Below are 72089 nucleotides of genomic sequence, written 5' to 3'. Positions count from 1 at the left end.
TCATTACTCTCTCTCTGCGATCACATTCTTAATCCATATAATAGTTTCCCACCTTATGATCAGTTTGGAGCTCTTCTCTGTTCATCGATGTTTGGATGATATTCTAGCCACTTGGTATGGTAAAGCAGTGGTTTTTGAAAGGAGTTGTGAGTTGTGAAGCGTTTTGCAGCAGCGCGGATCCTAAGAATGGTGGACTCTGACATTATGATCACATTGTTGTGTATCCACAACACAGAGAAATTTGAGGCTGTTTAATGTGTGTTGTTTTTCAGTTGTTATTGATGTACACAATGTAGACTACAGTTCCCATAACCACCTTGTGTGGTCCAGCAGGGTTCTGTAGGAGCGTTTTTAGGTAGTAAGCATTTTGCATCTGTATGGGTGCCTAGATATTGAATTATATGTCCTATAATCACTCTACTTCAAATGTAATTATTGACTCAGGGCAGCGATTCATTTCCTCATTACTCTGGGAAGAAGGTGATTCGTATGTGGCATCCATGAGGCAGACCTACGTCATAAGAAATGGCCGGACATCTTTATAGTTCCCTCTGTTTCTGCAGTTGGTTTTCGTTTAGATCGCTTCAGAAATCTGCACACGAAAGATAAAGCTCTGGAGGCCCAATGCAGCATCAACCTTCGCTTTTATATCTGGACCCCATCTTCGAGGAAATAAAGCTTTTTTTGTTTATCTGTTTCAGGATGGCCATGTTTAAGTGTTTTCTTTTTCGAGTTTGCAAGCGGAGGAAGGTTTTCCTTTTTCAGGTGCTCGAGTGAGGCTTTTGTTACATTGTATTTCTTTGTGACACATAAGCCGGTTGGGCACGTGCATTAGCTGCGTTATTTTCACTTTTTAAATGCATGTTTCTGTTCTTTGTTAATGAGTTTTTTTATTAGTCGTTGAAACACTAACATTTCATGGCTACAATATTTTCTTCCTCATTGACATGTAGCAAAGTGTCCAAATAGCGAGGTATACGCGGTTATAAGTTTAGGACCTTTTGATGCTTTAGTCGGTATTGCAATGATTTTTATGAAGTGTGGATGAGAGTCGGTGCCATCGTGTCAGCGGCTAGAGGCCGGTTTATAACCCCTTGCATGAGGCTCAATCAATCTATTAAGAGACTTAGGGCCAGATGTAGCAAGCCTTTTGCGCCTCGCAAACGGCGAAAAACGCAGTTTGCGAGGCGCAAAAGGCCTTACGCGATGCAGAGTCACATTTTGCGAGTCGGTACCGACTCGCAAAATGTGATTCCGACTCGCAAATAGGAAGGGGTGTTCCCTTCCTATTTGCGACTGCATCGCGATGTTGAGTTGCTTTGTGACCGCGAAAGCGGTCGCAAACCAACTCGCAGTTACCATCCACTTGAAGTGGATGGTAACTCATTCGCAAAAGGGAAGGGGTCCCCATGGGACCCCTTCCCCTTTGTGAATGCCACAAAAAAGTAGTGGTCCTATGGACCACTGCCTACTCTGAAAAAAACAAAACTAAATGGTTTCGGTATTTTTTCTTTTTGCAGCTGGTTTTCATTTAAGGAAAACGGGCTGCAAAAAGAAAAGAAAAAAAACTGCTTTATTTAAAAGCAGTCAGAGACATGGTGGTCTGCTGTCTCCAGCAGGCCACCATCCCTGTGAGTGCCTAGACTCACTATGGGGTCGCAAACTGCGACCTACCTCATTAATATTCATGAGGTGGGTCTTTGCGACCCCATAGCAAGTCGCAGAGAAGTCTGAGACACCTTTCTGCATCTCGTATTGCGAGTTGCAATTTCCGAGTCGCTATGACTCGCAAATTGCAAGTCGCAATTCGATACCTACCTACATCTGGCCCTTATTCCTGCAGGGATTAGGTGCACGGTTTTATGTAAGTAGACTGAGTTTCTAGTATGTTATTGCATTTGCTTTTTTAGAATTAAATGGTTTCTACTATTGTGATGGCATTCCTTACTGATCAGGTATTTACAAACGGTCTAGGGGTTTCTTGTTTTTTGGCTCTTTTTTATTGGATTGATGTTTAGTAGTTTATGTAAGTATATGCTTTTGTTTTTGTTGACAGTTCGGCTTTGTTCTGTGCCCTGAAGGGAACCCCTGAATTGGGTGGGTTCGAAACACATCGAGAGAATGTGGAGAGTGCCATTAAAGAAGATTAGGCTTTCAGAGATAACTTCAAGCATAATTCTTTGATGTATATCATATGTTAGAGCACTTGCATAATGATGATGCGATACTGTCTCCAAGCACATATTCTCTCTTAAGGAGGAACCCCCCCCCCCAAAAGATCAGAAGCTCTGGGCCTGATTACGACCTTGACGGATGGGGTACTCCGTCACAAACGTGATTAATATCCTGTCTGCGGTAGTATAAGTTCCATTGTTTCTTATTGGACTTGTAAAATGGTGGGCGGGACACTCCGGGCACTCTCTCAGATGACCCTATTAGCACAACACATCAAAGGGGTTTCTATGACTCTTGAGGCATCTTCGCGTAGGCGATGACACAAACATGTGACACCCCGGGGAATAGGGGGATGCTGCCATATTAAACATGTGAGCTGTGGCAGGCGGAGCAACTTTTCGGTGGGGGTGCAAGACCTGGAAAATCCCTAATAAGTTAAAAACACAATAAAACCCAAGCTGCGTTGTAACTTATCCTTGAACTGTGTGCCTGGATTTTACAGACACAAATCCTGCATAGGAAGCAGGAGAGGCAAGAGTGCTCTTCAACTGTGCTCAGCTGATGCAGGAGCTGCCATACTAGAAACCAGGAGGTGGCGCTGTTCTACCCCTTGTGGACTCCACTTCTAGCATCAGCAGAATTTGTACTAGATGCCTGGGCTGCCAAGGGCAAGGAAGGTCGTTGTGTGGACATTTCTCTACTGCAGACAGGGTGTAGCAGCTGTCAGCGGATGTGGGCCTCACACTGTGCTGTGGTTTTGGTCATGTTTGTGTGAGTTCTATAAATGGAAAGTTGGAGCATTGAGTGTCAAAGAATCCACAGTGCTTGCTTTTCTGCCAGGAAGACCAGCTGCAGTTAGTCATTTTATTACTATCAAAATGTACAGGCATTGTGGCTGCTTCTGTAAAGGCACATTTACTCCCTGTCCAGTGCGGAGGGGAATCTTTCTTCACTGCAGCAGGATATTAACCAAATAAAACTGTCTATTGAAAATCACACGTATAGCTGCCACCTTTCCCAGGGCCATGCACTTTGTGCTGCTCCAGCACATTTTTTAACTTCAATTCTGAGACTTGTAGTCCTGTTCTATGACTCAGTAATTAAGACTACATGCCCCAGTGTTGAAAGAGAATACCCTGACTGTAGCAAAACGTCACTGAAGGACGTGTACACTTGTCAGGCTGCAAAGGCTGTGCTAGAATATAGGTAAAACCCACAGAACTTGTACAGTCCTGTCCATGGGACCCTCGATACTTGAGGCCTCGTTTACTATGTTTTGGCACAAGGCAGCTCCGTAAGCCTTCTTGCTGTGCTGCCCTACGTCAAAACAAAAGGGCAGGAATGTGCCATATCCTTAAGGTACAGCGCATTTCTGTTCTCTCCCCCTGCGCTGGTGCACAAATTGCAGCATTGCGTCCATGCAGGCGACCCTTGCACCCTGGTGCAAGGGTGCCTGCGTTGTAGGGATGATTATGTGAAGGAAGGGACCCCTCCCTGCACATAAACAATCATTAATGGTGTTTTCCTCTTTCTATGTGTGCTGCACAATGCAACACACAGAAAGAGGAAAGAACGGGGAGAGAGAAATAATTGTATTTATCCGTGTTGCTCCACTTGAACGCCATCCCTGAGGTGGTGTAGGGATCTGACACATTCCCAGACTTGTAAATCTGGGAATTTGTCACATTCCATCAGATTACTTGGGTGTTGCTGTGGGAAAACCTACAGCAACACACATGGAACACCTGTTACCACGCAGTATGATGTGTTAAGGGGTACATATTTACAATGCCATGAAAGGCCACCAAAGGTGGCTTTGCATGGCCTTGTAAATATGGGTTAGCACACAGTGCCACCGGAGTGTAAGAAAAAATGACACTCGGTGGCGCACTGTGCCGCTAGGATCTTGTAAATTGGGCCCTTGGTATCCAGATGTGACATTGATGCTAACATCTCCTGCCATATCCAAGCTTGGCTACCTGGCAGCCAACCAGGAGTCCCTATAAGTAGGCAAAGTCTGAATACTAAACCCAAGGCTTCCCTCTCATGCCACAAAGCGCCGAAGAGAGGGCAAGATGCCTTCTAATCATCCATTAACCCAGTTTTTCACATGAACCCCAAGCAGTCATGTATAAAGGGGACACTACAAGTGCATTGGTGGCAAGAAACACAGAACAGGTGATGGGAGGAATTCTTGCAATTTGTCAAACCACTGGCAGTGGCTATTGATAGCATCCCCGCCCATCATTCTTTTGCTCACCATGTTTCAACCAAGTCATAGACAGAACAGGCTCTGCCTTAATCCTGCTCTAATCAGAACAGTCCAGCCCGAACTGCCAAGCCAGGGACCTCATGTACAAGAACTGACTCATTGGCGCCAATGTGTCAGATTTCTTGCAGCTGCTGCAAATCCACTTATAATGCCATGGATGCAGTGTATTTACAATACAGGGCTCCATGGCACAAGAATTGCATGGATGCATTTGAAATTAGGACACATCTGTTGGCGCTAAAGTGACGTATTGCTGGAGTTGGTCGCAAGACTGACACAACTCCAGCAATGCATCAAAATACAGAGGCAAATCGTATAATATAAGCCCTGTGTCAATCCTTACACCTGGTTGGAGAAAGCGTAGGGATTTTGACGCCGTCAATTCAGAGTGACAAGATGAAAAATTGTCCATTTCACTGGATCAGTTCTGAGTGGCTTTTAATGTGGGACTGCCAACCTGCATACATTATACCTGGCACAGGTATAATGTGACGCAGGCCTCTACAAACTGATGCATTGGGTCCAATGCGTCTGTTTGTAAATATGGAGCAGTATGGATCACTGATTGCGCTGCTGCTGCGCAACAACAAAGGCTGCTGTAGCACCGCAAGTTCCTTGTAAAGGAGTTCTCAAGTCCTCGCTGAACAGGAACAGAAACAACCCACGACCGGTTTCACCCTAGTTATGGCCTCATCAGCCAGGTACAACTTGGTTCCAGTGACAGAGTTAGAAAGTGGTTTATTAGAAGGGGCATGCAAGTACCTACACTTAGTAATAATGCCACAATCACAAATAAGGCCCAGTCAAGGTCTCCATAAATTAATCCTTGCTCACCCCTCGGTAGCATGGCTCATGAGAAATTAGGGTTAATTGAAGAGATAGGTGTGTAAAGTATTTAATATCAACAAAATGGCAAATAAGACATAACACACAATATAAATCCAAAAGCAATTTCGAGCAATAGGACATATTTGTACCTTTAAAAATTACACCAAAATGACAAAATTCCAATGTAGGGAACCAGAGATATGAATTTTTTAAAATTAAATTAAAAAAATGTGCTTTCTAGTGCCTAAAAGCGAAAAGCACCAATCACAGCCATCTCCGGGAACAGGAATGGATACCGGTGGAAAACATTCATCACTCCAGCTGCAAAATTAGTAAGATTTCCTATTTGTTTTTTCTCCTCTGATTCCCCCATTGGACCATGTTAAATAATGATAAAATGCTATTTTCAGCCATTACATTGGTTGCTCTGTTACTCTAATGCCACAACATAACTAAAAAAGATGGAGGCACAAACTGTGAAAATGTACTAGCTGGGAAACCATGAAGTCTCTTATCTAAGTATTCACACAGACTTAACTAACAGCGCGGCAGGGCCAAGAACTCAGAAGAATAAGCTCTTCTGTTCTAGAATTAGGCAGAGAGATCTGGAAGAAGGACCTCCTGCAATCTAAAGTGCCACCTTAACCTCCAATCTGCCAAGAATCTCCATTGTACCCAAGTCTATAATTTTATACTGTGTTGATATCCAGCATGAACCCTGTTTATTTATGTTGACTGTTTGGTCAACAAGAACCTGTACAGTGAGTGAGTACCTTACCACCAGTTCTGGCTGGACTGTACTCATGGGGATCAGGGTCAAGACTGATTTGCATATGGCTGGGTCCAAACTGGAATGGTATGGTGAGCAGAAAAACTGATGGACTAAACCCAGATCTGTGACTGGGGGTGTATGTTTGATTTGGTCTATATTCTGTCCATCAACTGTTCTTTTTGCATTTGTCGCCCCAATTGGGAAGGGTATGCCCAGATGTGGGTCCCGTGCTCACTATGCCACCAGATTCAAGCTAGCCTGGCTGAAAAGGGGTGATACCCTGAAACCGGTCCCATTAAGCTTGTTTCTGGTCCAGGGAGAACCTGACATGGTAGTTATGGCTACCCTGTTCCCATGGGGAACAGGGTCAAGACTGATTTATATATGGCTTGGTCCAAACTGGAATGGCATGGCAAGCAAAAAAGCTGATGGATTAAACCCAGATCTGTGACTGGGGGTGAATGTTTGATTTGGTCTACATTCCGTCCATCAACTGTTCTTTTTAGATTTACCTCACCACCACATCACCCACATGGATGACACTACATGAAGGCAGAAGAACTAGAGAAAGGGATTTATTTTAATGGATGTGAGGCTGTAGGTGAATGTCATGACATTCACATGATATTCAGCAGATGGAGGATTTAGTTGCATTGAGGACCTCACAACTGGGCACAAGAAGGTTTGAAAGTGTTATTTGGAGATAAATCCCACTGGAGATGCAGAATGCTAATTTTAGTCTGTAGCATATCAGATTTTCAAAAGGAAGAAAGCATAGCATAGAACAAGGGATGCCCCCAATGCTCTCGGTAAACACATACTTGAAGACATTCATATAACACACTTCACCAAGGCCTTGTTTTGCAGTGGCTGCTGTGAGATGAAGTCACTGGTAAGAATAGCTATCTGCCTCAAAGGGTACAAAATGATAGTAAAAATCTCAGCTAGGCACATATTCTGTACAAGTAGTGTAAAGAAAAGCAAAGATAGCAGAAATAAGGAAACGTCCAACCTCTCAGATCTTCTTGTCTGTCCTCTGGTTCTGTCCTCCCCTTGAACTGCAGAGCTGTGTGTTCCTCCTCGTTGTCTGGTTTCCTTCTTCCCTTGAGTTGTAGGGCTGTGTATTCTTCCTTGTCCTCTGGTTTCCTCCTCCCCTTGAACTGCAGAGCTGTGTATCCCTCCTCATCCTCCATTGTTGAACTTCTAAAACTGGACTTCTGAACAGAGGGTCTGAGTCTCGAGTGAAAGCTCTTGGTGCTTGTATGCTGCATTTCTGGCTCCTGTACTGCCTACACGCTGAGCAGGAAGCCGAAACCATCATCCCTCGGACAGAAGGCACCGGATAGTGTAATGCTGCCCACAAGCCTCTGAACAGATAGTGACAGAGATTAGGAAATGGAAGTTTCCAACCTCAAATGTTCATGTTTTATATTTTGTTGTAAAAGTGTGCCCAGGCCTTGATTCAGTCCATGTTATTATGGGGTACTGAAAGGGGGAGTCTCTTTCGTTACACAAGGCTCCCTTTTATACCACTGGGGCTCAGAGTGAGTTGAAACGATTACTACAGTGTGAGTAACGCAGAGACAGCTTTCAAGTTGGGTGGATAGAAAAAGGTCTACATGGATTGACCTGATTGAAACAAATCTGCCATTTCAAATTCAAAACCTTTTAAGGTACATAGATGTGGAGTTGAGGATAGTGACCTGTGTGCACTTACCTTCTCTATATTTTGGTCCTCGATATTCTTGCCTTAATTATTTGACCCCATGATATTTTTGTCCTCAATATTCTGTCATACAGCCAACAAACAGGTAAAGCGGTCTTTACCCAGACCTAAAGACTGAACTTCTGTCGATTACGTTGGAAGATAAGTATGGATTCCTGTAAACCAGAGTTAGGCAAGGGGACAGCACCTTGTAGGCCTCATTTATAAGGGCCTCAGAAAATGGGTGATATTTATTCCCTCTATAAATACTGACGCCCTTACTATCAAGATATAAGAGGTGCGATCAATAGTCCTTTTTTCAAGTTTTCCCCAGTTTGAAATTAAGGGTCAGATGTACGTAGGTAATCATTTGTGATTATCAAATAACAAATTTTGCATTGCAACTTGCTATTTGGTAATCGCAAACACAAAAGTACTAATCTGAATGTTACTCATTTTGTGATTCCTAGTGGACCACAAATTGACCTACCTCATGTTTATTAATGAGGTAGGTCTCTGTGTGTGACCCACTGGAATCTATAAAATCACAGGAATGGTGGCCTGCTGGGGTCTGCTTACCACCATGTCTGTGATTGCTTTTAAATAAAGCAATTTATTTTGATGCAGCCTGCTTTCCTTAAAGGTAAATGAGATGCATTAAAAAAAATAAAAAAAAAGAAGTTTTCTTTTCATTTATTTAAGAGTCCAGGAGACCACTGCCTGCTCTAAAAATCTTATACAATCATTCTGAAAGGGGAAGGAGATCTTTGTGGACCCCTTCCGATTTATGAATAGGTCACCACCTACTTGAAGTAGGCGGTAAAATGTGAATGATTTGCAACCACATTTCAGATCGTAAAACATTCCCAATACCACTGTGATTCAATATTAGGAAGGGTTGCCCTAAACACGCTCATTCCTAATACTAAATCGCTAACTCAATTTTTGATTCAGTAATAGATTACTGAATCGCAAATAGGGTTTTGTACGTTAAAAAAGCCGTTACGCATTCGTAAACGGGCTGATTCTGTGAATCGGCCCATTTGCAAACACAAAGACACTTTGTACATCCGGCCCAAAGCTTCCACACTGGCTTGCAGTGGCCTATGGGATTACATGTAAACAGTTCTGTACAATCTCCAAACCTGAGGGGGCCTGGGCATGAGCATTTTACAAAAATGAACTCCTGTTTACACACCTGGGTGCAACAACAGATCAACCAAAACAAATCTGATTGCTCACATCAAATCCACTTGAACGACACATGCGGGACATACAATTGGAATAATGTGTCAATGTCATGTGTTATACTGACCTGAAAAAATAGCCACTCCACAATATGGACTGAAGACCTTCTGTCAAGGATGGTACATGTGGAGGGAAGAATAGCAAATCTGTACTTCCCTCTGTATATTGACAATATACTTGTGCTCGATATTGTGGAGACAAAGGGACATATTTACAAACCCCTAGTGCCACTGGAGCATCACTTTTTGTTATACTCTGTTGGTGCTGTGCACTGTGCCATATTTACCTTTTGTGGCTTAACACCACCTTGTAAATATGGCCCCTTCACACACAGCACTTTGGGTGGAAGGTGCCTGCAATGGGTATTGCTGTGAGCGTTCCACAGCAACACCTATTGCATTGCATTCTGCAGCACACACAGAAATAGCAAATCAATATTGAAGATTGTGTTTGTGCAGGAAGGCGTCCCTTCCTGCACAAAAACGATCTCCCCCACAATGCAGCCATCCTTGCACCAGGACGCAAGGGTGGCTGGCTGCATTGGTGCTAGACATGTAATTTAGCGCCAGGTCTGGGGGAAACACAGGGATGCACCATATTTTTGTAAATACGGCGCATCCTTGCATTTCAGAACAGATGCAGCGCCGCGCTGCCAGTTTTGGTGCAGCGCCACACTTCAGCATTTCTTTGTAAATATGCTCCAAAGTTTAAGCTATATATATAAAAGACACCAAATTGTGACATACAACCATCAGAGTTTACAGAGTCAGGGCATTCTTGAGTTTTAATCAAGGTACAAGACTAGGGTTGAATCAATTGCATGATTTGTTTGCTGTATGGATTGTCCCACTGGCAGACCGATTGGAAAATAAAACTTCAATCCAAGCTTTGTAATTATTTAGAGGGTACTTACAAACCAAACTGTGTGGAAGATTTAATTTTATGTAAATCAGTACATTAAATTGTAATTAAGGAAAAGTAAAAATTCATCCATCTCCTTAGGGACTCAGAAGTGAGTCAATGGAGAATAACAGAAGAAATAGAGTCCATCCGTCACCTGGGGACTAACTTTGAGTTAGATCGGACAACAAAAAAAGCAAAACAAAGTCTTGAGTACTGTTTAGGATTCAGGTTGACAATACCAGTGACATATTGTCAAGTGATTTCCACAATATCAATGTAGGTTAGTCTAACCTTTCATGGCAAGCATTGTAAAATTCATAACAAGTGACATCTTCCCTTGGGTTTGTTGTTTAATAAAAATATATTTTCCATCCCACTACAATCCCTGACTGCACCCACCTGTGCGTGGTCATTGTTTTCCTATAAAGGACACCATCAGTCTTTGGGATTTTCTAAAAGGTTGGGGATTACCATATCATTGAAACAAATGCTATATAGATATCACTTTAATTTGTGCATAATTACTTTTGCTATTAATTGTCACAGTAGGCGAGTCCTAGTATATACATATTCTGTTCTTTTTTGTTAGTGACTGCTAAAAAATCACTTGAATCAATTGTACGATTATTTGTGGTAAACTAAGGAATTATGCCAGTTAATTATATGCACAATAGGATTATTAGATAATAAATTAATGGGACCAATTTATCCTTCCTCAAGTCCATTTGTACTTTGACAAACCACAAATATTTCACTCATACTCTATGTTTTGCAAAGCAGCGTGAGAGCCATGTTTTTTCTTGGTGTAGAATAGACGTTTGGCCTCATCAGTCCACAACCTTCCGTCCACTGGTGAACAAAGTAACCCGTTGTAGCAGTCCAAGGCCTACTGAGGGGAAGACAGTGTGGGCTAGCACAGATTACAAGCACAATAAGTCAGACCCAGTCAGTGCTTTGCTTTCATAAAAACAAAAAGTACACACTACTAAATACTATGCATTAATTTACAAATATGTGCAAGTATGCAGGTGTAAATACCTATAGTAAAATCCTCCTAACAGGCCACACACCTTGTAACAACAATACCACCTGCCACACCTAAACTACACACATGTATGTGTCATTATTAAAAGGCAGGCTTACTGGCTCTGTTATGGTGTCACCATGCTACTGGCAGAAACGTGTCAAAACAAACCAATCCAATACCATTAAAACCACTATGGATGGTACCAACTTATAATCTCATTCAATAAGGCTGTCATACCTCAAGGCTTCATTCAACTATGTAATGATTGACAGCTACCAATGTCTTTAGCAATAAACATTTAACATGACATTAATTAGAATATATATAATTCATTATCAATTTCATCACTGTCAATAAAGCCTTACAATTTCCATACAATGTGTGCAAGAGTCGTTCTTTGACTTTTAACATGTTGAAACTGCATACTTGGAACCAATGAACAGGAGTCCCCAAACTCCATAGCCTCTGAACAATAGCCCAAGCTTCAAGAGGGTTTGCAAAACCAAGCAAACTTCTCCTGGAGTCATTCCAGTAAGCCCCTGGAAGATTTAGGGTGACATTAGAGGGAACGTTTGTGGGGCATTGCTGGATCTACTATACTCCTGGGAGCCCTACAAACATTCTTCCTGTGGTACCACAAGTGCCAATATGCATAGTTAAGAAATTCCAAAAGGCTTATAGGGCACTCCTAGGCCCACCTGGACAGACTGTGGTGGTTTAGAGTTAGGGTATCCAGGCATCCCAGGTTTGCCAGGCCAGTCCTAGTTTGCTCCGGCTCTCCCAGAAGATTTCAAGAAATTCAGCTCATGTCCCGGTTTCGACTGAAAACAATGGGAGGTGACTTTTTATGTTTCTCAAAGCAGGGATAGTTAGCTGCTGTTATGAGAAAACGATTTAATTAACAGGCATGATACTAGCTTTAAAAACTGTATTTTGTCTATGTTCTTAGTGCCTCTTCTGTAATTCTGTGTTGATCAGCTCTGTCATTCTATGCACTCTGTTGAAGTAAAACTGTAGTACTTTTTCTATTTTCCTTTTTTGACTATAAAATTCTGGTCACTCTACTTACAGGGGATCACCTGCATTGCAGCCATGTTCTTCTTCCTTTTTCTTTTTATGTGACATGGGCAGCTTAGTGCCAATTCTATTTTTGAGGTCAGGTACCCCTACACCTCCAATGGGGGAGCCAACAGGTGATACTCTTTGTGGCTGCGCAGCGAGCTCACTCCAATAGGGCTCAGATAGCTCCCTGTGCTGCTGACAGCTTTGTGGCAGTGAGTAAGACATTCACTGTGTGGGCGGGTTATTGCTTTGCGGTGATCTCCCCATCCCCTCAGATATGAGCAGAGGAAGCACCCCTCCTTGCTCCCAGGAGCCTCCTGACTCTCTTTTTCTTCAATCCCCTGGGAGATTTGGCCCCCAGTGGCACAAATATAACTGAGAAAGGTCCACGGGGTATCCGGTATGGTTGAGGGTCCAAAGCAACCTGTTTATGCACTGACTGCCAGGGCTGTGGCTCTCCTCAGAGGTAAGGCAAACATTTTGCAGTGGCACGTTCCCTGTGCTCGCCATTTCCGCCCAGTTCCCATTGGGGTTGAACTTCCCACTATCCACTTCTGCAGCCCTGTTTGATTAATTGACGTGATTTTGGCATGGCTTTATTTCTGGTGGCGAGTCCTGGACACCAGGAGTATTTTCTTCAGGCATCCTGGCCTTTACATTTTATTTTCCTTTTGGATCTTGATTTTTCTATGGTTCTCCCTCATATGATTTAAGTTAAGGCTTCATATAACTGAAGCTATTGCTTTCTGACTTTAATCCCTGCATTTGTCACCTATGCAGTGTCATGTATCCTTATTCAATTTTAAGTTTAATTTCTTCACTTCCAGTATAGAAATACTTACATATGCATACATACACATTAAAGAAGGACTTATGTTTTGTATTTGTTATGCAGGAAACTATCCAAGGCCTTTCCACTAGCTTGCTGTGTCTCTCCAAGGTGAAGCTACAAATAACTGGAGGCTGTGATCTGGAGATCAGTGTGTGTTCATAACACCTGTGTGTGGTCAAAGAAAATGCCAAGTTGGATGCGGATAGTTAGGAGGCTGCCAGGATTAATATTGATGGAGACTGTCAATATGTCAATTTATAAATAGGTCTCCCAGTGTTATGGTATTTATTCTTTAACATGTCTGCCTGTATTTATCCATATTTATTTTTTAGCCATCTTATTGGTATTTAGCCATATTTATTTTGTGTTCTGAGAATAATTGAAGTCATGAAATGCTATACTTCCACATCTATTTCACTCTTAGACGTGCAGTCATATGTGGATGCCTTTTGTGCTTCAGCAAATTAGGTGGTCACATATAAAAAAATCACTTAACCCACATGTACATATTAGCATCATACTTCAAAGATATGTTAACATATACCTGTATTTAAGGATATCTCAACATGTTTTTCATCTCCCCATGCTGTCTGTTCACTCAGCTTTTGACTAGCGTTCATGTAAGACAGCATGTAGATTCTCTCACAAGAATCACAATTTTCAGTATTTTCCCACCTTTAAAAATAAATACAGACAGCAAACAGGTTTTCTGTCTGTATTTATCTGTAAAAATTGAAAACAGGAATCCTTATTCATAAATCATAAACTTATATTGAATGTTTGATGATTCACATAGAGTAAAGTATGTAAAATACATATTTTTATATGTACTCTGGTTTATCTTCCAGATGTCATCAGATGGGCAATCCACTGGAGTATTCATGACATAAATGTGCAAAAATCCCCAAAAACACATTTTGCAGCAGGGTTCTCGGTGGGGAGACATATTGCCTTCACAAGCAACCTCTTCCTTCCCCTGCTCCCTCCTGAAATGTGAATGTAAATGCTCGAGTAAATTACTGTGCATTTCCAGGCTTCCACCCATCATTGTTTGTATTCTTTAGTGTACATTAACTTGGAGCAAGTATATTTTCCTGCATGATATTCCTTTTTTTAGTCATGTTGTTCATATTCCATAGGTTTGGGCAGCTCCTTAAACTCATGCTGGGCCTCTCACAATAAAGTGCCCATTCTAAATTGTAAACTTATGTTGCATGTTTGCTGATTCACATAATAAAGTATGCAAAATATAGATTTCTATGTACCTTTCATTTGTCCTCATTTTGGAGTATGCATGACATAAATGTGCAAAAACTCCTGAAAACATATTATGCAGGAGGGTTCTAGGCAGGGAATATTCACTTTTCCTACTCCCTCATGAAATACAACCCTTTCTCACCTTACAAAGTCACTTACTCTAGCTCTTAACAAGAATAAACTACAAAATATTTTTAAGATGCCCAACCTCATTCACTAAAATGCCACCTTTTCAGTACACCACCAAATAACAAGATTTAAATATCATCCTGCAAAAATATTGTGACCCAAATATTGAGTGCACAATACTGTGAAGGTAAGGCTTAATAGATAAGTATAGATGTACTTTTATTTAATCCACAACATTAAAATTGTAGTAATCGATGTTTATGCACACAACTAACATTCATATACACAAACAAAGCCGCATCACCATTGTTAGATTCTTCTGTTGTGAACTCTCGTCAACCCTAACAACTAGAAATATGGTCAGGCAGGCTCTGAGACCTAGGCCTGAGGTTACTAACTGACGGGTCTCAGGTGGGGTTACACGTAAGCAGCAGACAAACATGCAAACAGGAAACTTAGATCAGATCCCACAGATAAGCGCAGCGACACTGCAGTGGTCGCAGGAGTTTGGCCCACAACAAAACAAACATGGCTAGAGGCTTGTGTGTATTGCAAACAACACCATAAAGTTAGATGCAGTATGCAGTTAGGAACACTTAGCCAATCAGAACACAGCACAAATAGCAGACTCAGAGACCACACACCCCTAAAGCCGGCCATCCGGAGAAGTACTCGCTGGCCAACATTGTGTCCACGCAAGCTCAAGGTCCACCTGCATTTGTAATCTGGACCTTATTTATGACTCCATGACAACTGTTCACATTCTCAACCAAGAAAGAAATTATTTTAATTACTTTATGTGCACACAGAGAAATGTATACATGCCTACTCCAAACTGATGTACATTAAGAGGCATTCCTCAGACACCAGTTCTTTAACTGCTCCCTTGGCCGTAATGTTTAATTAAACTAACTGTTCCTGCTTTGCCAGACACCTCTTGTCTTTTGTTTTTTAATGTAAATTCACATTCGAGCAACAACATCCCTGTATCCTGAATATATATGTGTATTGAGGATGCCATGTTCTGAAGCTAAGAACAGTAAATGTATTCCTAATTACATTCACAATATTGTGGTAGTCAATACACTGGTAACAATGTTTTTGCAGGTCAATATTTTCCTTGTCAGTATTCTGACATGCAACCCACTTTTGTATCCATACAATAATGCATTAGTAGACCATCTGCATTCTTAAGTCTGATCTGTTGGGAGAAGTGTCCAGGGATCCCAAGTCTGTGAATCAGGAGCATCGGCCTGTCCTATGTGCAGTGCAGACATGGCAGGCCAGAGCACAAGAGGCCTGGCAGCTTTTGCTGCCTACGGCCTTGGCCTGAATTAAGCCTGGCCGTATACTGTAAAAGAAAGCTGCCATTTCAGGCCTCTTGTGCACTGGCCTGCCCAGTGTACACTGCAAACAGGACAGGCCGGTGCACAAGAGGCCTGAAACAGCAGCTTTCACTGCATAGGGCCCTCTCCTCAACGCTTCAGAGATAGGGTGCATTCAGGACTCTGTGGCTCACGGATCTCCACCACCATAGAATTCCACCGAGTTTTTAATCAACTCTGCAGAATTCCGTGGGGTGGAACTCCATGAACTCCACCGTGGACTACTTTCTACACCCTTCTTACAGAGGTTTTCCAAGGGCTCAAACTGAACTTTGCTCCTGTTAAGAAGTCTTAGGGACATCAGTGCCTGGGCTCTTCTGCTGTGAGTCCTGCCTTGCCAAGTGGTGCCAAATCCAGTCCCTGGGCCCTTGGAAGTGGAAGCTGGTGACCTGAATTAAAATCCACGCACAGGACTGTTGCGGCAGAAAAATCGTCACAGCGCCTGTCTTTTGGCTGAAGAAATAGATGCATCATCTGCCTCAGCACAGATCCAGCATCGCTGAGCTTCTGGATTATCAACACATCATTACTGGGGGGTCATTTTCCCTCATCAACCCTGCACCGCACTGAGGAATGCATAAATAGCCTTTCCGGCGAGGAAGAAATCGGTACATCACGTACCCGGCGAGTAAAAGAAATGACACCTTACCTAACTGGTGAGGAAATAATTGGCGCATCACCCGCTTTTCCTATGCTTCCCCTCCTTTGCGGCCCACATTGTCTTTGTTTTTTGACTCGTACAAGGTACTGTGGGATAGAAGGATTCAGCCACTGAGTCTTCAAGATTAAGGCCCTCATTACGACCTTGGCGGGCGCCCCTGCCGCAGCCATTTGTAGATTCCCGCTGGGCCAGCGGGCGGAATCCCCAGCGGGGAACTCGGCCGCAACACAGGAGCCGGCTCCAAATGGCGGTGTTGTGGCCGTGCATAGCAGACAGTGAAAAGCTGTACGGGGCCCTGTCTGGGGGACCCTGCATTGCCCTTGCCAGCCAGGCAGGAAAAAGCTGGCGGTAGGGGGACCCGTAATCCCCTGGGCAGTGCAGCAAGCAGCGCTGCCCTGGCGGATTACAACCGCCGGGGCCATTGTGGCAGGAAACCGCCGGCCCCGGCGGTGCAACTGCGTTGCTTCTGCTGCGGTTGTAATGCGGTCTTGGACTGCCAGGGTTGTAATGAGGGCCTAAGACTTTTAAATCTTTAAAAAGTGATATCTCTACTTGTGTATGTTGGATTTTTGTCATTTTTGTCTTGTTTAACACAGATAAATATTGGCTTTTTTCCGAAAGAGAGAGAGAGAGAGAGAGAACAAACAGAGAGAGAGAGAGAACGAACATAAATACTTTACACATCTCTTCTGAGATAGGCCTGACGCTTGAGCCAAGCTACCAACGAGGGAGCAGGGAATATCTTAGGTGTGCGACTTCCTTACCCTTACAAGAGTGAGGGTCCCTACTTGGACAAGGTGTAAACTGACTGCCAACTAGAGACCCCATTTTTAACAGCTATAATTGTAAAACAAGCTTCAGTAAATGGCAAAGCAGTAATGTTGGTCTTCTATAATGGATCCAAGTGGCCACCACTATGGGTGTGGAGTGTGTGGATCTCAACTTGTCGGAGGATTTAAAGTACAAAATAAAGTCCTTGAAGATTTCAACTAAGCTGTCACTCCAGCAATATTGTGAACGATCAGACCACAAAATTGCTTGTCCTCCTGCTTTCAAGGAGAGGTGATGCTTTCACAAAGATGTGACTGAATTGTATAAGGAGACACTTAAAGCACCAAAAGGATTTTTCAATTACCTGAACCAAGGATCGGGTGAGGAATGATTAAGATTAACTCTTCCATTATAAATGTCTCAGTGCCAAGGCAGGTGATATAAGACAAGCCCAGTTCTTGGTAAAAATGATCTGTTGCTGGAATTGCATCAACAAATGTATAGGTCAAAACATGTTCTCAACAGATGGCACAAGTGCTGTGGGACGATAACCCTATAACTCTCTGCCATATGTAGGCTTGGTTGTGGAGTCTGTGAGCAATACACCATCTTCCATGCCAAACAGAATTATAGTCCTGTGACCGGGCGGGTTCAAGGACGACACGAGGAGATATAGTCGGTTTGTCTTGGATGTGATTTATTAGAGTTCTATGATTAAACAGAGCTTCATATACGTCTTTCTTGTGCTGTTTACTTTTCCTGTTCATTGTCCTTTTCCTGGATTTTTCACCTCTTCCTTGATTTTCTCTCTGGCAGGGCTCCCAGGAAGCGCATGTGAGGGGAAGAACAAAAAAAAAAGTATTGGTAAGTTCCTTTTCTTCTGTTGCCGCTTTCTTTCTTTCCTACCCTTTAGTTTTCTTTCTTCTCCTTCATACCTGAAGGTAGGCAGAGGTCCCCTGTGCCTCTCCCTCTTTGAAAAACACGGCGAAATACTGTTTTAATTGAATTCAAGATAGATGTGAAGTTTTTAAATTGTTAAACAAGTGAATCTGAATCTGTTATTTTTAAATTGCACTTTGCACTGGTGTGTCTTAGGAGAGAGACGCTCGTTCCACTGGCAGTTCGTTACGTTTTTCGGCCGCCATTTTGGGGGGTTAGCGCTCCAGCTTTTAATGCTGGAGGGCTATTTTAGCCACAACAGGAGCGCGGCGCGCAGCGGGCGCGCGCAGCGTGCGCGCCAATGGCGCGCCGAAGGTGCGCCAAAGGCAAGCCCGTCTGCGCCCGTCCGCGCCAGAACGAGCCAAGAGCCTAGAAACTATGCCCGAGATCTAGCCGGAGGGAGAGGTATTACATATTCAAGTGAAGAACTATTTCTCCTTAATAAAAACCCCTCCGTCCTATGCTACAACAGTCTAGATCCAGATAAGGTTAATTTTAGATGCCCTAGGTGTGCCTGGTCACTTAAAGCTTCCACAAACCACCGACAAGCGAAGAATTATGTTAGATTTCCCTTATGTTTAGTTAATTGTCGTTCAGTAGGAGCTCATGCTAGGGACATTTATCTCCTAGTAGAACAAATTGAACCCCTGGCCTTGTTTCTAACAGAAACATGGCTGAATGAAAGCTCTGCACCAGACATTGTCATGGCCCTCCCCTCAGGCTATAAGATTAGTAGAGTGGATAGACCTAGCAGAGGGGGAGGCATTGCAGTCATTCTCAGAGACACATGTAAGATCGATTGCACCCCTACCCTAATTAAAGGCTGCGAAAGCATGTCGTTTGCGATCAATGTAAACCCACATTATACACTCTCGGGGGTACTGATTTACCGTCCACCTGGTCCCATTGGAGATTTTATAATGTCACTAGCAGAACATACTTCGCAAATAACACACACTAAATCTAATTTTTTAGTGCTAGGTGACTTCAACCTCCATATAGATAATACAGATACTGCATCTTCTAAGATGCTGATAGCAGAGATGAATGCATGTGATTTAAACCAACTTATTCAGGGCCCCACCCATGTGAAGGGCCATACACTTGATCTGGCCTTCTCTAATAACCCTAATTTAAAATTTTTACTATCTTCCCCGCTTGTATGGTCAGACCATTTCCTTGTAGAAATGGAACTTCATCTTACGCACTACAAGACCCCACATAGGGGTGCACACCCCCGCCGTAGGAAATGGCATAGGTTAAAATCCGTAGATTTTGTCTCTGCACTAGAGAAAAACAGACCAGGGAATATAAATACAAATAATACAACAGTTTTTTCGCAGTCTGTTAATAAATGGATAGAGAACAGCCTAGATGAGATTATACCTCTTTCCTCGTCTAATTGCTCCTGGCGTAAGAAGTCACCGCCATGGTACAATGCCGATTTACTGGAGAAAAAAAGAGAATGTAGGAAACTAGAGAGGAGATGGCGCTGCACCAAAAATGAAGGGATTAAAAAGGATTATAAAAACTTGATTCGAAACTATCACCTGGAAATTAAAAAAGCTCAGGCGATCTATTATGCAGAAAAAATCGAATCGGCTGCTAATTCACCTAAAGAGATCTTCAATGCCCTAAAAGATCTCATCCATCCAAGAGAGGAAGTAGAAAATAGGGATTCCCCCCAACAACATGTAGAAGAGTTGGCTAGTTTTTTCCTGGAAAAAATCCAGAATATTTACCTTGCATTTCCTAACACCCCTAATATAGGACAGAAGAGAATAAATCATGAGGCTGGGGAGGTAATCACTTTTACAAACTTCACTCCTATCAGTCTGGACGGAGTTAGCAATCTAATGAGATTAACAAAATCGGGCTCCCCACTTGACCCGGCCCCTCCCCAGGTTCTATCCTTGGGAATCTCAGTATTAGGGCCAATAATAAAGAATCTTATTAATAATTCTCTGAGTGACGGCATAGTACCTGATCACTGGAAACAAGCCATTGTCAAGCCACTCCTGAAGAAAACCAGCTTGGATCCCAAGATACTGAGTAACTATAGACCTATCTCATTGTTGCCCCTAATTGCCAAACTGACAGAGAAACATGTACACTCTCAGCTATCCTCATTCCTGGAAGAATATAACTTTATACATCCGACCCAGATGGGTTTCAGACCTAAACATGGCACTGAAACTGCCTTAATTGCTATAACAGAAGAGGCAAGGAAGAGGATGGATTTAGGTATGGAAACCGCGATTATCCTCCTTGACCTAAGTGCGGCCTTTGATACAGTTGATTTAAATATCCTTATAGAAAGGATACAAGGCTGTGGAATTGCTGGGTCTGCATTAGACTGGATTTGCTCCTTCTTACATGGAAGGTCTTTTCAGGTACTTGACAGAGAATGTATCTCAAGGAGAACTTTTAGCAGCTGTGGTGTTCCCCAGGGCTCGGCCTTGAGCCCATTACTTTTTAACATCTACATGAGGCCTTTAGCAGGCATAGTCGAGCCCTTTGGACTGAACATAGTTTCTTATGCCGATGATACGCAGCTGATAGTCTCCTTTTCCAACTCCCATCCGGATATGGGCAGAGCCCTAGGCCCTTGTATGAAGGCAGTTGCAACTTGGATGGCTGATAGTAAACTAAAACTTAATGATGATAAAACGGAGGTTATGTTTTTTGGAAACAAAATTCCTCCTTTTAACTCCAGCTTACTGAGAGTAATATCGACCCTTCCCCCCCCTAAAGGTCTGATTAAAAGCCTCGGGGTATGGCTCGATCCCCTTCTCTCTATGGCCCAACATGCAAATAGAGTAGCGGGAACCGCCTTTGCTCTGCTAAGGACCTTGAGAAAGGTCTTAACTATTCTACCTTTCGCAGCGAGGAGATTGGTTGTCCAGGCACTGATTGGGTCCCAGATTGACTATGGAAATGCGTTGTTCATTGGTTCCCCGAAATATGTAATTCAGAGACTGCAAAGAGTACAAAATGCAGCGGCTCGTCTGTTACTAGACATCCCTAAACATCACGCAATACGACCAGGAATTGTTTCTTTACACTGGCTCCCGGTAGCTGAAAGGATTCAGTTCAAGACCCTGTGCCACATTCACAGATCTATATTTGATAAGGGACCTGAAATGTTGAAAACTCTTTTTCAGGCTTATATTCCAGCAAGATCTCTTAGATCCTCATCAGCTAATCTGGCTAAAGTTCCAACTACGAGGAAAGCCAGATGGGGAGGAAGATCGGTAGCTTACCAAGGTGCTCTACTTTGGAATAATCTTCCTCTCAAGTTGAGAGTTAATTCTCAAGAGTTGTTGTTCAGAAAAGAACTGAAGACCTGGCTATTTAAAACTTAAATCTTTTGAATAATTCTTTGAGCAGTATGTCATCACTATGGCTGTATAAGCGCTACGAGGCCATTGGCAGTTTGGCGCTATATAAATCTCTATAACATAACATAACATAACATACCCTAGGTACTTTTTCTCTCTTTCTACGGACTTTTTGTGTCTCTGTCTCTCTCTCTCCCTCTCTCTCTCTCTCTATCTGGCACCTCTGCTATCTGTAGTGCTCTATGTCTCTGTTATGTCCTAGAAGTATCTTCTAGTCTCCAGACTTTTCTTTGTTTCCTCTCTTCCACTGCTTTTCCCTGGGTCTCTCAGTCTTTGTAGTTTCTGGTGCGTATCTCTTCTTTCCCTTCTTTCCTTTATAGATCCTGCCTATTCTCGTTCTGCTTTCTTTCCAAAACAAAAATTAACCACCTCGGTTTCCTATCTTACGTTTGTTTCTTACTATTGTGTGGCTTTCCTCAGTTTTGGTGTGGTCTTACATAGGATTTTTCCTTTATTTCTTTTCTTTACCCCCACTCCCCCTTGGGTGTAGTTTCCTTCTCCTCCCGACCTCCCGTTCCCTCTAGTGCCTCTTTTCCCAGCTCCCTGCACGCACCTGATACTGCCACGCTTCTCCTGAAGCGTGGCTGGTCGGATCGCGTTCCGCCTCCTGGGGCGCCGAGGAGTCAGTTTCGTCATCTGCTTTGTCCTCTCCTTCCTGCTTCCATTGTTCTCCACTGCTCCTTCCTCCAGCGCCGCTGCTCACTGCTCCTCCGTTGTTCGTATTCCTTCTCCCGCCTTTGTTGCTGGAAAAAAATCCCTGATTGGGTTCCTTTGTTTGAAGAGCCCGAACACGGGTGGCAGTGCCAGCACAAGGTGCATGTGTGCACGGGCCACAGCGGGCCGGCCCGTCACATACACTCCCCCTAACGAGCGGCTGATAGAGACACTCCAAACCTGGGTACCACGATAACTAGTCAGCGTTTGTCATGTGGGACCCCGGGGTATGTCGTATCTGAAAGGAAAAAGGCTGGAGTGAGAGGAACCAACTGAGTACACGGCATTGGTATCCTTGTGTTGGGCAAGCCAGGTTAGGGGAGCATGGTCAGTCACTAAGGTAAATGTTCTTCCCGCTAAGTAATAACGCAGGGACTCCATCGCCCACTTGATAGCCAAACATTATTTTTCTAATGTGGGGTAATGATGTTCCAGTGGAAGGAGTTTGCGACTTATGAACACAATTGGGTGTAGGGTCCCATCGTCTTGTTCTTGTGAAAGGACGTCCAGAGTCCTACATCTGAAGCATCGGTTTGTACCACAAAGGGTTTTCGAAAATCAGGACAACACAACACTGGTCCGGATGTTAAAGCGGTTTTTAGCATTTCAAAGCTTTGTCTTTCCTTAGCCGAGAGAGAGGACAATGTGTTTGGACATGATTTCCTCAGGAGGTCTGTAAGAGGCCCAGCTATGGAGGAGAATTGGGGTATGAAGTGTCTATAATATTCTACGAGTCCCAGAAAAGCTCATACATCTTTCTTTGAGCAGGGAAGGGGAATCTGAGTGATTGCCTGTATTTTTTCTACCTGGAGGCTAACTTGTCCCTCTCCTAGGATATATCCCAGATATTTAATCATCGTGTGTCCCAATTTACATTTCACTGGCTTCCCTCAGGGCCTGTAGGATGTTATCTAAGTGTTCGAGGTGCTCTTCCCAGGTCATGCTGTAAACTACGATATCGTCGAGATACGCCGCAGCATACTGATGGTAAGGTCGAAGTATTCTGACTATAAGTCTTTGAAAGGTGGCTGGGGTCCCATCGAGACCAAATGGAAGGACCGTGAAATGATAAAGACCGGAGGGAGTAGCAAGTGCGGTCTTTTCTTTATCTTCTGGTCGTAAGGGTATTTGCCAGTACCCTTTTGTCAGATCTAAGGTGGACATATAGGGGTCTTGACCCAGTCTATCCAAGTGTTCGTCTATGCGGGGCATGGGGTATGCGTCAAACTGTGATAGGGCGTTTACGCGCCTAAAGTCTACAGAAAAGTGGGTGCTTCTATTCGGTTTTGGTACTAATTCTACCGGGGAACACCATGGATTGGTGGATGGTTCGATGATGCCTGCGTGTAACATGGTTTTTACTTCTTGCTTTATGATTTTCTTTTTCGCCTCAGGGATTCGATAGGGCTGTTGTCTAACCACAGTGTCAGTATTAATACGGATGGCATGTTGTATTTAAGATGTTCGTCCTGGAGTTTTTGAAAATTTGTCTCTGTTGTTCTTGACCAAGTTGCTAAGATGCATACGGTACGGGTCCAGAAGTCTGGGGTTCAGTTGGGGTTTAGGATCTTCCTGTGGTGGGTCAGCTGGGAGGGTAGGGAGGGGGATCTCATCATTTGTCTCTTTTGTGATATAATAGGTGGGATGTTCATCTGTGGGTTCATACCATTTTTAAAAAAGATTAATGTGATATATCTTTTCCCTTCCCGTACCCTGGGTTAGGGCGAGTCTATAAGTGGTAGGATTGATCTGCTCTAGGACTTCATATGGACCTTGCCATCGGGCTAGTAATTTATTGTCACAACTGGGTAATAGTACCAATGCTTTGTCCCTCACATTCAGACTTTGGTATGCACTTTTAGTGTTGTACGACATTTTTTGATTATTTTGGGCCTCTCTCAATGCGGTATGGCCTCTTCCCATAACGTATGAAGGTTTTCCCTCAATTCTCGGGTATATGTCAAAATGTCTTTAACCTCTTCTTCGGTCTCTTCCCAATGTTCTGCTAACATCTCTAACAGCGTACGGGGCTGTCTTCCGAATAACAACTCAAAGGGACTATGTCCTGTAGATGCCTGAACATGGGTGCGTATGGCATAAAGTACTAGGAGAAGCTTATTTTCCCAATCCATTCCTGCTTCTGAAATACTTTTACTCAGTAATTATTTCATAGTTTTATTATATTGTTCCACTAGTCCGTCTGTTTGGGGGTGATAAACGGAAGTTCTTATTTGTTTAACCCCTAGGGAACGACATACTTCTGCCATAACTTTTGACATAAATGTAGTTCCCTGATCTGTGAGGATTTCCTAAGGAAATCCAACTCTAGAAAAAAATTCGATCATACCCTGGGCAATGGTTTTTGTATGCATACTGGGGATTGGTTTGGCTTCGGGATAACGGGTCGCATAGTCAACTAATACAAGAATGTACTGACGCCTTTTATCGAAAGAGTTAAGGGTCCAACAATGTCTAACCCGACTCTAGTGAAAGGGGTCTCTATAATGGGAAGAGGTTGAAGAGGAGCTGGTCTATAAGGGGAGGGGTTTAGGAGTTGACATTTTGGACATTCTGAACAATGCTTCCTAATATCTCCGAACACCCCAGGCCAATAAAACCTCCATAATACTGCTTCCTCTGTTTTCTCTCTCCCATCTGTCCTTCCCCATTATCGCCATGGGCTAACTGTAGGACCTGTTGCCTATGTGTTTGTGGTACTACTAACTGTAACACTCTTTCCCCCGAATTGGAGGGGCTTCTATACAACATTTTATTTTTAAACACAAATTTGGGACCTACCACTTGCCCATCCAGGTGTAAGGCTTGGTGCCAAGCATTTTTCAGGGTGGGGTCGTCATGTTGTCCTTGTCTAAAGTCTCCTGAGGTTGTGCAAACCATGGCTGGGGATGGGTTGAAGACCGGTTTTCTGGGGTCACGGAGGCTTTGATATACCCGTCGTTGTTCTCTCTTCTGCTTTCTGCTGAGTTCGATCAGTGTTTTTCTGGTCTCTTCCTTGCTTGCTCCAAAAGGGGCCTCTTCCCACCGTGTATTATTGACATGTTCTTGTCCTGCTTTCTCAAGGAGAGAAGTAAAGTCCACGTAGTCCGTACCGAGGATGAGATGCTCGCCCAGATTTGGAATCACCCCCACAGTGATCGCTTCTTCATCTCCTTTCCAGTTAAGGTGGACCTTAGCCACAGGAGAGGGTAGTTGATCTCTGTGTACACATGCTATTAGAACCTGCCTCTGTGGGTTCTCTTGCCCGGGTAGGACCAAATTCTGTTGGATCACACTTTGACTGCACCCAGAATCCACTAGAGCTGTCCTTTCTGTATCATTAAGTAGGACCGTTAGAGTATAGGTGGGTCTCTTACCTCCAGACTATAGTACTCGACCTTTCATCAGCCCTATCTCCATCGGTTGTTCTGGGTCCTTTTTTAATGGACAATTGCGGGCAATATGCCTCCATTCACAACAAAGATAACATTGGGGTCCTGTGGTTGCATAACTCGGAGCTGTGGAGGCAATAGGGAGAGCCCGATCAGAGCTATGGATGGTCGACGGTCGAGGGGCTACAGTCTTGGCTAGCCCCGGTTGTGCAGGGTTAGGAGGGGGATGTCTGCTGGGACACTACGAAAATCAGGGGCTCGATGATAGGCGCAGACCAGTTCTACAGCGGCCTGGTTAGTTAACCCCGGGTGTTGCCTAACCCAATTCCGGGTACTGGGGGGAAGGGCGTCCAGATACTGTTCGAGTACTATTGTATTGAACATCTCCTCTCTCGTGGTATCTGAGGGATGCAGCCATGTCCCCCCTGCATGGTGCACCCGATAATGCAGTGTGTGGGGTTCTCTTGATGCTGCCACTTCATCTGTTGAAACATCGTTCTATAACTCTCACTATCTAATCCTATGCGTTCCAGAATTGCTTCTTCACTTCTGTATAGGGAAGAGTTCCTCTGGGGTTTATCACCTGGTAGGCGGTTTGCAACTGTCCAGTGAGTAATGGGGCGATGTATTGACACCACTTGTCTTCGGGCCAGTTAGCAGTGCTGGCTACCCTTTCAAAATTAGTAAAAAACGAATCTGGATCTTCTTGTTTATGATATTTCTGGAGCACGCTGCTCAGTACATTAGGATGTACTTTAGTGTGGGCAATGGTGTCGGTCAGTTTGCCTAGGGCCGTTTCATGAACCAACTGGTTGTTTGCTATTATGGTGACTTGACTTTTCAGAGCAGTTTTCAAGGCATCCCGCTCCTCCTTAGCCTCCTTAAGTTGTTGTTCCCAGACTAATTGTAGGTGACGTTGCCCTTCGGCCAGCTGGGCTATCATGTCCGCCAAGGTGGGTTTTTCCTCATGTCGTCAATGTTCTTCCTTTAAAAATCCCACTTCTGACACCACTTGTGACCGGGCGGGTTCAAGGACGACACGAAGAGATATAGGTGGTCATTCCGACCTAGGCGGGCGGCGGTTGCCGCCCGCCCGTCGGAAGCCGCCTGAATCCCGCCCCGCGGTCAATAGACCGCGAGGGGTATTCTGACTTTCCCGCTGGGCCGGCGGGCGATCTGATTCAGATCGCCCGCCGGCCCAGCGGGAAAGCGCCTTCCACAAGGAAGCCGGCTCGGAATCGAGCCGGCGGAGTGGAAGGCGTGCGACGGGTGCAGCAGCACCCGTCACGCTTTTCAGTGTCTGCATCGCAGACACTGAAAAGCCTAGTTGGGCCCTATTAGGGGGCCCCTGCAGTGCCCATGCCATGGGCATGGGCACTGCAGGGGCCCCCAGGGGCCCCAAGACGCCCGTTCCCGCCGGCCAGGTTCTGGCGGTAAGAACCGCCAGAGCCAGGCCGGCGGGAAGGGGGTCGGAATCCCCATGGCGGCGCAGCATGCTGCGCCGCCATGGAGGATTCCCCAGGGCAGCGGGAAACTGGCGGGAGACCGCAAGTTTTCCCTGTCTGACCGCGGCGTTAGCGCCGCGGTCAGAATGCCCTTAGGGGCACCGCCGGCCTGTCGGCGGTGCTCCCGCGCCCGTTGGCCCTGGCGGATTGTATCCGCCAGGGTCAGAATGAGGGCCATAGTCGGTTTGTCTTGGATATGATTTATTAGAGTTCTATGATTAAACAGTGCTTCATATACATCTTTCTTGTGCTGTTTACTTTTCCTGTTCATTGTTCTTTTCCTGGATTTTTCACCACTTCCTTGGTTTTCACTCTGCAGGGCTCCCAGGAAGCGCATGTGAGGGGAAGAAAAAAAATGTATTGGTAAGTTCATTTTCTTCTGTTTCCTCTTTCTTTCTTTCCTACCCTTTAATTTTCTTTCTTCTCCTTCATACCGTAGGTACTTTCTCTCTCTTTCTCTGGACTTTTTGTGTCTCTGTCTCTCTCTTTCTCTATCTGGCACCTCTTCTATCTGTAGTGCTCTGTGTCTCTCTTTTGTCCTAGAAGTATCTTCTATTCTCCAATCTTTTCTTTGCTTCCTCTCTTTCACTGCTTTTTCCTGGGTCTCTCAGTCTTTGTAGTTTCTGGTGCGTATCTCTTCTTTGCCGTCTTTCCTTTATAGCTTCCTGCCTGTTCTCGTTCTGCTTTCTTTCCAAAACAAAAATTAACCTCTCCGGTTTCCTATCTTACATTTGTTTCTTACTAGTGTGTGGCTTTCCTCGGTTTTGGTATGGTCTTACTTAGGATTTTTCCATTATTTCTTTTCTTTACCATCATTCTCCTTTGGGTGTAGTTCCTTCTCCTCCCGACCTCCCGCTTCCTCTAGCGCCCCTTTTCCCGGCTCCCTGCACGCACCTGAGACTGCCACGCATCTCGTGAAGCGTGGCTGGTGGGGTCGCGTTCCGCCTCCGAGGGCGCCGAGGCGTCCGTTTCATCGTCCGCTACATCCGCTCCTTCCTGCTTCCGTTGGTCTGCACTGCTCCTTCCTCCAGCGCCGCTGCTCACTGCTCCTCCGTTGTTCGCATTCCTTCTCACGATTACCAGCGTTTCAACTCACCAAAGTCACGCCTTTCTTGCCGGCAACAAATCCCTGATTGGCTTCCTCTGTTTGAAGAGCCGGAACACAGGTGGCAGCGCCAGCACAAGTTGCATGTGTGCACTGGCCACAGCGGGCCGGCCCGTCACAATCCCATTGGATTGCACCATCAAGGAATGAGACTTCTAAATTCAATTACCCAAGATTCAATGAGCCACCTTGTTTCAAACAGGGAGTTTTATTTTATATGTGTTCAATTATAACATTTTAAGGGTGTAGGAATATGACTTTAAGGGGCATATTTGTACTCTGTTTGTGCCGGATTTGCATAATTTGTTTTTTTTTACGCAAATCCAGCGCAATGCTAACTCCATATTTATACTTTGGCGCTAGACCTGTCTAGCGCCAAAGTTATGGAGTTAGCATAATTTTTTTGCAGTGAAAACCTACCTTGCATCAATGAGATGCAAGGTAGGCTTTCCCGGACAAAAAGTGACTCTAAGGCCCTAACACCTTATTTATACGCCCGTGCAAAAATGGCGCACAGGAGGTAGGCGGGCCCAAATAAGGGTGCTGACCCTGTTTAGTACCATTATTTAACACCTGGATCAGGGCAGACTTTAGGGGGCCTGTGGGCTCTTTTCCATGGTTCCCCCCCGGCCTCAGGGACACCCCCACCCACAGCAAAGGGACTGCGGAGGATGGGGGACCACATCCTAGGTAGGTAGAGGTAAGTATTTACCTTTTTTTTTTTTTAAAGTGCCAAAGAGGGGCCTAACTTGGGCCCCCCTACATGGCACTATGCCTAATGGCCATGCCCAGGGTACATAAGTCCCCTGGGCATGGCCATTGGGCTGGGTGACATGACTCCTGTCTTTACTAAGACAGGAGCCATGTCTATGGGGGTTCTGCGTCAAAAAATGATGCTTGTCCGGTTAGTCATTTTTTTTACGCTAACCTGATTAGCGCCATTTTTTGACACACAATCCCCTGTTACCCCTACACCTCCTCCTCCCAGTTAGTGTAATTTATTTTGACGCTAATCAGGCCTTAGCGCTGGCTAGCGTCATTCCTTAAATATGACGCCCAGCTGGCATCCAGGAATGGCGCTAGCCAGCGGTAAACTTTTTGACACAAACCTGCGCTAACGCAGGTTTGCGTCAAAAAGTATAAATAAGGGCGTAAATGTCTGCTCATGCATTGTCAATTATCTGAGATCTATATGTTGAACATAAGTAGAAACTAAAAACCACAGTCTAACTCATGGTGGGGGGATGCTATGTTAACAGTACTTTGTGATATTGAAATGCATTAGCAGCCAACAGCTTGAGAATCTACACAGACTTTGAATACGAAAGGTGCTTAGTGTACTACCATGTTTACCTGACATCTGATGATCAAAAACTTTGTGTATTCCCCCTTTAAGTATTATAAAGCTATATCTGAGGAGATACTTATCCAGGCTTATAATGATGTTAGGAACAGCTGGCTTACTGCCCAATCCAGTTATAGTTGCCTTTAGGTAATTATTCACCTTTTTGTGTGTGATCCTGTAACTTTAGATTGCATTTGCTGTTCTTTTGTGCATGCTTTAGTTGAAACCATCTGCAAATGAATCTTTTACTGACAGGTTTTCATCTTCTATATCCTGTGTTTGATGACAAGGAATGCTGATTCCTGCAACACGAAAAATATGCCCAGATCTGTGTAGCTTCAAAGTGCCATTGCTTCAATGCTGCTTAAAGAATGGATGCTCTTGAGATTTCATTTTGAAGGGCAATGGTTGAACAAGGAGTCAGTCACATTTTAACTTTCTCATCATTTCCTAAACCCCTTAGGAAATGTTATTCTTGCCTGTAAGCAAAGTTGGACATTTTAAATTATACTGAAAGCACTCCAGTACAATTATCTTATTTCACTCCGAACACTGCAGAAAGGTAGATACTACCAAATATCAGGTAAGAACTCTCTCGGCTGTTTCACCATCTACTCATTCAAGAAGACTTCAGTTGGAAAGTCAGTCACACCAAAGATCTTCCATTATTGCTGGCCAAGCAGAGGCAGCCACTCAAAACCACCCCTTTTCCAATGTGGAATTGTTCTGAGGCTCTTTGATGGTTTTAGTCTTTCCTTAATACACCTGAACCCACTGGAGAATGAAGAAGACATCCTCATGACTTTTCTGTTGCCCAATGTGTTTCATCGCTTCACATCTCATTATCCTAACTGATCTCACCAAGAACATCATACGCTGCAAATGACAAAGTTGATACAAAAACTGGCACCCGTCTGGCTTTACCGAAAGAAGAACATGAAATTGTTTTTGGAAGTTTAGGATTTTAATTGTGACCATCTTTGGTGCTTCCACCCGAGAGAAGCGAAACCTTGTAGTTCAACGAGCAAGGGTCGGATGGATCTGAAAGGAGACCCCAGGCAGTGGTGGGTCCTGCTGGAAGAGGAAGTAATATTATCTAGCATTGTCCAGTATGCTAATTAAATACAAATCTTCAACTGCAAGCTCTGGAGGGCTGGTCTTTTAAGAGTGAGTTATATCTATTTTTTAAATGGAAAGGAACAGTCCACACCAATGAATTAAGAAACAAACGCTCTTCCTTCTTATTGGCTGTTTGTTTGATGGTGAAAGATACATTGATCAGCTGTCTCCACTGTGGTCACTCTGGCCGTGTTGTTCCTCCTACCACAGAAGACACTGTCTAGAGGCTAAACTCTTTGCATCCTTCTCACAGATCCAGTTGGCCTCCACAACACAGGCTTCTGAATAGATTGATGTCTTCTTCGAGGCCCCACAGCTCCCTTCTTCATTGGTGCCGGTTACCTGGAACCTGTGCAGGAAAACATGACAGAGTGAAGCCATGAATGATCTTCTGCACGCTAAATGACACCTGGCCACATTAAAAAAGTCTATTTAAAGCGCCTAAAAGGGTCAAACTGAGAATAATTAACCTTGATGGTACGGTCAACAGTGTGGTTTGTCGCACCGTTGTCAGTGCGCATCAAAGGTGCGCCATGTGAAGAGAGTCAGAGCTAGGGAGAGGTGCGTGGTCCTGTTTCACGACTGCAACACGTAAGGTTCACATTGTTCAAAACTGAGAGAAAAACCCAGAAACCATAGTCATGCTGGCCATTTCTAGCACTGGGACATGCCCTGAGGAGACTGATTTTTGAGGTACACGAGCTGCTGCACTCTCACCAGCACACTGGTGACCCCTGAGGTTCTAACACTGCAACCCATGTCGCACCTGCTGAAGAGAAGGTGCATGTCACGGACATGCAGGTGCAGCCCATGAAAGCTGCCAATCACCACGCATCTCGCGTTAGATTACAACATACTACATTACTCTCCGCATCACTGCAAGGCCTATTTTAATCACGCATAACAGCTGAGCGCAAACGACAGTCTGAGGATGTGTTTGTTGTCGTGTCTCTGTGTAGTGCATACTTTCCTCTCCTCTCTGCTATATTCATAGGGTGACCAGAAATAAAAATTAAAAAAAAAACGGGAGATTTCACTAAAATAAAAGAAGGACTTCCGTTTTTTATCAGCCGAGGGGCAAAGAATGACAACGCTCATCAACCTAGGAAAACACTGGGAAGTAAATCAGGTGCAATTTTTAAACCCACTTACACATCTGTTAATTAAATTGCTTTCTGAGACCAGCTGCTAACAAATCCTGCTTTGGAACACATAAAAACCTGCCTTTTCAGTCAACCCTCTCTGTAAAATGGGACATGAAACAAATTTGTTGAACTCTGCTGTGACAGCTGCTGAAAACCTGGGACTACCCTGGCAGATCTGGGATGCCTGGTCACCCTCCATATTAAGCCAATCAGGAGGCTGCTTTAGCCCCCACCTCCCATTCCCTGAAAGTGTCCTACGCTATTCGTTGGAGAAAAACGTCAGGGCCTCCGCCCCCTCAGTAGCAGGTGTGTGAAAGTAACATGCAGAGGTGTTCTATGAAGTGTCAGATTCATGGGACGTCTGAGGGCCTGCAGGGCAGTGCTCGTCTAATTTCCTATTGTGACAAGTTAAGCGGTTGAGATGACTCAACTACACGGTGTAAACATGGGCGTCCGCAGACATTTTTCAGGGGGGGCATAATTTTAAGAGGATCCGCGGCCGTACCAGTGCAGGCAAGCGTAACTCTACGGTGGCCGTAGTGTTACACTGCACTGTGAACCTGCACACCAGGCTGTACCCTCAGCCCACGGACACCCATGGGTGCAAAGTTTCTGAGACCCAGGTCGCGGCTGAGACAACCCAGTTACGGCCCCTTAGCTGACAGAACAATCCTCCACAGCTCGGAATAGCTCTAGCACCGGAAGCAGGCAGTACAGAGCAGAGCCAGGTAACCAATCATTCGAGAGCCTCGTGGTAGCTCAGATGTCAGGAGTCCAGGGCAGTGCTTAATTTGTAAATAAGAAGGTGCCGGTGTCCAAAGCCCTTCTCTTAACACGCGGCTGCTGCAATTAAAGGTGTGAACACGGAATACTGAGGCAAGCGCAATCCTAAAACCATTTTGGGCCATTTCAAGCCACTCCCTGCCCCTTCAGCTCACTCTTGCAGCTTTTTACTTTCTCCCTTTGTGACGCTTTTTCATTTTCCCTTCCTCCGTCTGTCCCATATGTGTCTTTTGGTCGCAGCAAATGCTTGAGGCAGAAGATTAAGCCCCAGCCCTCAAAAGTAAGTGCCGGTGCACCGGAAACAACAAGCACAAATTAAGCACTGGTCCAGGGTAAGAAGATAAGCTTCTGACCTTCCTGGCGAATGTTGGTTGAAAAGCTGTGGCTGATAGGAGGTGTTGCACGTGACAAGGAACAATCTGCCAGATGTTTATTCTTAACCTAGCTTATAAACAATAAAAGAAAGCAACAGAATATTCATTAATTGATGCACTCAGTTAATTTCAATTGATCGCATTTAAAAAAAATAAAACGATCTGGAGGGTACACATGATTGCTAACTTCCCACTATCAATGCTTTGGATAACTTCTCAGGAGAAACGGAAGAACAGCACCACTGTGTGATTAGAAGTACTGCTATGTGTTTTGCACCGAGAAGAAAACACCTAACAAAGGTTTGCAATATTTGTTAGGACATTCTTTTTTTAACAAATAAAGTTCAACCAAAGTGTTCTGTCTTTACAAAAAAGCCCTATGAAATGACTCACTCCTCATATGAAAGAACGTGAGGACACTATGGGAGGCCTAATGCAGAACGTGTGTGCATCTAAGGGGCATATGAGCCATTATTTCCACCAGGGGTGTTTGTGTTTTAACATTAGTAGCTCCCAAATTGGGAGTATAAAGCAGAATTGGGTGTTTTAGTTTTCCACATCTATGACAAGGCGCTTACTGATAACAAAGTGATGTAGGGTACAAGGCCTGCAAGGAAGATGACCAACCACAGGATTTCCCTGGGCTTGTGATGATGGTGGCAGATGTCCTTCCGGGACATAGCTGTGGCAGAGGAGTGGTACTGGAGAATCCACTAGTGGAACTTCCTTAATTAGAGGGATAGTATAGTGGTGAAAATTCCACTGGTAGGTTATCCGTTGGTCACTCACAGTGTTAAACTGAAGGTGTCACACATAAGGCCTGGAATTGTCCCACATAGAGACACTGTAAATATGGAAATGTCACACATAAGCAAATTGAAAACCTGGCATCTATGTGCCAGTGGTGTTGCACGGTGCCATGGGCCCTAATGTAAGCAAAGATATGGAGTGTCCCCATCCTCTGATTTGGTGGCAAAAATAATCCTTAATTTAGGTGAAAGGGGGCCCTCAAAGTCCTGGTCTCCATTGCCCCTGCACTTTCTGCCTGTACTCTCTCGTGGCTGGACACCTGAAAGCGTGCTCGTACAAGACTTAGAGGCATATTTATACTCTGTTTGCGCCAAATTTGCATCATTTTTTTTACGCAAATTTGGTGCAAGATTAACTCCATATTTATGTTTTGAGGCTAGAAATGCCTAGCGTCAAAATATTTAAGTCAGAATTGAGCAGCAGCAAAACTAACTTTCCTCTCTGACGGAAGGGGACAACAATGCAAACTGTCACATCCTATGGAATAGAGCAGCAGTGCAAGCTTCTGCTTCCTATAGCAGCAGCAGTGCAACCAGCAGTTCACGCTTCTACTTCGTTTAGTAGAGCAGTAGTAGTGCAAACTTCTTCTTCCTTTAGAATAGCAGCAGCAGCCCATGCTCTTGCTTCCTATAGTATAGCAGAAACAGTGGTCTCTTCGGCTTTATATAGTATAGCAGCAGCAGTACAAGCTTCCACATCCTATAGCATAGCAGCAGCAGTGCAAGCTTCTGCTTTCTATAGTATAGCAGCAGCAGTGCAAGCTCCCACATCCTGTAATATAGCAGCATCAGTGCAAGATTCCACTTCCTATAGTATAGCAGCAGCAGTGCAAGCTCCCACATCCTATAATATAGCAGCATCAGTGCAAGCTTCCACTTCCTATAGTATAGCAGCAGCAGTGCAAGCTTCCACATCCTATAGCAAAGCAGCAGCAGTGCAAGCTTCTGCTTTCTATAGTATAGCAGCAGCAGTGCAAGCTCCCATATCCTATAATATAGCAGCATCAGTGCAAGCTTCCACTTCCTATAGTATAGCAGCAGCAGTGCAAGCTCCCACATCCTATAATATAGCAGCATCAGTGCAAGATCCTGCCTCCAACAGCAGCATCAGTGCAAGCTTCCATTTCCTATAGCATAGCAGCAGTGCAGGCTCCTGCTTCCTATAATACAGCAGCATCAGTGCAAGCTTCCAGTTCCACTTCCTATAGTATAGCATCAACAGTGCAAGCTTCCACTTCCTGTAACATAGTAGCATCAGTGCAATCTTCCACTTCCTATAGTAGAGCAGCAACAGTGCAAGATCCCGCCTCCAACAGCAGCATCAGTGTAAGCTTCCATTTCCTATAGCCTAGCAGCAGCAGCAGCAGCAGCGCAGGCTCCTGCGTCCTATAATATAGCAGCATCAGTGCAAGCTTCCACTTCCTATAGTATAGCAGCAGCAGCAGTGCAGGCTCCTGCTTCCTATAATACTGCAGCATCAGTGCAGGCTTCTACTACCTATAGTTTAGCTGCAGCAGCGGTGCAGGTTCCTGCTTCCTATAATATAGCAGCATTGGTGAAAGCTTCCTCTTCCTATATCATAGAAGCAGCAGTGCAAGCTCCCTATAATATAGCAGGAACAACTCAAACTTCTGCTTCCCATAGTATAGCAGCAACAGTGCAAGCTCATGCTTCCTGCGATATAACAGCAGCAGCAGTTCAAGCTTCTTCTTCCTATAATATAGCAGGGATAGCTCACGCTTCTGCTTCCCACAGTATAGCAGCAACAGCGCAAGCTCATGCTTCCTGTGATATAACAGCAGCAGCAGTTCAAGCTTCTTCTTCCTATAATATAGCAGGGACAGCTCAAACGTCTGCTCCCATAGTATAGCAGCAACAGCGCAAGCTCATGCTTCCTGTGATATAACAGCAGCAGCTGTTCAAGCTTCTTCTTCCTATAATATAGCAGGGACAGCTCAAACGTCTGCTTCCCACAGTATAGCAGCAACAGCGCAAGCTCATGCTTCCTGTGATATAACAGCAGCAGCTGTTCAAGCTTCTTCTTCCTATAATATAGCAGGGACAGCTCAAACGTCTGCTTCCCACAGTATAGCAGCAACAGCGCAAGCTCATGCTTCCTGTGATATAACAGGGCAGCAGCAGTGCAAGTTTCCACTTTCTATAGTACAGCAGCAGTGGCCATGCAGGCTTCCACTGTAGCTTCCTATAGTATAGCAGCAGCAGTGCAAGCTTCAGCTTCACATAGTATAGCAGCAGCAGTGCAAGCTTCAGCTTCCTAATATGATAGCAACAGGGCAAACTTTGCCTGCCTCTCGAACTTCCTTTGCTCTGGTTGGTGAATAGTGTAGATCTGTCCTGCCTTTGGGTGCTTTGTTCCCTCCCAGCGGATTTCACTCCTTGATCCTTTTTGTTGGCCATCTCTGGCTATCTGTTGGCTCCTCGCTCGCACACCCTCCCTCTCTTCATTGCGGCCATCTTTCCTGCGCCACCGCTTGTTTGTTTAGCTCCTGAGAATTGTGACAATTGGCTTCAGTTACATCAGGTGACATTGATGTGCGTGACCTAATTTAACCCGCCCTGCATTACTCCAGCAGAGCACATGCATCATGTGTAGTGTAGCCAGTTTGGGCTATCTCACGCACAAATGGGTGACATTTGTGCGGGAAATAACTCTCCTCTCACGTTACACAAACTTTGTGCGCAAAATTTGTGAATGCGGTACCGCCACTAAAAACTTGCTGTCAATCATTAACAGAGCAAAAGCGCTACCTAACCACCCAGCTCCATGCTTCTGGCCTGCCCCCAGAGTGTCTGACTCTGGACCAATGTAGTCATGAGGGACGGGCCAGTTATTCTTTCTTTTTTGTTATAATTGGCCCAGCTGTGGTTTGGGCAGGGCTGCAAATCCCGCAAGGCACGCTCTCACTCCACTCCGAATCGAGAGAAAGGACAAGCGGATTGCTGCTGCCTGGAGTGCCAGCTGAGAACAGCCAGATTAGGCGATGCTGCAGGCACGGGGTGTGCGGCATGGAGGGCGCTTCTGGCAGTGTTAGATGTGGGCAGATTCCCAGATATCAGTTATGGTGTGTGTACTATGATCCAGACCTCTAGGAAGAGCTGTTTTTGAGCCTGCTTAGCACCATTATTTAACACCTGGGTCAGGGCAGGCGTTAGAGGACCTATGGACCCATTTCCATGATCAAACACAATAGAAAGAGCCCACAGGTGCCCACTCCAAGCCCCAGGAACACCTCCACTCACACCAGAGGGACACCACAGGATGGGGGGAGCCCATCCCAGGTAAGTAGGGTAAGTAGAGGTAAGTATTTAAACAAAATGCTTTAAAGTTCCATTGGGGGCCTTGTAATGGGTCCCCCTATTTGGCACAGGGTGCAATGGCCATGCCCAGGGCATCCTTGTCCCCTTTGCTGGCCTTTGGGGTGGCGAGTCATGTAGTATGGATGGTTTTGCATCAGGAAATGATGCTAGGCTGATTAGAGACATTTTTTTTTGCCTCTACCAGCCTAATGTCATTTTTTGGTGCAAAACCCCCTCCCCCATACTGCAATTGATTTACACACTTGTATGATTAATTGTCTCTGTAGAATATGCTTATGTAATATAAAGTGCCTTGACGCCCTGCAGTAGGAAAAATAGAGCAATAAAAGGAATTAAATAAAAAAAGTAAATCAGTAAGTGGTATTTACATCATTAGTGTAATTCCTCATACAGACATACAGCCCTCCTCACCCTCGACAGATTGCTGCTATGAAAGTAAAGCAGACAACTTACTCAGGGACAAATTCAAAGTATTTCACTAATGCTGGCCCTCAATAATAGTTGCCTGATCCTCATATTTCCTGCACAGTATAAAGGAAATCTGTACAGAAGAAGAGAGCGGAAACTGGTGCCGAAGAGAAAAGGGTGGTGTGAGGTATGCAAGTGGAGGATTTAAAAAAGTTGCAGGTGTGAAAGGAGCCTACAGGCCTGGCCTCATGTTGCCCAGATGGCCATGACCCAGCTTCCTGCTGCACAAGTGCAGTACTTCTTTCATTTGCAGAGAGGCTTAGGATTGCATGTGCATTAAGTCTGAACACCTTAAAGACCCACTGGTAGGCACAGTGAGAAACGTGTACTGCTTTCAGCCTCAGGGATCTTAATCATGCAATCTAACAAGATTTGGCCAAGCAGAGGTGGAACTCAAATGCCAAACTGCAAATATGCAATTTAGCCATTAGAACCACATCTCCTCCTTTCCACTTGCTTATGTTATAACTTTTAGACACTATATTGGTACACTGTTGTAAATATTCTCAACAATAGAGCAGAGACTGTTCAAAAGTTTGTGCCTCAATTCACCCTTATTTTGTTAGACTGTCTAAGCCATCTCTGGGTCCCCACACTTGGTTGAGGGATCCCAAAATAATAATATAAATAAATATAATAAAATATGGCAACATTTTTATTTTTTGCTGCAGATAAAGGAAGGAGGTAAATGGAAGTGCTTTAGTTATATGCTGGGCATTATGTAGCAGAGAGGACCAAATTATGTGGCAGGGTTGACCAATCAGTGTGGTAAGAAAAGTACATTTATGCATTTACAATGCCAATAGTTCTAACTCAAGCAAAATGTGAGACGTATTGCTTTGCAAATGCTTGGTTTTTTTTGTGTTGTTGCTTCTCCTGTCCCTCTCTTGTGCTGTTGTTTGGCCTTTTCTACCTCACATTGTTGCTGGCTGCAGTTGTGTTGCTAGTATTGAATCATAGAAGTATGTGGAAACCACCTCATACTCCCAATATGCACAAACATTATGCTCATTGGTAGCACTCTAATGTTTGGGTTCTGTCTGGTTGGAAGAGTATGGGTGTATACTGTGGTCTGTGTCGAAGAGTGCTTGTGGTCTTGTGCGATGAGTGGAACTGTGCTCCTGTCATGAGCCTGTGTACATGTTTTTAAGCATGAAGACAGATAAACAGCCTGGTTTAGAGCATTGTGGACAAGTACTTTGTCTTATTACAAGCGCATTAAGATATAATTCACTTGTAACACAATGGACGGGATATCTGTCATATGTATTACAGTGTACTTATTCACAAAGTCTATGTTAGCCCCAGCATCTCTTACTGTTCATCATGTCTGATTGCGAAGTTGTGGAATTAGTGTGGTTTTAGTGGGAGTACTTTTAGAGTGATGAGTGATGACCAGCATGGAGCAAATATTGTGGTGTGACAACCATGTAACTGTGCTTAAACCCTGAGTGGAGCCAAGAGAAGTTAGTGAGGGACTCGCCTATGCCTCTATGTACCATTGCGTTTGGTTTCTAGAGTGGGTTTATAGCATGGCATACATAGGAATTGTTGTGACGTCATGACTGTAGTGGGACACTTCATCCTGTCAAAACACTCCAATGGAGTGCATTAAAGTGTAGTGGATATGCGCCACCCACGCACATTGCAAAATACATCCATTCCTTTTGTATACCAATGTGTTTGACTGGCACTCCTCTATGCTGTCAACCTTTCATTGGTGGAAGACAAAGACATAGGGTCATAGTATGGAAGCTGCACACTGCTCCCTGGATGTTTACACAGAAGAAGCAAATTCAGAAGTCTGCCCCCCAGTGGCTCCAGCAGTTCCTGCTCCCAGATCTTTCTCCACCACATACTCAATATGCACCCTAGAAAAAGACACATGCATGCAACTCCTCATCCTATTGGCTCCTAAGACGTCCAGCATGAAGCGTAGTAAATCTGACCAATAGCGACAGTGAGAAGGTACTCACCAGTCACTGTTTAACACGGAACCATTCACCCAGGTCCACTTCTTGCCGGGGCACGCGAGGAAAAGCCCGAGCCAGACTGCGTTACTGTGTTTTACATTCTGACCTACAAAACTCTGTGAACGGGATAAAAGTGCAAGAAGTTAATTCTGGCAAATGAAGACTCACATTTTGCTATTTTTCATCATTAGACTTCATATTTCTGAGTTACGCTTTTATTGCACTTAATGCTCTTTATGGATCTTAATTTAAAAAAAATGTTATGGTTTAAAGATAACTATCAAGATGGGGGCAATTTAAATTAATAGAGAAATTTGTCTTCGGTGAAAGGATAAATGGTAGTTCATTTAACATAAGAAAATATTTATGATTTATAAAATAATTGTGTTTTCATCCTTCCAGAGTCATAATACAATGCTGTACATTCTTATTGTATTCATTTGCACTTGTTCATACCCTTCAATGTCTTTTTGGAAGACTGTCAAAGTTCGAATTTCCGTTTCTCCTTCATTGTTATTAATATTTATACAAAAATAGCTTAACATTGAATGTTCTCTGTTTCATTATCACATACCTTATAAATCTGTAAATGTTGTATTCCTATTCAAAAGCCTGTAATAAGAGAAACTATCATCAGTCACCTTCTGGAGGCAGGCTGATAAATGTTAAGAGTGGATATCCTTGCATGGACATTTTATTTAAATTGATTACAAAGTATTCTGGGCATGTGTCTGAAACATTCCCAGCAACAAAATACCATAAAGTGATTCCACCATCCCCTGTACATTGTGATCAGGAGTCCCTGAGGCCCATGTTTATAGGATTTTGACGCAGGGTAGAGCAGCAAGTGGCCTTGCTGAGTTGCCCTGCATCAAGGTGAAATGACAGGAATGCGTTGAATCTATGCAAAATGGCACATTCCTCTCCTTTTCCAGTACACTGCCACCATTTTGGCTGTCTAGTGCCAATGCAGGGTGGTGCACGGGTGGCTGCTTTGTAGACAAGATTGTTTTTGTGCAGGAAGGAACACCTGAGAGGCTCTTTCCTCTTTCTATGTGTGCTGCACAATGCAGTACGCATCGAAGAGGAAACAAAATGAGGAAAAAAAATTTTTTCTCATTGTTGTGCCTCCCCTGGGGAGGCGTGATGTTTTGGCGCATCCCCAGGTTTACAAGCCCTTATAAATCTAGGGATGCCTCAAAATCCATGGGTGTTGCCTGGGAGCACCCACCACAGTGTCCCTGGTATGTCTCCCCTGCGCAGAGTAAGGGAATGCAGTGATTTACCCTGCCTTGCATTACTCCATGTCTCTGAGGCCATTCAAGTGCACATGAGGTGGCTGCGCATGGCCTCAATGATATGAGTTCAAGGTTTGCTCCGCCGTTGTGACGCAGAAAATGACCCAACAGTGGACCAAAGGGTTCGTAAATATGCCTCAGAGTTTTCCATATCTCATAGATATTCATTGTCCTTGGGCTCAATAAGGGTGACCTGAATGATTGAGGGCCTCATGAAAGATTGGGGGCCTTCCTGCACCCCAGGGACAAGAAAAGCCTTTGTTACACCCCAGGTACCAATCATTTAGGCTCCATGGATATTGTTATCAATTACATCTATGTCATAGACTGTTCAGTTAAGTGCATCAAAAACAAGTGTGTAGTTAGAAGGGGAGGTGGGAGAAAATTGCAGTAATATGTAGTTTTATATTATGTTTTTTTACGCACTTTCCCTCTCTTCTCCCACTTACACTTGACAGAGTCACTGGCAGGACGGCAGGTAATGACATTCAATACCACCAAGGCCAAGGTGGTAGTTTTGACATTTTTAAACTTTTTTCCCCTTCCCTGGGGCTATGCTGACCTCCTGCCCTTCATTGCCCAGCCCCTGCCATTGTGCACAGACTCTGGGGGTCAATTCAACCCTGGCGGTCGGTGTTAAACCTGCGGCCAGACCGCAAACAGGCTGGCGGGATAAAAAATGGAATTCCGACCCTGGCGGAAACCGCCAACAGAGACCGCCACATTACCACACCGCCCGCCACGGCGGCACAAACAAACAGCGCGGTGGTCACCGCCAACAGAGAGACGGGAGACAATGTACGGCCCACTGTATCACAACCTACCAATCCGCCACCTTTTCCGGGGCGGTAGACCCGCCGATAAAAACACCGCGGAAACAGCCATTTCGAAGGGAAAACACTCACCTCCATACAGCCCACAAGGAATCAGGACAGCATGGAACCCGAACTCCACATACTCCCAGCGATTGTGTTCCAACTCTTCTACCAGGAGCACGAACGCCGGCGCAGAAGACAACGGTGAGTACTGCACCTACGACACAGGGGAGGAGAAAATATTACGGGTACACACATACGCAACACACCCACCCTCACCCTCACCCATACAACACACACATCAATGCGGCCCAAATCACATGGGCAAAGCCCACACAAGATACCTGACTCCAATAGAGAGAACACTGCAAGGCCAGCAGATAGCAAAACTACAGGCACCTCAGGGGGAAGGGAAGGGGGGGCACCTCAGCCAGATGAGTGTACGACGCCAGATCCACCAGGGGCCTCCATGGCCACTGTTCAATCTTGGGGAGTGCAAAGCCACAGTCTCACAAGTCTCTACAGTGGGTGGTTTGCCCACTGCCATATCCTGGGGAGTGCAAAGCCACAGTCTCTCAAGTCTCTACAGTGGGTGGGTTGCCCACTGTTTAATCCTGGGGAGTGCAAAGCCACAGTCTCTCAAGTCTCTACAGTGGGTGGTTTGCCCACTGTTCAATCCTGGGGAGTGCAAGCCACAGTCTCTCAAGTCTCTACAGTGGGTGGCTTGCCCACTGTAACATCCTGGGGAGTGCAAAGCCACAGTCTCACAGTCTCCACTGGTTCTGGAGGGGGCCTGGTGCCCAGACTGCTTCGTGCAGCCCAGCCCGACTAAGATGCGGGCCAGCCCCTGCCGCTCATGGTTCAGCAGTGCTTGAAACGGCGGTGCCCAGTGCAGCAGTGCTTGAGATGAAGGGCCCAGTTCAGCGGTGCTTGAGACGGCGGTGCCCAGTGCAGTGGTGCTTGAGATGAAGGGCCCAGTTCAGCGGTGCTTGAGAAGCCGGTGCCCAGTGCAGCGGTGCTTGAGACGGCGGTGCCCAGTTCAGCGGTGCTTGAGATGAAGGGTCCAGTTCAGCGGTGCTTGAGACGGCGGTGCCCAGTTCAGCGGTGCTTGAGACGGCGGTGCCCAGTGCAGCGGTGCTTGAGACGGCGGTGCCCAGTTCAGCGGTACTTGAGATGAAGGGCCCAGTTCAGCGGTGCTTGAGATGAAGGGCCCAGTGCAGCGGTGCTTGAGACGGCGGTGCCCAGTTCAGCGGTGCTTGAGACGGCGGTGCCCAGTGCAGTGGTGCTTGAGATGATGGGCCCAGTTCAGCGGTGCTTAAGATGAAGGGCCCAGTTCAGCGGTGCTTGAGATGAAGGGCCCATTGCAGCGGTGCTTGAGACGGCGGTGCTGGCCATGGCGTGGAGCTCATTTGCCACCTGTCCTGTGGCTGGCGGAGCCTTCCTGCCCATCTGTCCTGTGGCTGGCGGGGCCCTCCTGGGCTGCAGTGCCGGGCCTGTTGGTGGCCTCCTGCCCACCTGGGATGGGGCTGGCGGGGACCTCCTGGCCAGCTGGGCTGATGGCGGTGTTGTCGGGCGTGCTGCCCTTCCCAGCCTTCCCTGGTCACCTGTGGCCCTTCCCCACCTTGGGCGGTGTGCCAGCTGTCTCCACACTTCCTGGCGGAGCCATGGTAGGGGTTTTTGTGCCTGGTGTTTTCACCCTCTCGCGCCGGCCACTGCCTATCTTTGATTGTTTCTCCGGGGGTGGGCTACCCGAGCCTTGGCTCCGTACTGAACTGGCTGCCCCGGAGGGTGGGGGACTCCATAGTCCATGGCAGACAGGGCCCGGTTTTGTTGTGGCTGAGGTGCTGACTGGAGTCCTATGACATGGACGGGGGGGGGGGGAGTTGGTGGAAAGAGGTTAAGTTTGGACAGGAAAAGCTTTTTAGGAGCAGTGGGACGGGTAGGTGTAGTGGGTATGGGAGTGGAAGAAGAGGATGTGGTTGTAGGAGTTTGAAGTCTGGAGTCTTTGGGTGCAGGTGCTTGGGCTGGAGGCTGTCGTGAGGTAGATGGCTGTTGGGTGGGTGGCTGCCTGCGTTTGTGTATCTTGGAAGAGGGGGTCCCAGACACACTGGGAGAGGACACAGGGGACGTGTAAATGGCAGTGGGGGTGGTGACTGCATGTGTGCGGGGGGTTCTGGTGTGTGTGCTGGGGATGGACGTAGTGGCTGAAGATGTTGTGCATGTAGGTGTGAGTGTAGACATGACAGGGAGGGAGGAGGGAGACGAGGAGGAGGGGAACACAGTGGAGGCAGGGGGTGTTGGTATGTCTGTATGTGGATGTTGCTTGTGTGAATGCCTATGTGATGTGTGGTGCTTATGTCTGGCTGAGCTTCCTTTGGGTGTTGAGGTGTGTGCAGGCTGGTCTGATGGTGTGTCTGGGATAGGCAGAGGTACAGGTGACAGGGTACGGGTGGAGGAAGTTGGAGGGGGGAGGCTAGAGACAGGGACAATGGCTGCCATCAGTGCTGAGGCCAGTGTTGAACGATCGCTGAAGGGCAGCCTGACCAGAATGAATGCCCTCCAGGTATGCATTACTCTGGTGCACCTCTCTTTCGACACCCTGGATGGCATTCAAAATGGTAGACTGCCCAACAGTGAGCGTCCACAGGAGGTCAATGACCTACTCATTGAGGGTAGCAGGGGTGACTGGGGCAGGTCCTGAGGTGCCTGGGGCGAAGGAGATGCCCACCTTCCTGGGTGAGCGGGCACGGGGCAAACGCTGAGGGGCTGCTGGGAGGGCGGTGCTGGTGCACTGGGTGGCAGCTGTACCTGTTGTTGCGGGGGGCACAAATGTTGCCGCCACCACAAGGGAGCTCCCTTCAGAGGACGAGTCCGTGTCACTTATGTCTGCCCGAGTCCCCGCTGTGGAGCTCCCCTCGCCCTCCGTCCCACTGGTGAATTCGGAGTCCGTTGCATGGCCCTCCATTGCCATGTGGGATGCAGCTCCCTCGTGCTCCAATTCCACTTCTCCTCCGCCTGATGATGCTAATGCACACATGAACAGGAAGACCACAAAAAAGGGGGGGGGGGGGAGAGAAAATAAAGACATGTTGAGTGCATGCATTGGCGACACCGTTGGCGGACAGGACAGACACAGAAGCCACCTGCACTACGCCGCGCACTTGGGGTTGACTACTCAATCCGTGGGACATGGCCTACAAGCCTATGGACGACATCTGCACACATAGATGACACAGGGTCATGAATAGCTGTACTTGGCACCCTACAGAGGTGGGGGACGGCGGCACAGGGTCATGCCTTACGGAGGGGCCTAGCCTACAGAAATCCACCTGGCCTAGGGATACCCACAGCCCTCCTCCCCCACCCAGACACCTCCACTGCGCGCAAAGTCACCAGAATGAGAGTGTACTCACCCCCTTGTGTCTGCTGTGATGTCCTCACGCGCCAATCCAAATCGGGGTAGGCCACTGCCAGGATCCGGAACATCAGGGGGGTCAAAGTCCGACTGGCACCTCTCCCACGTTGGGAGGCCATCCCCAGCTGAGCCTCCGCCGTCTTCCTGCTCCAGCGTCGGATGTCCTCCCATCTCTTCCGGCAGTGGGTGCCCCGTCTGTGGTGGACCCCCAGGGTCCGGAAGTCCTTGGCGATGGCACGGCAAATTTCGATCTTCTGGTGGGCGCTGACCTATGTGAAATGTACAGGGGGAGAAAAAGAGTCATCACCTTCTGCACCCTCAATGTGAGTGGCCCCCCATCCCTACCCTCGCCATGTGGCACATGCTCTCATCCGTCATTTGATGCATGCCTCAATCGCTCCCCTCCCCACCATCTTTCATCCACCCCACGCAACATAGGCATTGGCCACTAAGCATGGCCCCAGTGTACTTACCTGTTGGTCTGGAGGACCGTAGAGTAGCGCATACTGGGGGAGGACCCCATCCACAAGTTTCTCCAATTCCTGAGCAGTGAAGGCAGGGGCCCTTTCCCCAGTCGCATGAGCCATTGTCTCTTCCAGACCGAGGTCACAGCAGCACTTGCAGTGTAGGTCCTCTCCTGTCGAAGATCAGGTATTGAGTGATTAAGCAGATAGAAGATGGCGGTCACGCCCGCGGCGGTGCGTACCTCGACCGCCGGCGCACATCGTCATTGGCTCCTGAGACCCATAGGGTTCAATGTTAACCAATGCTGCTTAGCGCCGCGGTCTTTGACCGCCTACCACCACGGCGTGCCATGCCAGCGCATTTACCTCACATCCCATTGTCGCACTTCACAGGTCAGGCAGCCGCCATTTCAGGGGCCCACATGGTTGTCTTTCTACTGCGTCACACATACCTAGGCCTTGCATCAACACTCATACAACCCATTCAAAGCATTGTAAATCGTGTTATGTGCAAGCTGGGGTTACGTACCTGTGGGTTGATTGACTCTGTGCTCGCTGTTGTCCTTCATAGGCACCATCCGCTGGGACATGCGAGGAGATGGAGGAATCTTCCTGTGTACAGACCGCTGGTAGACCTGTCGACAATGGAGGAAAGACATGTCATACTGACATACAGGCTTGACCGAGCAACTATTCATGAACTGTGTGCCCAGCTGGAGCCAGACCTGATGTTACCAATCTGCCAACCCACAGGGATCCCCCTCTAGTGCAGGTGCTGTCAGTACTCCATTTATTTGCAAGTGGGTCATTTCAAATAACAGTGGCTATATCATCAGGGATGTCCCAGCCTATGTTTTCCAAGGTGTTGTCCAGAGTGTTGTCTGCCCTGCTGAAACACATGCGCAGCTACATCGTTTCCCGTGAGGTGGGGGATTTGCCTACAGTGAAGGGTGATTTCTATGCCCTTGGACATATCCCCAACATCATAGGTGCCATTGATGGGACCCATGTGGCTTTAGTACCCCCCAGCAGGAGTGAACAGGTGTACAGAAACAGGAAGAGTTATTATTCGATGAATGTACAGATGGTGTGTTTGGCAGACCAGTACATCTCCCATGTTAATGCCAAGATCCCTGGCTCAGTGCATGACGCGTACATCATGCAGAATAGCAGTATCCCTTACGTGATGGGTCAACTCCAGAGGCAACGTGTGTGGCTAATTGGTGACTCTGGTTACCCCAACCTGTCATGGATACTGACCCCAGTGAAGAATCCCAGGACAAGGGCAGAGGAACGCTACAATGAGGCCCATGGGAGAACTAGGAGGGTGATCGAGCGGACCTTCGGCCTCCTGAAGGCCAGGTTCCGGTGCCTCCATATGACAGGTGGATCCCTATTGTACTCACCAAAGAAGGTGTGCCAGATCATCGTGGCCTGCTGTATGCTTCACAACCTGGCTTTGCGACGCCAGGTGCCTTTTCTGCAGGAGGATGGTCCAGATGGTGGTGTTGTAGCAGCTGTGGAGCCTGTGGAGAGTGACGACGAGGAAGCCGAAGACGATGACATAGACAACAGGAACACAGTAATACAGCAGTATTTTCAATGACACACAGGTAAGATTCCAACCCGGCATATTACATATACTTAACCACTACTACCTCTCTACTGTCTGACCTTTTCCCCCAGTGTATGGTAACTGAGTTGTGACTTTCCCTTCCGATTTCAGAGATGTGGGCCCCACTGCGTGACATCTGCTTTGTTTCCCCATGGACTACAGCTGTGTGACAGTGGTATGTTGGCATCACAATGTAAATATGCTATTTTGGCACGGTAATGTCTAATACATTTGTACAAACTCACAGCCAGACTCCTGATTGTTTTGTGCAATAACTGTGTTTATTTCAGTGCTCTATATTGGTGGGTGATTGCAAATCGGTGAGGGGTGATGGTGGAGGATTGTCCATGGCAGAGTCCAGTCTATTAGTATCACAGGTGCATTGTCCAAATGCCTGTGGAAAGTGGAGCATGGACAGTATAAAGATGGACAGGGTGTCAATGTGGGACAATGGGATGACAATCAGGGAGGTATCCTTTCCTGGCGGGGGTCTTGGCATCTTACTCTGTCTTCTTCCTGGATCTCAGGGCCCGCTTGCGGGGTGGTTCTCCTTCTGCAGGGGGTGGGGTGCTGGTGGCCTGTTGGTCCTGTGGGTGTGCCTCCTGTCCACTAGCGCCGGCAGAGGTGGTAGGCAGTTCTTGGTCCATGCTAGTGTCAGGGGTCCTTTGTGGTGCCACAGTGTCCCGCAATGTGGTGACTACCTGATTCAGAGCCCCTACAATGGTGGCCAGGGCGGAACTGATGTTTCGTAGTTCCTCCCTGAACCCCAAATACTGTTCCTCCTGCAGAAGCTGGATCTCCTGAAACCTGGCCAGGACCGTCGCCATCGTCTCCTGGGAGTGGTGGTAGGCTCCAATGATGGAGGAGAGGGCCTCGTGGAGAGTGGGTTCCCTGGGCCTGTCCCCCGCCTGTCGCACAGCAGCCCTCCCAGTTCCCCTGTTTCCCTGGGCCTCTGTCCCCTGGACCGTGTGCCCACTACCACTGCCCCCAGGTCCCTGTTGTTGTTGGGGTGGTGGGTTAACCTGGGTGCCCTGTAGTGGTGGACACACCGCTGCTTGACGTGTCCTGGGGACAGAGGGATGGGCCCGCTGGGTGGGTGCTGTGCTGGTGTTCCCAGAGGGGGGAAGGTCTGCTATGGGCTGTGGCTGTCTGAGGGGAACCGACTGTCCCGAGGTCCCCGATGGGCCAGGCTGGTCATCTAGATCCAGGTCGACAGAGGTGCTGTCCTCACTGTGGGCCTCTTCTCGGGGTGGAGTGGACATTTGTGGACCCTCCTGCGCGGTGACGTGGTGTTCGGGTCCTGCAGGCGTATAAAAGTATGGTTATTGCATCTGTGTGTGCCATAGCGTGTAATGGGTGGGTGCCCGTGTACCCCAGTGCTGGCATTCCTGTGTGGGGGCTTTTGTGACAGTGGTTTGGGGGGGATGACAATGTGCAGTGGGCATGCTTTGGTGATGGGTGTCCATGCTTTGTGGTCGCATGCAGGGCTTGGGGTTGGGATGGGTGGGTTGTGATGGTGAGACATTTGCAAGGAGCAGGATGTGATGGGGGTGAGGGTGAGGGTGGGGGTATGAGTTGGCATGCTGGTGGGGTGGGGGGATGAAGTAGTGAAGAAGAGACTTACCAGAGTCCATTCCTCCAGATACTCCTGCGAGGCCCTCAGGATGCAGGATCGCCAAGACCTGCTCCTTCCATGTTGTCAATTCTGGAGGAGGAGGTGGGGGTCCGCCGCCAGTCCGCTGCACCGCGATGGTGTGCCTGGATACCATTGAACGCACCTTCCCCCGTAGGTCGTTCCACCGCTTCCTGATGTCGTCCCTATTTCTTGGGTGCTGTCCCACAGCGTTGACCCTATCGACTATTCTGCTCCATAGCTCCATCTTCCTGGCAATGGTGGTGTGCTGCACCTGTGTCCCGAAGAGCTGTGGCTCTACCCGTACAATTTCCTCCACCATGACCCTGAGTTCATCCTCCGAGAACCTGGGGTGTCTTTGTGGTGCCATGGGATGGTGTGGGTGATGTGTGGGGTGGATTGTGTGGTGCTAAGTGTGGTGATGTGTATTGGTGTGTTGTGTGAAGTGCGTGGTAATATTGCTGGGTGAAAGTAAAATGCGCATCTGGGTGCTCGGTTCTCTTTTTCTCAGTGCGTGGTCCCGATTCTGTAGGAGTGGGGGTTTGTGGGTGATGTGGGTGTGTGTTTTATATTGTATTGGGTGTGGTGTGTGTATGTGTCTCAGGTGTGTGTATTTTGAATTGTCCAATGTGGCTGTGTTTTGTAAGTGTGTGTGTATTTTGAGCGCGGCGGTGTGTACCGCCAATGGAATACCGCGGTTGAAAGACCCCGCGTGGATTCGTGTGTCGTGATAGTGTGGGCATATTTCTGTTGGCGTGACGGTGGAGGTTTGGTCATCGCCCGTTTCTCGCTGCCCTTTGGTGTGGCGGACTTTTGTGGATGTCTGTATTTTGGCGGTTTGCCTGTTGTGGGTCAGAATGTCCGTGGCGGTTTACCGCGGCCGCTGCGGTATGTTGGCAGTCTTCTGACAGCGGTAAGTGGCTTTTACCGCCAAGGTTGGAATGACCACCTCTATCCTATACTGTCCTGAAATGAGCAGTGGTGTCCGGATCCAGACTCTCCATTCATGTGGGCTCACACACGATCAACCACATTAAGCATAACCATAGATGCACTAGCAAATACACAAACATGCAGAACAAACAGAGAGACAGTAATGCACGGGCATACACACACATAAGCATCACTTACGCATGCACACTTCCATGCATCCTACACTCAGTGCTGATTGTGAAACATATCCAACATCTCAGCACACCTATCTGTGGGACCAAAAACCTCCAGAAAACCATATTTTTCAGAAACGATAATTATTCACACTTCCTTTGTTGAGTCATTTGCCACAGTACCCTCCAGAGGTACACTGCCAGAATGCAACAGCCCGCCAAAGACCTGATCATTGGTACAACCATGTTCTAGGTGGGCATCAGTCACACTCCAATTGGTATTTCTTCTTCCAGGGAAACCCTGCCCCATTCACTGCTGCGAGCTGAAGAGTGAGAAGCAGCAGTCCATCCAGGAGGGTAGTGAGGACTTCAACCAGGATGTTGTTAGGAATACATGACAGAAGTATAAAGAATGAGAAGATCTGATTGTTGCACTGTTCTCACTCACTAAACCTTTTAAATATTTTGGACTGTTAGAAATGGGGTCTTTGGTTGACAGTCAGGTTACCCCCGTTCAAGCAAGGACCCTCACTCTAGTCAGGGTAAAAGAGAATCACCCTCAGCTAACCCTCGCTTGCCCCCTTGGTAGCTTGGCAGAGCAGTAGGCTTAACTTCAGAGTGCTAGGTGTAAAGTATTTGTACCAACACACACAGTAACTCAATGAAAACACTACAAAATGACACAACAAAGGTTTAGGAAAATAATAAATATTAATCTAAACCAAACGCCAAAAATCCACAATACACAAGTCAAGTTATTAATAAAAATGCAAAAAGAGTGTTTAACTAGTTTTAAACACACACTGACACTGTTAGTGTGAAAATGTACCTTAGGTGCATCAAAAAGGGCTTGTGATGCATCAGTTCCACTCACGAGCGGGACCTTGTATCATTTCTCCTTTCGTCGGGTCAGGGCGTGTAATTTTTCCTCTCTGAAGGAGAGCGATGCGTCAATCCGGTCAGCAGTTTGGGGTCCGGGCAGGCCTTGCATTGATTTTCCACGTCCAGCGGTACTTGCGTCGGAAATCCAGCCGCACGATGATCAGAAAAACATGCAGTGCGGGTTGTGATCTCCCATCCTCCGTCAGCAATGCTGCGCGTTGTTTCTCCTGTGCGTCGACTTTTCAGTCACGTTTCCTGCGAGCGTCAATTTTCAGCCATGGAGCGGGCGGCACGTCATTTCTTCAGCCGCAGATCGTAGTCACGTCGATCTTTTCCCCGCACGGCGCTCTGTGCATGGATTCCCTTTTCTTTAGACTGCCAGCTTCTCCTTTCAGGGCCCCAGGAACTGGATGGGCTCCACAGGGCAGAGTAGGAGTCTCTTCAGAGACTCCAGGTGCTTGCAGAGAGAAGTGTTTGCTGTCCCTGAGACTTCAAACAACAGGAGGCAAGCTCTAAATCAAGCCCTTGGAGAGTTCTTCTCAAGATGGAAGACACATAAAGTCCAGTCTTTGCCCTCTTTACTCTGGCAGAAGCAGCAAATGCAGGATAGCTCCACAAAGCACAGTCACAGGCAGGGCAGCTCTTCTTCCTCAGCTCTTTAGCTCTTCTCCAGGCAGAGGTTCCTCTTGTTTCCAGAAGTGTTTCTAAAGTCTGAGGTTTTTGGTGCCCTTCTTATACCCAATTTCTCCTTTGAAGTAGGCCTACTTCAAAGTAAAGTCTCTTTTGAATGTGAAATCCTGCCTTGCCCAGGCCAGGCCCCAGACACTCACCAGGGAGTTGGAGATTGCATTGTGTGAGGGCAGGCACAGCCTTTTCAGGTGTGAGTGACCACTCCTCCCCTCCCTCCTAGCACAGATGGCTCATCAGGATATGCAGGCTACACCCCAGCTCCCTTTGTATCACTGTCTAGTGTGAGGTGCAACCAGCCCAACTGTCAAACTGACCCAGACAGGGAATCCACAAACAGGCAGAGTCACAGAAATGGTATAAGCAAGAAAATGCCCACTTTCTAAAAGTGGCATTTTCAAACACACAATCTCAAAATCAACTTTACTAAAATATGTATTTTTAAATTATGAGCTCAAAGACCCCAAACTCCACATGTCCATCCGCTCCCAAAGGGAATCTACACTTTAATCAGATTTAAAGGTAGCTCCCAGGTTAACCTATGAGAGGGACAGGCCTTGCATCAGTGAAAAACTAATTTAGCAATATTTCACGGTCAGGACATATAAAACACATTACTATTATGTCCTAACTTAACCATACACTGCACCCTGCCCTTGGGGCTACCTAGGGCCTACTTTAGGGGTGTCTGACATGTAAAAAAAGGTAAGGTTTAGGCCTGGCAAGTGAGTACACTTGCCAAGTCGAATTTACAGTTAAAACTGCATACACAGACACTGCAGTGGCAGGTCTGAGACATGATTACAGAGCTACTTATGTGGGTGGCACAACCAGTGCTGCAGGCCCATTAGGAGCCTTAGATTTGCAGGCCCTGGCACCTCCAGTGTAGTTTAGTAGGTGCTTACTAGTAAATCAATTATCTCAATAATGGATAAGCCAATTACATACACATTTTTGTAAAGGAGCACTTGCACTTTAGCACTGGTTAGCAGTGGTAAAGTGCCCAGAGTAACAAAAACAGTAAATTCAGAGTCCAGCACACATCAACAACCTGGGTAACAGAAGCAAAAAGTAAAGGGAGACCACGCCAAGGATAAAAAGTCTAACATGGACCTATCTCTGGCACAGCAATAAAGTGATGTGAAGAATGCTTGAATATATCTCAGTCACTGGTCATTGCTCGAGCCGCATTCCAGTCCATCCTCTATCGCCCACTGGGCCACTCTGGACTGTGACCAGCCATTTCCAACTCAGCCTTGCTCCCGCTCCAATTACTGTCCCACCCCGGCTACCAGAAAAGGTCCCTCCAGAGGGGAACACAAATCCTACAGACCAGGTTCAGCTTACATAGGGTTTGTCAATGTGATATAGGATAAGTCCTATGGCACAGTTCGCATAAGACCCGGACATAGCTATACCCAAGGCCATTAGGGCTCTCCCATATTTTAATAACACCTTCCCAGCTCTGCTGTTTTGTGTATTACTGATGTGTCACTGGCCCTTCTTGGCCCAATATCACAAACCCATCACCAGCTGTGCATTGCCCTGTATCACTAATCACTTACCACCTGTGCCTGGTCCTGTATCACTAATCACTTACCACCTGTGCCTCGTCCTGTATCACTAATGACTTACTAGCTGTACTTTGTCCTGTAACACTAATGACTTACCAGCTGTACCTTGTCCTGTTTCACTAATGATGTACCAGCTGTACCTTGCCCTGTATCACTAATCACTTACCACCTGTGCCTGATCCTGTATCACTAATGACTTACCAGCTGTACATTGCCCTGTACCAGTAATGACTTACTAGCTGTACCTTGTCTTGTTTCACTAATGATGTACCAGCTGTACATTGCCCTGTACCAGTAATGACTTACTAGCTGTACCTTGTCCTGTTCCACTAATGATGTACCAGCTGTACATTGCCCTGTACCAGTAATGACTTACTAGCTGTACCTTGTCCTATAACACACCTGTGCCTAGTCCTGTTTCACTAATGACTTACCAGCTGTACTTGTCCCTATATCACTAATCACTTACCACCTGTGCCTGGTCCTGTATCACTAATGACTCACCAGCTGTGCATTGTCCTGTATCACTAATCACTGACCACCTGTGCCTGGTCCTGTATCACTAATGACTTACCAGCTCCACCTTGCCCTACATCACTAATGACTAACCAGCAGTATCTTATCATGAATCACTATGTTACCAGCTGTACCTTGTCCTGTAACACTAATCACTTACCACCTGTGCCTGGTCCTATATCACTAATGAGTTACCAGCTGTACTTTGCCCTGTATCTCTAATCACTAATCACTTACCACCTGTGCCTGGTCCTGTATCACTAATGACTCACCAGCTGTACATTGTCCTGTATCACTAATAACTTACCACCTGTGCCTGGTCCTGTATCACTAATGACACACCAGCTGTATATTGTCATCTATCACTAATTTACCAGCTGTACCTTGTCCTGTAACACTAATCATTTACCACCTGTGCCTGGTCCTATATCACTAATGAGTTGCCACCTGTAACTTGTCCTTTATCACTAATAATTTACCAGCTCTTTCCTGTCCTGTAACACTAATGACTTACCAGCTGTACCTTGTCCTGTATCACTAATGACTTACCAGCTGTACCTTGTCCTATATTATTACTATTGACTTACCAGCTCTGCCTGGTCCTTTATCACTAGCATGCGAGAGCTCATTGAAGAGCAGTCTTCGTGGCTCATGCTCCAGGTTTTAACCTCCTTGTCCTTTGAGAAGTAATAACAGATATCTCCATGGAGCATCCAGTCCTTAGGGCACCGCTCACATCCAGGTTCTGTCAAAGGGAAGAGAAACCATGAAGCTGTGACTTAAATCCTTATTGTATGCATATTTTATTTTCTGGAACAATACTTATATAAGCAATATCAAAATGGGAATCACCACAGTGGGACCTATTGTCAGAGTCATTTCAAAGCAGAAAATAATACATTATTCGTTTAACATCGTCACTTACCCCAACAGCAGGAAGGATAAACCCAACAAGGTATTAAATAGCTAAACAGAACCAGGTGAACCAGCCCTTGTTTACAGAGACAGACTCCTGTCCAACCCTGCCCTGTAACTGCCCCATCTACGTCATATACTTCTATCACTAATTTGGAAAATGAACCATGACCCTCTGGAAACTCATAATCCTCGGCTTTATTCTCTTACAGAGCAAATCAAATCCAAGGTGATATGGTCACCAGGGGATTATGTGAGGGGGAGGGGGGGGGTAGGTTAGTACATGTCTCTGTGTTTTCACTAAATTTATGATATTTAAAAATACTCCCTGGGATACACTGTATTGTCCCGAACGACCCTCAGAAGAAAGTTTCACAGGTTTAAAGTGTCACATTTTAAACGCACCAAACAAGCTATGAATAAAACTTTTTAAATGCTTAATCTTGAGGTCTGCCAGCACATCTGATAGTTATGGCCTGATTTAAGAAAAGTGGTTCTGCACCCAGCGGAGCTCCACTTTCCTACCGCCCCCCTAATGTCACCAGGTGTGCCCCGTTTTTAAGAAATGGTGAACCATGGCAGTAGTTAGGAAACTAGCGTCAGAATTTTTTACACTAGTTCGTAGTTTTGCAGGATTAACGGCAAAAATGTTGACGTTAATCCTGCAAAGCCCATTGAGGCCCATTGTAAAAAATGGTGAGACTCCTTTTAATACCTGCTCTGAGCAGGCGTTCAAAGTGCTGGAAAAAAATGAAGCAATGGTCCATTTTTTCACGCCCACCCCTAACGGGGGAATGCCATGGATAGGCACTGAATTGTGAAATATCTGTCTATGCTTCCATCCTCTGAGCTCCACCTGCCACAGACAGCACAGGTAAAAGAGACCTCTTAGTAAGCATCTGGAGGGATTACTAGACATGAAGCAATACAATCCTTTCACAGAAAAATAGCTAATTTCCCAAATCTATTTTGTCAACACCAGAAACGTTTATGAATAAAAGTAGGGAGAGAACTATGCCTAACTCAGTTGAAATGCATTCCCCATATAAGGCATCATTACCTCTCGGTGCTGAGGGTCTGCTGCATGGCTTCCAGGATACCATATGAAAAAATTACGCAGCGCGGTGCTGCACCAAAATTGGCAGTGCCGCGCTGCGTCACTTTAGAAACACAGGGATGCGTTGTATTTAAGTGAATACTTAAGTGGGCACCCCTGTGTTGTCCCCTGTGCTGGTGATAAATTTAGCTGCCAGTGCCAAACCAGGCATCCTTGCACCATCGTGCAGGGATGTCTTCGTTGAGAAGTGTGATTGTTTATGTCCCTTCCTGCATATAAAAAATCACTAACGATGCTTTGGCACTTCTGTGTGTGCTGCACAATGCAGTGCCAAAGAGTAATTTTCAAATGATTGTTTATGTGCAGGGAGGGACACCTTCCCGCACATAAACAATAATTTCTGGCATTTTGCTCTTTCTCATAGAAAAAGCAAACAACGAGGAGGAATAAAAGTATTCCTCATCCTTGTGCCCTGCTAATGCCACTCCTGGGGGTTGCGTTAGATTTTGGGGCTCCCTCAGGTTTACAAAATCTCATAAATCTGAGGCAGCGTCAAAATGCAATGGGTTTTGCTGTGGCACGCCCACAGCAACACCCATTGCAAGCCCCTTCCATGCACAGTGCTGCATGGGAAGGGGCCACATTTACAAGGTGACGTTAAGCAACAAAAAGTGGCTTAACGCCACCTTATAAATATGGCGCAGGGCTTAGCGCCACAGGACCATCACAAAAAGTGACCCCCATGTGGGTGAGACCTTGGTCAAAGGATAGATTCTCCAAGATGGAAACACTACATTGGCTTAAAATATGTGAAATATTTGATAAACAGGCAGCAACATACCTGCTCCTGTGGAGCCTGATGGTTTGTGACTGAGTCCCTCCTTGTTCTCGCACTGTTTGGCTGATGCTGGAGAAAATATTGATAACCGTTGAGAGTACTTGAAGACTGGAATAGAAATTGGTTGAAATTAGTTGTGCGTGAAATTTAAATTACACCAATGTAATTAGCGTACTTTTTGTGTTATGCATAATACACCAAATTTGAGAACCTCCTCCGTTTGGGCGGAGGAGCGTCATCCCCCACCAGCAACAGAAGCTGCAAACCATTCACAAGGAAGGGACATTTATTGTCCCTTCCTTAAGAAAGGGGCGGGCCATGAGGTTACGAGCAGTGAGGGAAGTGCACTGTGCGCTCCCCTCACTGCGCATGAATGTTTGGCTGGCCGTCGCGGGTACCCAAACATACATGCGCAGAAGGCTGTCTCCAGCCTGGCAACACAGTTGCCGGGCTGGAGAGAGCCTGACAGCTCTCCCAGCATTCCCAGCCAATCCTGACGCTGCTCTGAGCAGCGTCAGGATTAGCGCAGGGCAGGCTGGGAGTCTGTGCCTGCCTGCAGGACGTAAAAAGAGCGGTGCGGCAAGAAGCGGCGCAGAGGTACGTATTTATTATTAATTTTTTATTAATTACAATTTTCTTACCTCCCTTCACTCCCACCCCCCCCACCCCTCCTCACCCCAGTCCTCCCCCCGTAACCCCATCGAGCCGCTGCTGGAATCAACACCATTAAGTGATATTGCGCAACAATGTGGTGTTTGTGGCAAGTTTTACTCAGAGCACCTAGAAATAATGTGAATGGCCAGAACCCGAGCAGATATTGCTCACTTCACTTGTGATTGCCATGCTATACTTTAACAACAAAATGTGTTCTTGTGCATTTTGTTTAATTATTAGGGGTGAGCAATGAATTCCACTCCTCCAGCAGAGTTACCCACTTTGTGCGGAGTTCACAAAAACTCCACGGAATGGCCGGAGTGAGCTCTTCCTCGCCAACTATATGTTGGCGAGCGTGAGCGAGAAAAATCAAATAGACCACATCCCGATTCCTCAACTCAAGTGGTCGATGCAGGACTAATAACTATGTGTATTTTCATGCAGTTTACCCAAATTTTAATGTAATTATGCAAAAGCAAATTGCATAAATTGCGCACACTCAAAGTTAAATGATAGCAAAACATTAATGAATGAAGAATACTTCCATTAGTCAAAGAGAACAGGTGAATCTAGAAAATTACTATTAGGCAGAAGAAATGTCACAAATTTGATTTGATCAACGAATAAGCAGTGCTTTATTTGTAAAACTATAAGTGCTGGTGCCCAAAGCGCTGCTCAGACACCTGCGACTGGCGCTATAACATGTTAGAGTGCAATACCAAGGATATGCAGTCTCGAATATACCTCAGGCCTCTCTAATTCACTGGAGCCACTCCGAGCCCGTTATCTCACTCTTATAAGTGTTTTATTGTTTTCCCTGCATGAAGGATTTTTTGTGTTTCTTTTCCTCTGTGTTTTTTGTTTTGTTTGTTTTTCCTTCTGTTGGCCACGGAGAAATGGTCGATGTGGAAAAATAAGTGCCGGCCCTCAAAAATAAGTGTGGTGCAAATCAAGCACAGCAAATAAGTAAGGGTGGCTCCTCCACAATGGCAGAGCAGTGTTGCCCCCCCCGGCTAAGACCCACAGATAAAAAAATAAAACAGTAGTTTTCTATTGTTTTATTTTTTTATCTGCTGGCTTAGCCGGCAGTGCAGGGAGCGGTGGGGCTGGGCTATGGGAGCGGGGTGAGGTGAGAGAGAGTGGAGTGCAACTAAGTGCACATGTGTGTTTGCCCAGTCGTCTTAGGCCAGCCAAACACACATGTGCACTTAAGGTTTCTCCAACCCGGCAGTGTTGAACAGCAGTACTGGAGAAGCTGCACAGACTCCAGGGCACTGTCTGAGCGGCAGTCAAGCCATTCAGACCAATCCTGATGCTGCTTTTATACTAGGTTTAGCATAAGAGCAGCACCAGGATTGCTAGGGAGCCTGTGCTGGTGTCCCAGTGAATGCTGGAGCAGAGGAGTGAGGCGGCAGGAGGTGGCAGTGGCAGGAACAGCGAAACGGTAAGTGTTTTTTTTATTGTTTCCGCCATCCCCATCCCCCCTTCTACCCCTCCTTGATTTGCGGCAGCCACCACTGCAAATAAGACCAACTGGTGAAGAGCATTGCAGCGCAGCCTTTTGCCACTAGTTCATCACCGTTACATCTCTCTGCCTTCCATATTCGATTCTACATCATAAAAGAATGCACTTATGCAACAACAGAATTGCATGATTTGATAAAACATCTTCAATACCTAACTACACAAAAATTACAGTCGACACCATGAGGCGGACATTCACCACAGCACCGGAAGTTTCTGGCTGTAAACCAATGGATATGTGAATTGAGTCACGTACGCAGACGAAGGCTTTCTTGGGCGCAAGATCCAGGGCACACCTCTGGGAAGCAGTAGCGCTGTACTATCAAGAATCATTCTTTCCTTCATTTATTATGTAAAAAATGATATATAGATCTAATGTAAATGTATATGTAATTAAATATTAAGGAGAAACTTTATGTTTGTAAATGCTAATTTTCTAGGTATGTGGTCAGATTGTGTGGTTTAAGGTATTGGGAGCATGGCAGTAGTCAAGGGGCTTGGACAAGATCCGCAGGTGACCCATTTGGAGCCTTTTACTGATTTTCCAATTGACTCATAAAATTGTGTGTTGGCCCCACAGGATGTTGGTGTCATCATGAGGCAGGTCAGAGAGCACACACTGGCTGTGGTTCAAAGGAACTGGTTCTGTGGGGAAGCATTTCCAACCACGACTCCTGAACAACGAAGTTGTAAACAGCAAAAGCGGAACAACGCTTTTGTTAACCACGACTTCGATGTTCTGTGCCTTAACTATGCATGTGCTGAACAACGCACATGCATGGTTAAGGCACAGAAGAAGGGAGTCTGCTTTGTGGGAGTATGCAATCAGGAAAGTGGAGTTGGGGCCGTCTTGGGGCGGGGTTGGGGGTCGGCGCATTTTTAGCTTTAGGGTCGGGTGGGGGGGTCACTGTAGTTTTAGGGTCGGCGTGGGGGGGTCAGGGTATTTTTCGTTTTTAGGGACAGGTTGGGGGGTCGGGGTAGTTTAGGTTTAGCGGTGGGTTTGGGAGGTCGCGGTCGTTTTAGGGGTGGGGGATCACTGTAGTTTTAGGGGTGGGGTGGGGGGTCAGGGTAGTTTAGGCTTAGGGGCGGGGTGGGGGGTTGCTGTTGTAGTTGTAGGGGCGGGGGTGGGGAGGTTGCAATATTTTTAGTTTTTAGGGGCAGGGTGGTGTAGCATTATCTTCAGAAATTACAATGACAGCATTGGGGGCGGGGTAGTTTAGGTTTTAGTGGGCGTGGGGGGTCACAATAGTTTTAGGGGTGGGGTGGAGGGTCAGGGTATTTTTAGGGGTGGGGTGGGTGTTGGGGTAGTTTAGGTTTTAGGGGGTGGGGTTTGTGGTAGTTTTAGGGGCAGGGGTGGGGGGGTTGGGGTAGTTTAGATTTTAGGGGATGGGGTCACAGTAGCTTTATGGTCGGGGTGGGGGTCACTGTATTTTTAGGGTTTTGGGGCGGGGTGGGGGGTTGGGGTAGATTAGGTTTTAGAGGGCGTGGGGGTTGCAGTATTTTTTAGGGGTGGGGTGGGGGGTCGGGTATTTTTAGTTTTTAGGGGCGGGGTGGGGAGTCAGGGTAGTCCTAGGGGCAGGGGTCACTGTAGTTTTAGGGGCAGGGTGGAGGGTCACAGTAGTTTTAGGGGCGGGGTATTTGCATGCCTTTACCAGGAATGCCGTTACAACGCAAAATCGTTGTTAAGGCATGTGTGGTAAAGGCATTCATGGTAACAAGGCAGTCATTATTCCGACTCGGTTGTTTAGACATGCGTGGTTCCAGCATGCTTTGTTCCAACTGCTATTCAGTGCTGTGACAATGCCAATTAAGGAGTCTATTGTAGGTGTTAGAAGGGCCCTGAGAAAACATGTTACCAAGGTCGGAAGGAGCAACGTGGAGCCAGTAGCTGGACTCCCCTCCATATTCTTGAGCACGGAGTGATCCAAGGACATACAGATGCAACTTCAGAGGATGAAAATGTCAGCAAGCATTTGCAATGCATAAGGTCTCGCATTTTTTTTGACTTAGAGCTATTTGTGTTGTAAATGCAATGTAAAAATCTAGTGGCCCTATATATAACTAAAACATTTCTATTTAACTTCTTCCAGTTTCTGCTGTTGAAATTGAAAATGTTGCTAATATTTTTTTTATTGTTTTATAGTACTAGTTTGGGGTCTCTCTTAGTATATATATAAAACACATGTTTAAAAAGCAATAAAAAATCGACATCACATTTAGAAGTGAAGAATTAATCTATGCTTTAGATGCGGTGCAAGTGTTGCAGCCCCACCGGGTGGTGAGCCTCGATTTGGGGGCACTAACCTCAAGGAGGCACTATGTTTAGCAATAACTTACAAAACATGGGATTTTTTAAAGCACCTGTTGAAAACTCCGTTTGCGTTCAGCCTTCAGAGAACAATTAAAATGTCAAGATACCTATTGTGATTACTGTTCCTGCCAAGGAAAAAGATGGGAGTTTTCGTACAAAGCATCTATAACTCGCCATATAGTAGCGTAGAGAGTTAACATGCCTGCTGCAATGAACAGAACAATATTTTATGTAAATAACTGAGTGGATTAATAAAGCCATATTTTACAAGTGCTTTAAAACAAATAAATGTATGTGAAATTGGGGCTAAACAAAAATGAGGGGCTCATTTGCCCAGTGGTAGTAAGGAATTCTAAGGAGTTAGTCATGGGGTGGGGGCACCAAAAAACACTGTTGCACAAGGCAACACCAGCGCTAAAGCAGCCCTGCATCTACATTTGGAGTGGTGTGAAACAGTTAATTAGTCTGTCAATGAGTTGAAGTAGCAGACAGCTATTCAGGAAGAAAGAGAGAATTTAAACAGCCAGCCATATCTTTTTTACAACCAGCATCTGTGAATGTTTATTTCAGAAAGGCAGAGTCATATGGCCGAATGCACGACAAAGACACAACGCTACTTCCCAAGCTTTCAACTTGTTAAGAAGAAAACGTATTCCAGCGCGCTACATAATAAAGAGATTATTTCAAAAGAAAGCATTTGCTTAATAAACTTCCAGGTTGCATTCAACATTAAATAATTTACATGCTTTGTTGTGTGATAAAAAACGAACTTTATTTTATGGCATGTGTTGTTCTGCTTAGGTTTATAACTAGTTTTGCAGTAAATAAATAAAGTTAAATCACCACGCAGCCTACCTAATGCTAATAACTCACATTGAACACCATATAAACATACCTATAGATACAATGTATCTTTCATCCTGCTACAAAGTCGATAAATGTTAAAATTTACCCAAAAGAAAGTTACTGAAAAACACGAAAACATCAGTGTTTAAAAAGCAATAAAAAAATCAGCATCGCATTTAAGAAGTGAATAATTTATCTATGCAGGGCGGATTTATAATGCAACATTTATGTCTAAAAAATGCGCAAGGGAGAGTAAGGAATGGGATAAACAAAGTCACACATGACTGCAGATGAAAATAAGTAATAGAGCAGAGCCCTGTTAAAAGAAACAGACTGGAGCCAATGAAACATCCAGCGTTCTGGTCAAATGCTAAGAAAAAAGTCATCCCTAAGCCCATGCTACATAGGCACAAGTGGAAGAGTGCAAGTATTAGGGCCATGCTCCAGGGGAGTGTACAACTATAGAAAAGGTGGGACAAAGAGCAAGGATTGACCATTAGCAAGCAATGATTATTTAAGGACACTGAAACAAACGAGTGAAAAAGCAGAGAACCCACAAAGAAGTATAGAAGTATATACTATAGTATATACAAGAGGTCTCGAATGCTCGACCTAATTAGAATGTGATTTATAACACTTGTTTCAGTGGAAAGTTTTGGCTGTCATGTCAGCTTCTGAAAGGATCAAGATTTGAGTGTTGTTTAGTCCGTTGTAAATTCAGATCCCTTTTGCCACTTTATTAGAGCGGACTTCAGAGAGGTACAGACCTCTCTCTTCCTTCGCTAGACTAAGGGGCATATTTAAAAAAAGTGGTGCTTCAAAGATCTCTCTCTTCTTTTACTAGACTAAGGGGCATAGTTAAGTAAAGTGGCACTGCACACAGCGCCCCCCTAATGCCACCATGTATGCACCATATTTAAAATAAGGTGTACCATGGCGGTAGTTAGGATGCTAGCGTCAGAATTTTTTATGCTGGTCCAGCGCTTTGCAGGATTAGCATAAAAAATGTTGACGCTAATCCTGCAAAGCAACCAGAGGCCCATTGTAAGCAATGGAAGACTCCTTTTAACACCTGCTCTGTGCAGAAGTGAAAAGTGCAGAAAAAATGAAGCAAGGAATTATCTTAGATTTCTTTGCAGCATTTAATTTGTCTCCCCTAACGGGAGAACGCCCCCTTTGCCTACATTATGCCTGTTGCAGGCATAATGTAGCGCAAAGGGTTAGAAAGTTTATAAATATGGCGTGGTGCTGTTGGCCTTCTAAAGCCTCATTAGAGTAAAAAAATGACAATAATGTGGTGTTGGAATGGCGTTAGGGGCTCTTAATTGTGCCCTTAAGTGGCTTTGAGCTGCTCATCTTTCTAGACAGAACCATCTACAGAGGTTTCTTTAGTGCTGATATTTTTCTCTAAAATTCCCATGGGAATATCAATGGTTAGGAGATTAAATGGTTAGGCAGGAGGACTTAAGCCTGAATTTAAAGCATCATATGCTTTTGCTTATTTTTTGCATTGCCACTAGTGAAATATTGGTCTTTAATATGTTGATACAATGCAATGTTGTTCTTTGCTTTAAATCTCCTTTGTGATTCTTTATGTATATGAGATGTTTTTGAAACCCATTTATATATATTTGACTTTGAGTCTGTAATAAAGCCCTTCAAACCTTAAGATGGTCTCCGAGATTTCATGTGCGGCCAAATGGGTCACACTGTAATAAAAGTTGATTATTTAATGTATGTCTCCTCACCTCTTGGAACTCGGAAAAGATTCATCAAGCCCAAGAATTTAGAATTAGTATCAACCGCCAGACCTGCATTCACATTTGTAGTGCAGACTCCCTCTGCTGTTTGTAACCCTCACACAGTGCCTGAACAGCACTTACCCAAGACTCCAATTGAAATGCCTGCCAGCAGCAGAAGGATGTTCAATGCTCCACTTATGAACAGGAGCCGCCTGAGGCAACAGAATCTCTTTTGGTGACCTGCGAAGTTAAACATGGGAGAAAAAAGAATACAGTATTTATTGATGAGAACAAACTCATTGAATGCGGTTTCACTGCCTGCTTTTAAAACCACACTGAGGTATAGATGCTCACTGTGACAAGTATTTGCAAAGTAACGACATGCCACCATTGTTACTTTTGTAGCCCACACATGCCTGAAACCACATTACTGAATCAGCAACTCATGCAGAGATAGCACTCTCTGCTGATGGTACTATCAGGGCCTGTAATATGTAATGGGTGCACTGCCCAATCTGAGCCACGGAACACCTTTAAGCTGGTGCACTGGCTGCAAACAGGGACATTGCAGCCTATTACAGTGACATTAATCTGGTCTTTGAGGCAGAATGAAACTGCCTGTGTCTTTAACCAATGGAAAGGTTTTGCACTGACCTGCTCCTCACACCGACAATGGTCTTCTAGCGGCTACTGCCAATGCAAAGCTCCTTCACTGACCTGTTCCTCGCAGTGACATCGATCTCATACACTGACTGGCTCCCCAAGTCAACAACAATCTCCTTGCAGCTCCTGCCAACACAAAGCTCCACCACCGACCTGCTCCTCACATGACAACAATCTCCTCATAGCTAATGCCAACATGAAGCTTCTGCAATGACCTGCTCCTTGCACCAACAATGATCTCCTCACAGCTCCTGCCACCACGTATCTCCTGCACTGACCTGCTCCTCCCACTGACAATGATCTCCTCACAGCTCCTGCCAGCACGAAGCTCCAGCACCAACATGCTCTTGCACTGCAACCATTTCCTCACAACTCTACCAACGTAAAGCTCCTGCACTGACCTGCTACTCGCACCGACAATGGTCTCCTTTCGGCTACTGTGAAATAATCAGATTCCACCAGGGGAAAATCAAAACAACACCTCACAATCAATGAATCTCTATAATGATCAGTCTAAAGACAAAGGAATCTAAGGTATATATTTAATATAATCCCAAATAAAAAACCCAAATCATATTAACAGGACTAAAACATCAATCAAAACCATCAATAAAACCAAGTGAAATTTAATAAAAAGGGAGACAATAAAATGATATATACAATAGTCTATTAAAATAGAACTGTCCCAATTCTGGTAAGTACAGGCCTATCGATTGCTGTCATCAATCCTTATTCGATAACGGCCTCCTCCTGTGGGTCCAGTAAAAACAAAGCGTTGACACGTTTCGGTGGACTTCCAAACCTTTTTCACCACCTTCTTCAGGACTAAATACTATACTCCCCGAACTTGTTCAACCAAACCTACATACAACAACACAGAAGAATGTATATATATATATATATATATATATATATATATATATATATATATATGCACATACTTCAACATTTCACAAAACCCCATATTCCACTTGCAACCACCCCAATATAACCATTTCATTATCCAAGTCCAACTTCTAATGTTTTTTTCATACCAAGATTCATTCTTTTTGTATTCATCATCACAAAGAGAGTATTCATTGCCTACCTTAAAAATCATTCTGAAATAAAAATTAATAAATACACATATATGAAATATATGTATATGTCTATAAAAGATTATTTTCACTAAATAACTCAAATATTTAGTTTAAAGACCTTTATACAGACTTCTCTTTTAAAAAAAAAAAAACTATTGTACCTATCCCCAATCACTCACCTCCATAAATGCCAAATCAAAACATCCACACCGATCCAAATATAAGCATAGATACTTTCCTCGAAATCCGCAGTCTTTTGGAAATATATTTCTACATAGGTGAAATAGAGGTCCATTAATAAATTATTCTTCATCTAAAGGAGACCCACCCCAAAACACCATGTGGTGACCCATATAGTGTCAAAAATTCATCCACAATGTCTTGCTCCCATAGGTGCATATAGAGTGCGAAAAATATCATAGTGAAAGTAGGAAAGCAACCAAATGTATGTGCATCATGCAGTCCCAAATACACCTAATCTTATAACATGCACTTATAGTATCCCTGGAGCTTACCATGGAATCCACATATATTGCAATATAGTGAACCAGGACTAATTATTATTCGTCCGGTTCTAGCCTTAATTCTACAATAAAAGTAAAAAAAGTATAATTAAGAAAATGCATGATACTATACATAAAAATAAATAAAAACTGCCTGCAACCTCTCTAAAATATTCTCAAATTTAGGGGAACCCCATTCTCCCTCTTCTCTCTTTATTCCATAGATTAAACTAATACTATTCCAGATATCTTAAAAATTATAAGTACTTCTATATTAAATAAAATAAAATAAAAAGCCCCCTTTAGTCGAGCCAATTTCCTCTTACCGCTCAATTGGCTTTATTATGTTTAGTTATCCTCTTATTATTTCACCGGCAAAGGACTGACTCACCTACCGTCGATCTATTTATACACGAGATATGCTCCATCTAGTGTGGACATAGGAGTACAATCACTTCCTGTTCTTCCAGGTTCGCTTACGAACCGCTAGACTGCAACAATTGTCACAGTGCGGGCGCCATCTTGAAATCCTGCGTTCGATTAGAACAATACCAAACCTCTCACATTAAGTAAAGACCCCGATCTACTCCATTTCCAATAATCCTACCAGGGATAATAAAATAAAATAAGATAAAAGGGAGCAGCCATCTTCTTAACGGCTAACCACTACCAAGATCAAAACCGACAAACTACTAAGACTACTACTCAATGCCAATAATCCTAAAATAAATACTGTCATCTATACTGATTCCTGTTAGGAGACAATTGCAACCACGGGTCGCCCACTGCCAATACTTACCTGTCACACAGAGTGTAAGGATCTTATTAAAGCAAGAAATAAATACATTAGTACTTTGGCAGGAGAGAAGCAAAACAAAATAATTTAACAACAATATTTGCTGGAAGAATGCAGAATGGCTGGATAATCACAAAACATATTTAAGACTGCAGCTTGGATTTTCGATTTCTCTGTTCTCTTTCATAAAATAAAACTGAACGACAGAATAGATAAGAAATATTTTAAAGCATTTGAGTCCCATTAGCTGTTATTCACACATAATTAATCAATGTGAATTACAACAGGAAAATGTTAAAAATCACAAATCAGGGCAAAGAGCGAAAAGAAAAACAACAAATTAAATTGCTAAACTTAGATGCAATTCAATTGATGAGATTTTAAGCTGCCCCGGCAACAAATATTGACGTTTCAGTCCTCCTGGACACTCAATGCAACGCTCATGCTTGATCTCAAATTGCTGACAAAATCAGGGCAGCAAGTAAATACCATGCATCCAATAATTGTCATCTTGGAAAATTATCAGAGGGGGTGCCATTACCTGTAACAGGCTGCAGTAGACCAAACAATAAATGTGGGATATATTTTCATTTTGATCTAAAGTTATCAAAATACAAGATAGAAAGAGGCAGCTCAGATGACTGCCAGAGCCACAGTGGGAACCCTGGCACCCTATCACATCTCCTTTGGCAATGCCCCAAACTTCAAAACTACTGTGGAGATGTGCTCAAGGACACTATTTAGATCTTTGAAACAAACATTCCCAACTTACCCAGCCTTGTATTCCTAGGACTGCCAAAGGCATTGATATTCTCACGGTATTCAAGCAGAGGGAAAGCTATCATGATGGTGCTCTGTGCCGTGAAGCAAGCCATCACCTCTCAATGAGGCTCTGATCCCAGACCCGACCACGCAGACTGATTTGTTTTCCATGCCAAGGATGTCCCACAGGTATGGGAGATCCTTGGCATGGAAAATATCATGGCTTCATTGGCAGCCACATTACCACAATTTCTCAAAATGTGGGGCTCGTGTCCATTTCGTAGCCCAAGAATTCCAGGAGCTCATCTGCACTCGCGGCCTCCGGGTCTTGTGACTCATGCAGAGCAAACACACCAGAGACACTAATGAGGGAAAGGACTAAAGAGACTTATCTTCTCTTAAGAAGTCTAGCAGTCTCCTCCAAAGAGACCCTGCTTTGAATAAGATAACATCTCCAAGCAAGCAGTCAACCCTCTTCCCTGGTAGCATCCCCAAGTTCTACTCCCCCTCTCTAAATCTCCTCTCCCAAATCCTTCCTTACCTCTCGGTATTTTGCTCTTGGACTAGTTGTTACCTCCTACTGCACCTCAAAGGCAAATTGATGTAGGTGAGAGTATGTGCATACCAAAAAAACTGATTAAAATAGATTTGAACCATAAAACACAAGAAGCAAGATGTTATTTTTAATAAAAAATAACATGTGATGTATTTGTATGAACAACCTAAGGTCATAAACAATCAACAGAATTAAATTAAGAACCATTACACTCCTCTTTACTTTTACAACAGACGCACATCCTAACGAGTTACACTTCCCATAAACCTATTGACTTGGAACGTGGCTCAGATCGACGGATATTTAAATTAATTTTATTTTTGCCAACCTATGTGTAGACTCAAACTTTTTGTATCTAACAAAATATGGCAAAAACACTCCTTGAATATACCTGAGTGAATTAGTAATAACATGCCAAGCATTCCTATTTGAGAGGAAGACCTACTGATGGTTCATTTCTGATGAGTGTTAATTTTCCCTGAGCTTAATTCCAGGATTCTTTATCACTTTCAATGCATAATGATCTATAGAATAAATAGCTTTTATCTGTTTAGAATACAAGTTGGCATACACATCTGGAATCCTACTTAATATTAACAGGATATTTTAATTCCAAAGTCTTTGCATTCAAACGTACATGCCAATGTCAATGACATGAGACGGGGAATTAATGATCTAATGCTAGAGAAGGCAAATCTAATGAGGGAGGAGAAAAGCAATGATGTATGCTGAAGCAACAAAGTGTCACTTGATCGCAGTCGAAAACATCCCGATAGGACAACCCTCTTTGAGATTGGTGGGGAAATCCAAGCATTGCTGCAAGGTCCTATCTTTTGTTTCTTTAAGCAATGTATTGTTTTCCCAATCCAGGTAGGACATGAAAGTGATTCACACTGCCTTCAATAATCTTTTATTAAATGTTGTAGTCTCATTAAAATAAGCACTGTATTGCAGTAGCTATTATTAAATGTATTATTCAAATGCTAATAAAAAATTACAAGGAATCACACCACAAAAGATACTATTAGAATAACTTTTTTTTAATGAATAGAACACAACTATGCATGCCCCAATTATGTACTAAATGAAAGTAATCTAACTAAACCACATACATTTGCCTTACCCAGCAATGGTTTAACTCTGAATTATCCTCAATAGCCTACAGACTATGACCAAAAATTACCAATGTCCACACAAAGATGGGAAATAATTCCCCAAGCAGTTATTAGATCTCACAAAATAGCTCTAAAGACAACATAATTTATAAATAGAGCATTTATGGCAAGTGAAGTTTGGAAAAGATGATATAAAAAAAAACAAAGCATGATAGGTAATTATGGATCACGGTTAATAAGGGCATGAATACTGATGAACCACAGTTCTCTAAATCTATAATTGATTATATTTGGGCAGCTTACATTTCAACTTTACATAAATCAAAAGGGCACATAATTTCTAAATATTTGTCACATATAGACAATTTGGTGTTTGGCATCCTGCCTAACCACACCCCGAACTCAATAGCAATTTGAAATCTTCTTATGCATTGAGCCATGATGGGCAGTCCATCAATTATTTTAAATTTCATATTAACATTGTAGGTCAGTAAGAAAAACATTACCCAACACTGATCCAAATGAGTTTTCAGGAAGAACTCTGTCCTTCATAGTGACATTACCTTACCTGTCCGGGGTCTCTCACATGTAGAGCACGTATGCTTTGTACTACTTTCAATTGAGTTCAGTACTGAATTTGTTAATATTGCCTTGTAGTAGGCAAAGAGATTAAAATTGGGAGCAGTTAGATGTCTTGTCTATTTATTTGCTGAGATTTATTCTGGTACATGGGCAGTGATAAAAGGTGAAAACACTAAAAGAAAATGCATTGTTGTGCAGCAGTTCACCAAAAATGCCTTCTTACAACTTAGTTATTTAATATCTTTCTTAGTCACCAAAGAGTCCCTTTTGCAACTGCGTTCTCTCTCCTCCTCTTCTCAGAAATAGAGCATTATCGGCTCATGTTATGAAGGCATCATGCTTATAATGGAATACACTGCCAATAACCTTTTATCATCAGACATAAACAATGTGTTAAATAATAATGATGAGAAAAGCCAAACTATAATTTTTGGAAGGGAGTATTGGCTGCAATCTATGTTGAAATACTATTGAAATGCTGACCTAACCATAACTACCCAGTGGCAACCTCAACTCTATTATCCAGTGGAGGAAGCCACTAGGTATACTTAGGTCAGCTGTTCCATAGGAAAAGAGATTTTGGAAACTGTGCTTCTTTTTTACTAGTTTGTGGATGGAAAGTTTTGCATTCATCAGTCAAGCGGGGGCTGAGAAAAAGAGGGGTGACTATCACATAAACTACTGAAAGGAATTTCCCCAAATTTGGCAGGTAGTAAGATCTTGTTACACAGATTGTGCTTTTTGTGATTTGTTGTAAATTTGTTCAGTAGTTTTTTGGAAGTTCATAAATGAAGGTCCAAAATAAATATATATCCAAGCAACATGTTTCTGTTGCTGGCGGCAAATCAGAGAGCTCACTCCCGCAGGACTCTGACTCTTGCAGGAGCGAATTGGTCCAAGGGAAAGAAGCTTCCTAGGCCAATTAAAATTCACTGTTTTTAAACTTTAGGTTTGAGGGATGCTTGTGAGAGTCCCTTGAACCCTACCACCAATATATACAATTATTTTTTAACCTTAATTTCTCAAACAACTACTGAACAGACAAAGTCAAACATTGCCTGCCTTTTGTTCCCAGCCATGCTCAGATAAGTGAAATGTTGTGGGAAATCCAAGACCAGGAATGTGATACCAGCGGAAAACATACATCACTCCAGTGTGCAAATATTAATAGGAGATGCTAGCCTTCTCCTCTGATTTTCCTCATTGTCTGAGTTTTTTGTTGATATCTATTGAGTACAGTCTTTCTTTTATGGCTGGTTTCTTTCCCTAATGCCATAACATTATTCAAAAGGGTGCCGATACATACTGTGCAAACATGAACTATTTGTGGACACAAAGAAGCCTTCTACCAGAGTATTCATGCAGAGTAAACTAATAGGGAGGCAAGTTCAAGAAGCTAAGCTCCCTCTGTTCTAGAACAGGGCACAGAGGACTCAAATAGGGAATCTTGCAATTCAACATGCAACATTCATCTTGAAGCTAACGAGAATTCCCATTTTACTCAAGTGTATCGGCCTTTCTATTGATTTTTCAGTCAAAAAGGACCTACTTTCAGAGTGTGCCCCTCACCACTGCGGGACCCAGAAGAATGACACTATGTGTCAGAAGAACTAGAGAAGAGGTCTCTTTTAATGGGTGGTGAGATTGGCATTGAATTAATCCATATTCACAAAACATTGGTTCTGAGGTTTCCTGTGGACTTTAATTGCGCTGAAGTCCTGGCCTCTCAAATGCTTGAAAATGTTCTCTGGAAAGGGAGTCCACAGGAGACCCAGAATCCTGGTATAAATTCTCCACCTATTAGATTTTTAACAGGAAGTAATCAGTGTGTGAAAAGAGAGACAGCCCCAAGTGTTATATAAACAGAAACTTGATAACGAACATATACAACTCTTTAACATTGCCCTCCCTTTAAGTGCCTCAGTAAGATTAATCCACCTGTGAGAATATACATGCACAGCCCTTCTGTGGGCCCTACATTGTGTGAAATGGTGCAGAGAAAAGCAAAAAAAGCAATGATAATAAGAGTAAAAGGACCTCTAACCTCTCAGTATAGCTTCATGTCTGTCCTCTGGTTTTATCCTTTCATTAAAATGCAGTGATGAGTATTCCCCTTCGTCCTCTGGTTTCCTCCTTTCCTTGAACTGCAGGGCTGTGTATCCCTCCTCGTCCTCCATTGTTCAACTTCTAAAAGTGGGTTTCTGACAGAGGGTCTGAGTCTCTAGTGGAAGCTCTCAGAGCGGGTAGGCTGTGTCACTGCTGTATACAACATGCACAGGAACTAGAAACCACCAGCCCTCAGATACAAGGCGTCAGATAGCGCAGGGCTGTCCACAACCTCTGAACAGGAAGTGATGAAAGTTTCAAACCTAAGATATGTTTTAATAATGCCAGCTGTGAAAATGTATCCTCACCTTGGTCCTGTCCACCTTAACATGGAATAGCTGAGCGGTGAGTTGCTTTGGCTACATAAGTCTCACTTTTATATCGTAAGGATCCAGAGTAAGTGGAGATAAGCACCACATTGTGACTATTGTTGAGACTATGTTCGAGTTGGGTGGTGTAAGAAATTGGAGTATTACCTCAGTGGGGTGAGAACCCACCTCAAATAAAAAGCACAATCTTTATCAGGGTGAACCACTAAAGCCACTAAATAAATGCATGCTTAATCATTTGGTAGCTTGGCATAAAGCTGTTAGGCTTTGT

At 45.0% G+C, this 72089-nt stretch overlaps 1 protein-coding gene across 1 annotated transcript; it reads right to left on the bottom strand.

The window, feature by feature from the left end:
* Positions 1-30406: 30406 nt before the first annotated feature.
* Positions 30407-71581, bottom strand: LOC138247171 (killer cell lectin-like receptor subfamily B member 1B allele C). The gene is made up of 6 exons (XM_069201912.1): positions 71428-71581; positions 63469-63567; positions 56254-56358; positions 54028-54185; positions 39439-39551; positions 30407-30893 (listed from the first exon to the last, which is right to left on the bottom strand). Exons 1-6 carry the CDS (start codon positions 71558-71560, stop codon positions 30746-30748), a joined length of 756 nt encoding a protein of 251 aa, XP_069058013.1. The 5' UTR covers positions 71561-71581; the 3' UTR covers positions 30407-30745.
* Positions 71582-72089: the final 508 nt, after the last annotated feature.

The sequence above is a fragment of the Pleurodeles waltl genome, chromosome 7 (genome assembly GCF_031143425.1).
Source record: "Pleurodeles waltl isolate 20211129_DDA chromosome 7, aPleWal1.hap1.20221129, whole genome shotgun sequence".
In the NCBI taxonomy this organism is placed as follows: domain Eukaryota; kingdom Metazoa; phylum Chordata; class Amphibia; order Caudata; family Salamandridae; genus Pleurodeles; species Pleurodeles waltl.
The sequence above is the reverse complement of the archived record's forward strand: the minus strand, read 5'-3'. Positions and strand labels throughout refer to the sequence as shown.

Bases quoted from the DNA above. Each gene is read 5' to 3' on its own strand.
- LOC138247171 (XM_069201912.1), bottom strand. From the start codon at position 71,560: ATGGAGGACGAGGAGGGATACACAGCCCTGCAGTTCAAGGAAAGGAGG. The intron at 63,568-71,427 runs GTTAGAGGTCCT...TTAACTTCGCAG, and splicing joins ACATGAAGCTATACTGAGAG to GTCACCAAAAGAGATTCTGT. The intron at 54,186-56,253 runs GTATGTTGCTGC...TCCCTTTGACAG, and splicing joins ATCAGGCTCCACAGGAGCAG to AACCTGGATGTGAGCGGTGC.